The sequence below is a fragment of the Budorcas taxicolor genome, chromosome 21, assembly GCF_023091745.1.
Source record: "Budorcas taxicolor isolate Tak-1 chromosome 21, Takin1.1, whole genome shotgun sequence".
Classification (NCBI taxonomy): domain Eukaryota; kingdom Metazoa; phylum Chordata; class Mammalia; order Artiodactyla; family Bovidae; genus Budorcas; species Budorcas taxicolor.
This window is the reverse complement of record NC_068930.1, coordinates 26,660,676-26,731,524: the sequence shown is the minus strand read 5'-3', so window position 1 is coordinate 26,731,524 and position 70,849 is coordinate 26,660,676. Positions and strand designations below refer to the sequence as shown.

Sequence of the window (70,849 nt, the reverse complement as noted above, 5' to 3'; positions counted from 1 at the left end):
TCAACTGTAAAGTGAACACAAAACCAGTGTCTCCTCCCAGGGCTGTGAAACTCCAAGGAAATGCTTATTTAGGCCGAGGGGTTGGAGTGTCTCCAGGAGCCTCTCCTTGTATGAAACTCCTCTAGAACTGGGCTCTCCTGATCCTGTGGGCGAGGGTCAAGTGTAGAGCCTGGGAGCGGAACGGGACTGGACAAGGACGAGGACAAACAAATACTAGTTCTGTGTCAATGAGGGAAGCCACCTCCTTTCCAGATCTCAGAGTGGGGCCTGCACCGAGGGCCATGCACAATCAGAAGTGATAACTCCGAACCCCCCACAGCAGGGATGGAGCCTTCCTGGCAAGAACCTTCTCTCTGGTCCAGGCTCCAGTGTGATGTAGTGTTGCTCCCTGAGTTCTCCACGTCTCCACCAGGCAAAGAGCTCTTGGGAGCTGGAGGTCTATTAAACCACAGGGGCCTGAGGGTCAGAATGACACAAGGGCGAACAACATTGAAAATTAGCTATGTTTTTAAAAAATGACAGAAGTACAGATGAGGCAGGGGATGAGAAGCAGAAGGACTGACAACCTCTCAATCCTTTAGCAGAAATATCTCCACACCAGCTCAGCAGAGCCTACAGGAGGAAAATATAATAGAAAAGCAGGCTAAGGATATATCTCTACACTGCTGGACCCAGAGATCCAAGTCCCAATCCACCGACATCGTTCTGCATATCCAGACACCAAGAGGACGAAACACAGACCTTGCCTTAGGAGGTCTCAGCCAGACTTAATATTGGGGTTGCTGAGCATGGTCACATGGTCACTATGGACTCAGAACCTCCTCCATGCTCACATCCTCTGTTCTCACAGAAACATAACACGGTTCACTACAGAGAACCCTCTGAGGGTACTTGTGTATACCAGAAAATGGCAATGGTGAAATGCAAAGAAAAGACACAGAAAAGGAAACATGCCTCTGGGGAGCTCGATAAATTAAAAAGATCTGAAGCCCTTGATACTTGGCATTTTAAAAAAAAGCTTTTTAATAGGTAAACCCAGAAAGGACATATCCAGGAGAAAGGACAAAAGAATCATCCCATTGGGGCAATTTGGTATCCATATGGGAAAGTAAGTTGGATCCCTACCTCACAAAACACCACCAAACCAATTAGACACATACTGAGAACCAAATAGATTTAAGGGACTAGATCTGATAGATAGAGTGCCTGATGAACTCTGGACTGAGGTTCGTGACATTGTACAGGAGACAGGGCTCAAGACCATCCCCATGGAAAAGAAGTGCAAAAAAGCAAAATGGCTGTCTGGGGAGGACTTAGAAATAGCTGTGAAAAGAAGAGAAGCGAAAAGCAAAGGAGAAAAGGAAAGATATAAGCATCTGAATGCAGAGTTCCAAAGAATAGCAAAAAGAGATAAGAAAGCCTTCCTCAGTGATCAATGCAAAGAAATAGAGGAAAACAACAGAATGGGAAAGACTAGAGATCTCTTCAAAAAAATTAGAGACACCAAGGGAATATTTCATGCAAAGATGGGCTCGAAAAAGGACAAATTGTATGGACCTAACGGAAGCAGAAGATATTAAGAAGAGGTGGCAGGAATACACACAAGAAGTGTACAAAAAAGAGCTTCACGACCAAGATAATCACGATGGTGTGATCACTCACCTAGAGCCAAACATCCTGGAATGAAGTCAAGTGGGCCTTAGAAAGCATCATTATGAACAAAGCTAGGGGAGGTGATGGAATTCCAGTTGAGCTATCTCAAATCCTGAAAGACAATGCTGTGAAAGTGCTGCACTCAATTTGCCAGCAAATTTGGAAAACTCAGCAGTGGCCACAGGACTGGAAAAGGTTAGTTTTCATTCCAGTCCCAAAGAAAGGCCAGGAAAAGAATGCTCAAACTACCACACAATTGCACTCATTTCACACACTACTTAAGCAATGCTCAAAATTCTCCAAGCCAGGCTTCAGCACTACGTGAACCATGAACTTCCAGATGTTCAAGCTGGTTTTAGAAAAGGCAGAGGAACCAGAGATCAAATTGCCAACATCTGCTGAATCTTCAAAAAAGAAGAGTTCCAAAATAACCCATCTATTTCTGCTTTATTGACTATGCCAAAGCCTTTGACTGTGTGGACCACAATAAACTGTGGAAAATTCTTCAAGAGATGAGAATACCAGACCACCTGACCTGCCTCTTGAGAAACCTATATGCAGGTCAGGAAGCAACAGACTGGACAGGGACAGCACACTGGTTCCAAATAGGAAAAGGAGAACGTCAAGGCTGTATATTGACACCCTGCTTATTTAACTTCTATGCAGAGTACATCATGAGAAACGCTGGGCTGGAAGAAGCACAAGCTGGAATCAAGATTGCTGGGAGAAATATCATAACCTCAGATATGCAGAGGACACCACCCTTATGGCAGAAAGTGAAGAGGAACTAGAAAGCCTCTTGATGAAAGTGAAAGAGGAGAGTGAAAAAGTTGGCTTAAAGCTCAACATTCAGAAAACAAAGATCATGGCATCTTGTCCCATCACTTCATGGGAAATAGATGGGGAAACAGTTTCAGACTTAATTTTTCGGGTTCCAAAATCACTGCAGATGTTGACTGCAGCCATGAAATTAAAAGACGCTTACTCCCTGGAAGAAAATTTATGAGCAACGTAGATATCATATTCAAAAGCAGAGACATTACTTAGCCAACAAAGGTCCGTCTAGTCAAGGCTATTGTTTTTCCAGTAGTCATGTATGGGTGAGAGAGTTGGACTGTAAAGAAAGCTGAGCACTGAAGAATTGATGCTTTTGAACTGTGGTGTTGGAGAAGACTCTTGAGAGTCCCTTGGACTGCAAGGAGATCCAACTAGTCCATTCTAAAGGAGATCAGCCCTGGGTGTTCTTTGGAAGGAATGATGCTAAAGCTGAAGCTCCAGTATTTTGGCCACCTCATGCAAAGAGTTGATTCTTTGGAAAAGACCCTTATACTGGGAGGGACTGGGGGCAGGAGGAGAAGGGGACGACGGAGGATGAGATGGCTGGATGGCATCACCGACTAGATGGATGTGAGTTTGAGTGAACTCCGGGAGATGGTGATGGACAGGGAGGCCTGGCGTGCTGCAGTTCATGGGGTCGCAGAGTTGGACACGACTGAGCGACTGAACTGAAATGAACTGAAATGAACTGAACTGAATTGAACTGAAGAACCAACGACTGAAAGAAAAACTTTACAGAATTTCGAACAATTTTGGATGAAGGAATATCTTTTAAGTTCAGGTATTGTTAATTTACAATAATTAGTTTGTTTAAGGTGTATAGCAAAGTGATTCAGTGATTCAGCCTCTCAGGTGCTTCCTTGGACAAAATTCATTCCCTTTGGGAGGCCCGTGGGCCATGCCCTCAACTCAGAACAGCTAAGAATCCTGAATACGCAAAGCTGCATGTGGTGGTGCTTGTGGGGGTTTTTAGACCGAATAAATTATTCTAACATGATACAAGTACCAAGCCCAGAGGTCAAGAGAGGATCTCATAACCTATCTTCAAACAGAAGGCCCTGCTCCCTTGAATGTGGGTGCGTGAAACAGCGCTTCGGAAGGAAAGAGGTGTGTCATGAATATTTTGCCTGCAGAGGACAAAGTGGTGTGTAGAGAGAATGCGCAGGCACGTCCCAGGACACTGAGCACACGGACACAGTGACTGGACTCTCAGCCCTGCTCTTGGGCATCGCACTGTCTCCACCGCTGACACAGGGGGAGCAACTCACCCGTGTCCTGGAGAGTATGGTCACATGACCTGAACCTGGCCGATTGGTGTGTTCTATCCCTCCTGGCCACCGTGATTGGCTCAGGACTGGTGCGGTGACCAATCGGGGCCCAGGGCCGGGCCTCTCGCTGGAAGCAAGGGAAGAGGAGCTCGCCTTCTGCCAGAAGGGGTGGGGCTGGGTGAGGTCAGGCTCCAGCAGTGGGAGGGGCGTGAGGTCAGCCTGGGGCAGTTGGTGACCTTCCTGAGCCCATGAGGGCAGAGCTGCTGGCCTGAGAATGAGGCCGTTGCTGAGCCCAGGGGTTGAGAGCGCCGGTTCCCGCTGTGGTCCCGGAGCTCCACCTGAAACCGGAGGGAAGAGGTCTGCCTGTGAGTCCTCTCCTGCTTGCCTGTCAGCTTGTTTGAACCATGTTGGGTTTTCTGTCCAGCTGGCTAAGTGGAGACCCTGGAAATGCAGCTGTGTGGGTTTTGGCTGGCTTCAGGGAAGAAATGCCAGATGACACTTGGAGACGCCAGTTTAATCTGGATTCAGGTCGTATCTCTTGAAAATGAAGTGAAAGTCCCTCATTCGTGTATGATTCTTGCGACCCCATAGGCTATACAGTTCATGGAATTCTCCAGGCCAGAATACTGGAGTGGGTAGCCTTTCCCTTCTCCAGGGGATCTTCCCAGTCCAGGGATTGAACCCAGGTCTCCTGCATTGCAGGCAGATTCTTTACCAGCTGAGCCACAAGAGAAGCCCATGACTACTGGAGTGGGTAGCCTGTCCCTTCTGCAGTGGATCAGGATTCCCAACCCAGGAATCAGACCTGGGACTCCTGCATGGCAAGAGGATTCTTTACCAGCTGAGCTATCAGGGAAGCCCAGTATCTCTTAAGGCCAGCTATTCATTGATATCTCTTAAGGCCAGCTATTAATTGTAGGATTCCCCTAATTAGTCTTCACAGGATTAAGGTAGCAACCTGCTAAGGTAGCAATCGATGTCTTTTTTCTAGAGGACAAAACTGGGGCTCAGAGAAGCGGGTAACAGGTAACACAGCTACAGCAAGGAAGTGTGCACCTAGACAAACTCCCCAGATCCTGCTGTTAGAACCCAGGGAAGCCATATGGTGTGGCTTGTCCATGTGACAGGGGCTAAGGCACCCAGCCCACACTGGATACTGTGGGGACCTGACTTGGTAACTGCCGTCTGGAAGCTCTGAGACTCACAAAAGCAATTTGCACTGAAGAGAGGAAGGACACCTCCCTTCATCCGCCCCGCCACACCCTCCGGGTTCTCCCATACCCTGCCCCCTTTCTCTTGCTTTGTGAGGGAATAAGAGTCACACTCATGTGACCACGTTGGCTGTCCACTGTTCACGAGCTACCAAGTGGAGCTGCTACAGGAGAGGCCATGAGCCTTTGCCCCTGAGTACCTCTCTTTCCTTTGCACCGTGGGAGCCCTCCTCCACACCTGCACACCAGAGGCCTTTTCTGAGACACGTAGGGACCCTCCCTCAGTTTGCATCAGGTTGCCTCCATCGCTGTCCTTTCAATGCCTCCCTTGAAACTCAGCTCATGAGCTCCTTTGTCTGCATCGCGGCCCACCTGGCTGCCACGGGAGGGACAGAGCTGACAATGAATCCAAAGCTCGAATCTCACAGCCAGGAATCTGTGTATAAAGGACCTGATTATTCACGCTGTAGAGGCTGTAGTAGGTTGCAGGGATCCGTAACCAGGGCTTAGGCCAAAGTGACTCCACAGCTGTTTTAATGCCTGGGGAGGGTTCTGGCTATAGTGTGGGTGGGGTGAGTCTCCTGAGGTTGTGAAGGCCCCCTGTGTGCAGGTTCATGGTGCAGAGAGAAGAGAAGGTGGAGTCCTTCCCTGGAGGTGGTCACAGCTCATGGACGAGCCAGACAGGCAGGGCTCGATAGCACCTGAGCTGCCTTCATGAGTGAATGGTGTGGGGGCAGAGGAAGAGAATCAGGTCTGCTCCCTTATGTGGTGCCCAGGGCAGGTTGTCACCAGACTAAACACTTACTATGGTGATGACCATCACTGCTGTGTGCAGAGGGTTTACATTGGTGTGTGTCTACATCTGAGCAGTCAGGCCGTTGCTAAACCACACTGGCCATGGGCATTGCCTCTCCTTAGAACTTGATATGTTTCGTCTCTTCCTTACTGAACATTCATTGCCAAGAGGGTTTTGGGACCACAAGGATGTTGGCTTTTTCTCTAGCTTTGTCTCATGAGGGATGAGTTTCTGGTTGTTGGTGTGGTTTGTTTTTCCAGCTCCCTTTCTTGGCTTATTTTGTGACTTTGTTTCTGCCAGAGGAAGGGCTTAGGATCTGGCTTCTGGCTGAGATGTGACACTTACCACAGCAATGCCGACGTGGAGATCATGACCACATTTGCCAAAAGGGCTTTGTTTTGCAGAATACATCTCGAAAGTACCTACACTGTCCTTTCAGATACGCAAAGGCTATTTGAAATGAAATAAAAAACAAGAATTCTCAAGTTGACTCTTACAATATGCGGGGAATCAGAAAAATCCCCTGGAGAAGGGAAACACTACCCACTCCAGTATTCTGGCCTAGACAATTCCTTGGAGTGTATAGTCCATGGGGTCACAAAGAATCAGACAAAATCGGATGACTGAACAACAACAGCAATGATGTCTGACCATTTGTCAAACAGAGAAACCAGCAGTATTTGCACGACTGTGTGCATGTTCAGGTGCTCATTCGTGTCCAACTCTTTGCAGCCCTGTGGCCTGTAGCACCCAAGATCCTCTATCCGTGGAATTTTTCAGGCAAGAATACGGAAATGGATTGCCATTTCCACCTCCAGGGGATCTTCCCCACCCAGAGACTGAACCCAGGTCTCCTGCATTTCACAATCTACACTGGCTGGCGGGTTCTTTTCTGCTGAACCGTCTGGGAAACAACTCATTACATCACTGGGTTATTCTAAAGTACTTCACTTAGAGTCTGGCACTCGGGAAGTTCTCACTGGTGATGTGAATATTCAGTCATGTATCATCATTGCTCATATGATAATGGAATGGCCACGCTCACAAAGGAGAAAGAAGAGCCTTTCCAAGTCCAGTTAAATCCTTCACCACACATATCTTCTTTAAATCTTCTGACTTTGAAATAAACATCAGGCATAAAGACATTGGTTATGGCCACCAGGAAAGATCGAGTTCTACTAGTAAGTGACGAGGCTTTTTCCAGTTCCAACATGCATGTGTTGTTTCCCCGGCATCACCCAGCACTTCTGTGACAGCAGCTGGGGGTCCTGCAACTTAACTCATGTGGACCCTGCCTATCTGGGGGTAGTTCCAGACCCCACAGGTTAAAGGCCCAGCCCTACAAGACTCTCCCCTGACTCCAGCCATCATTTGCAAGCCCAGATTGTCACCTGCGCTCTGACCCGCTGGCTACCCGTTCCGAGGTTCTAATGACTTTGGGTTCTATTAATTTTTGGAGTGGTCGCGGAACTCAGAGAAACATGTTGCCTAGTAGATCACAGCCTTATTGTAAAAGGTAATAAACTCAGAAACAGCAGATGGAGGGGGATACATAGGACAGGGTGTGTGTGGGGGAGGCACGGAACTTCACGCTCTCCGAGCCTCACTTTCCCCAAATCTGCATGAGTTCCTCAACCCAGAAGCTGTCTAGACCCTGTTGGGGGATTTTTATGGAGGAGTCATCACACAAGCACAATTGATTAAATCAGTGGCTGTTGGTGATCGCTTCAACCAGAAGCCCTTTTGGCTTTCCCAGACATGGTCAGGGGAGGAGCGGGGCAGAGGAGGGACCGGAAACTCCAATCCTTAACCATGTGCTTAGTTGCCCTGGCAAGCAGCGCCCCCCTTTGGAAAGGAGGCACTCTCCGAAAAGCCACCTCATTCACCTAACAAGAGACACCTTGACTGCTCTCCCCACTTCGGTAATTGCCAGAGTTTTAGGAGCTCTTTGCCAGGACCGGGGGCAAAGACCAAAAATGTATTTCTTATTATTAAAACAAATCACAAGGTCACGGTGACCCCAAACATCAGTGATAATTTGGTTCTATAGCCTTAAAAGTTTTTCAGCAGTTGAGTGGGCTTTTTTAAACAAAATTTGGGGGCCACACCTCGAGGCATGCGGTGATCTTAGTTCCCCAACCAGGGATTGAACCCACTGTCCCTGCATTGGAAGGCAGAGTGTTAACCGCTGGACCACCAGGGAAGTCTCTGATTGGGCCCTTTTTAGGTGAAACTGTTATTGGCATAAACTAAATGGTTCAAGATTTCAAAAAGCTGGAGCTGAGCATGAGCCATCTTCCTGTGGTGTCTTCAGATCATTACCGACTTTTCCATGGCCCCTGCAACCCTCAGCTTTCCCCTGAGATGAATCAGTCCCCAGGAAGCCTGTTGCCTGCCCCTGCTCGAGACCAGAGTCTATTCAGCGGCCACTGGGCACAGGCAGCGTGCGGGGTGTGTGCGGGTCCACACCAACCTGAGTAGTGGAGAGATGTCAGGGAAGACTCATTCCCGGGTGTGCTCTGATTACAAGAAGTGAGAAGGTTTGGGGAACAAAATAGCCTCGGAGAGAGCCCAGTCATACTACCTTGCCCACTGTGAAACAAAATTGGGGCTTCTGCATGCTTCCCCAGGGAGAAAGAAATCCATGGACTCCATTGGATACTCAAACAATGACCTCCAAAAGATGAAGAGTCTTAAAGTGGGATTTCTCAGCCTTGGTGGTGTTGGCATTTAATATCTTGCAGCATTCATAAATGCAACTGAAAATGTCCCCAGATGTCACCAGTGTCCCCCGGGCCCAAACATGAGGGCCAGCTGGACAGGCTGGACCAGGAGCAAGGATGAAGGAAATGAAAGTCGCTCAGTCATGTCTAACTCTTGGCGACCCCATGGGCTATACAGTCGATGAAATTCTCCAGGCCAGAACACTGGACTGGGTAGCCTTTCCCAGGAGACCGAACCCAGGTCTCCTGCATCGCAGGCAGATTCTTTACCCGCTGAGCTCCAAGGGAGGCCCAAGGGAAGCCCAGAAGCAGGGGTGGGGGGATGCAAAAGGACAGGGAAGTAAGAGCAGTGGGGGCAGATAAGCAAGTCTGCCCTCCTGAAATGTCTGCTGGCCCGGTCGTCTGCAGTTATGACTGGGCGGGGTGTGGAGGGCACAGGGGCTCAGAGGTGTGTGACCCCCTTTGCTCCCCCTGGGCCAGCAGGTGTGTGAGGCTGAGCCGCTCTGAGGCAACATGGGCTTTGAGCCCCACACAGATGGGGCCCCTGTGTGCAGCGTGAGCCTTTCTCCCGAGTCAGGAGGTTTATTGTTGAGAAGACATCCCGTGATGACCGGGGGAAGACTGGCCTGGCTGAGGTAGCGGTCGATTGGTGGATCTTAGGGACACAGAACATTGAGTGTCCCAGGTGGGGCTCCTGATACCGACGACCACAAACTGGGGTGGTGGGGAGGCTTAAAACAATACTAATCGACAGTCTCCCAGTTCTGGGGGCCAGAAGTCTAAAGTCAAGGGTCAGCAGGACCGGGCCCCCCGACCTGGGCTCTGGAGGAGCGTCACTCCCAGCTCTTCCAGTTTCTGGGGCTCCAGGTGTTCCTGGGTTTGTGGCCACATCCCCTCAGCCTCTGCTTCCTCCTCACATGGCCTCCTCCTCTCTGTGTGTCTCTTCTCTTCTTATAAAGACACCCATCATTCTGCATAAGGCCCACCTAATCCACCGTAACCTTATCTAACCTGATTTCCTCTGCAATGACCCGATTTACGAATAAAGGCCCCCTGGCAAATATGGGGAGTTGGGATGTGGGTGTCTCTTTTGGAGGGCACCATTCACCCCGCTACAAAGCTGAGTCTTTACACACAAGCAGTTATCCCAGGAATGGGGGGAGCTCACGCAGGACCCCTCGAGTACAGCCATGGATGGGTGTGGTTGGAGAGCTGAGCAGGGCAGGTGGTCTGGTGGGGACCAAGCCTTGGCCTGGCTGCCTCGGTGCAGGGTCCCGGGGTGTGCACGGAAGCCCCTGAGGTCGTCAAGATGCAGGTTCTGACTTTTAGCAGGTCTAGGAGTGCCCCACAGTGCGCTTCTCAGCTGGTCCCAGGGTGTATAAACTGCTGACCCTGGTCCATGCTTAGAGGTGCGAGGAGCGTGCAGGCCTGTTTCCCAGGAACTGTCAGAAACTTCCCCAAGGACGGCCCCCCCCTCCAGTGTCTATGCAAGTCCCCAATCCCCTGTCCAGTGCCCCAGATGTACCCCAGACAGAGACCCATACACAGCACTGGGTGCCTGGGTCAGGAACCCAGTGGAGGGGGAAGTGGTGGGTCTGGAAGAAACATGCTCATAACTTTGCGTATAGGATGGATGGAGGCTGAGCCTGGCCAACTGGCTGTGACCACAGGTGACCCACTTGCCCCCCGACCCTCCGCCAGGCACCGTGGGCCCAGAGGACCTCAGCTTAAAAATTGCTTCCCCAGCCACCCACGAGAGGGGCCCTCATTGTCAAATCAGGATCTGACCCCTTAATCCAGAGACGACCCCTGAAGTCAGTTTCACACATGAGGGTCCAGGAGGGATGTCATGTCAGAGACCCCTGGGACAGCAGACAGGATGGAAATGGTAGGGAAAGGTCCTGGAGGCAGGTGGCCCAGGCCTGCCTTCTGCAGGAGCGCCTCTTCCGCCCATTCCCCACTGCTCTGTCCCTCCGATGACTGTGGGGTTAGCGGCCAGGGTTCCCAGGAAATGGACAAGAGCAGCTTGTGGGCCAACATGTTTCCTTGTAACTGAAACCCATCAGCATTTTTCAAGGGCAGACTCAAAGCCAGGGCATTATGTATGTCCACTGGCAATTGCTGAAAAGCCACACAGGAAAATCCCGACTATGCACTGGGGGTGACCGAGGCCCACAGCTCCCTGATGTTGAACTTGACTCTGGATTTGGCCAATTGTTAAGGCCGCAGACATGTGAACCCTACGAGGTCAGTTTGCTTTCAAGCTGCCGTTCAGGGCTCGCCACCGCACCCCACGACTGGCAGGCTGCAGTTTCTCCTCATTCCTTCCCGGAGTTGGTGTGGGCCGTGGCGGTATCTGTTTCCCGTCTTTTGGATATTGCTTTTTTGAAAAGCAAGCGAGCAACTGCCTACTGGAGGACGGGAGCCACCTCCACACCAGACTCCAGGATGGCTGGTCAGGCGGTAAGGGTACCTGAGCTCCCAGAGGGGCTCAGACCCCACACAGCCCGTGTGGCCATGTGTGCAGGTCCAGACCCAGCCCGGCCACTTCCTGAAGGCTGAGCAGCCTCAGGCAAGTGGCTTCCCCACTCGGGACCTTGTTTTTTCCACCTTAGAATGGAGGGGCTTTCACCTGCTGGGGGGTGGGCAGGGTTGCCATGGACACGGGACAGGGGAGAGGGGCATGTTTCTTGCAGTTTCCAGCTGAGGATTTGTGGGCATGAGCTGGTGTCTGAGACAGTTCCCAGACTTGGCTAAGTGTGGTGATGAGCATGGAGTTGGGAGTGGGGGTCCGTCCCCATAGCCTGGACATTGGAGTGGGGGTTCTTGACTTAGGGGCACCTCAGGTCTAATTTCAACAACTCCGTATGTAAGGACAATGCAGCAACAGACGTTCTCAGGGACTTGTCAGCCTGGATGCAAAGCCCCATCCCCACCCCACCTTCTGTGGGCATCCTGACCTGGCTTGTGGTAAAAGGGTCAGATCCCTTTACCAAAGGAAGGAACTGAGGCTCTGAGAGGTGGGGCAAGGAGATCAAGGCCACTGGGCCGGACAGGGGCAGTTGAACGTGGGTGCTGGGTTCTCACGTCAGACTCTTGGCCCTGAACCGTGAGAACTGGACTGTCGGGAGGGCTGAGTGCCAAAGAATTGATGCTTTGGAACTGTGGAGTTGGAGAAGACTCTTCAGAGTCCCTTGGACTGCAAGGACATCAAAGCAGTCAATCCTAAAGGAAATCAACCCTGAATATTCATTGGAAGGACTGATGCTGAAGCTGAAGCTCCAATACTTTGGCCAACCCGTGTGAAGAGCTGACTCATTGGAAAAGACCCTGATGCTGGGAAAGATTGAGAGCAGGAGGAAAAGGGGGCATCAGAGGATGAGATGGTTTGATGGCATCACGGAGTCAATAGACATGAGTCTGAGTAAGCTCTGGGAGGTGGTGAAGGACAGGGAAGCCTGGTGTGTTGCAGTCCATGGGATCTCAAAGAGTCGGACATGACTTAGTGACTGAACAACGACAAAATGTGGTCTTCAGCCTCCATCTCACTCCTACCCCCAGGCTTAGTGCCTGTGCCATGAGCCTCTCCTACAGTGAGGTGTCAGGGGCCATTGTCTAGTCCCGAAGCTATTCATATCTCTATTCATCATTCCACCATTACACATTCATTTCTTTGGCTGTAAAGTTTTTATGTCTCTTGAGTCTTAAGTGCTGAGGCTTTTCTACACCCCACCTGGCTCCCTCTGGGCCTCTCCTGGTTTTGTGGAAGCGTACTTGTTCTAAAGTGGAGAAGGAAATGGCAAAGTTATCAAGTGAATTCTGGGCATGTTTTAAGAGTCTTGTCTTTAAAGTTCCCCAAGGACGACTCTTCCCTGGTCCTAGGTAGTCGGGCTGAAATCTGTGCCCCTCTGGTTGCGGTTTTGATGTCCTCCCATGTCTCTAGGCCGGTTGTGTGCCAGAGTCGGCTCTCTCTGGCTCATCGGGAATTCTGCCAGCCGGGTGTTAACCCTTTGGTACATGAAACAGGCCACAGCGGGAGAATTTACACCACGGAAATTGGCAAATGATGCAGCTGCAGATCAGGGTTCCTTCCTGGAGAGCAGGGGGTTGGGCAGGGGGCTGCATACATTATCAGCATGCCCCTGCTGAGTGGCCACGTGTCTCCTTTTCCTGAAGAGGCCAAATGTCTTCAAACGCGTCTATTGTATTTTCACTTCTCGTTATGACACCTTTTTATTTCTGCTCGTTCTGTTTGGTTCTTTTCCAAGTTGGCTGTGTCATTTTCTTTAATGGTTTCCTGTCCTTGGCAGGACCTTTCTATCTTGAGGTTCATTTCTCTAAATGAGATGAGCTTAGCTGATTTATTAGATGTATTATCCATCAAATCCTCTCAGAATCCCGAAGCTGAGTGGGTCACTTCTGCTGGTTCTCCTCCAGCTGTCTTTCATCCTGGTGTGCCTGGCGCTCTTCCATAACGGCCACCACTCTTCCATAACCTGTGGGGCAGTTCCCAAGCCTGGGAAGAAGGTGTCCTTATCCAGAAAGACTTGGCACTTGCATTCTCCACTCATCTGAGGGTGTTATGGATAGGGTCGCCTTGAACCAAGGTCACGGGCTGACATGCCTGGACCCACTGGGGTCCTCACCTGCTCCTTCTCCTGCTCGGCACCAGAACCACCTTCCTTGTCATTCCCGAGGCTGGAGGAGGGAGGTCCTTTCTGGGTCACCTGAAAGTGTCGTCTCCTGGGAGTCCACTCCATGAGGAGAGAGGGGTCTTCTGTTGGACTCCTCCTCTTGGGCAGTTGCTCCTCTGGGTCTTCTCAGGTCTTCAGCAACTTTAAGGCGTGACACGTTTTAATTGTTTTTGTTTTCCATGAGAGGGTGGATCTGAGTAACCTACCCACCAATCATCAAAGCAGAACTGTGAATGAATACATGTCTTTTATTCCTTCAAGAAGCCAGGCCTCAGGAACCAGACCCTATGCCGAAGCTGAGGGGTAAATCTGCCCCAGCCGGTCCTGCAGCCCCAGCTCCCTGAGAGACTGCATTCTGGGTCCTGGCTCACTGGAGACAGTCAAGGGTACCATGTCCAGGATGTGAAGAAAGCATGCTTATGCCAGCACCCCATGTGACCACTCCTCCTGGGCGGTGCAGACATGGTCAGCAGGAACCACAGAGCAGAAATGCCTCCCTGCAGACCCTTTCCCAGGGACTGAGCACTTTGCTGTCCGCTTCGGGAGCCGTCCAGGTAGAGGGCAGGCGTGAGCAAGTCAGGGTCAGCCCCCAGGGGAGTCCCAGCCTGCCTCCTCGTCCACGAGTATTAAAATGAACCCAAGGATGCTGCCAGAGGTTGGGGAAGGACCTCAGGAGCATTCTCGGCCTGCACACAGTAGGAACTTGGCAGGACTGTGCCCCCGGCCCCATGGATCACTCAGCAAATATCCTCAGCCAAGGCTCCTGTGAGATGACACGTTCAGGTGACCCAGAAAGGGCCCCTGTCTTCCAACTCCGGGAACTGGAAGGAGGGTGGTCCTGGCGCTGATCAGAAGGAGGGGATGAGGCCCACCCCACGCCAGACGCTCTCCCTCCCGGGGGGCACGTCTGTCAGCTAAGCAGAGAGACTCAGCCTGGAACCAGCCTTTCAGCTCACACCCACGTGGGACCCCGGTGCCAACAGGAAGAGCAGGCAGGACCCAGGGCTGCCAAGAATGCACCCGGTCATTAGGGACAGACCAGCCATCACGTGCCTTGAACACATTCGAGGAGAACACGGCCTCTCCCACAGAGCGGCCCTGGCATCAGAGGCCCTCCGAGTGGTGGTATTATCCTTAGAGCTGAGGAAGCCGAGGGCACAGCGGGGAGGTTGACCAGTCCCCTGTGGTGGTCAGAAGTCCAACCCAGGCTTCCCACCGGGGCTCTGCGGCTTCCTGGCCCGGCGGTGCTCGGAAGCCGTCCTGTGTGTCCCTGCCATGTACACACGCTCCCCACAGCTCCTGCTGGACCGTGAGCCAGTTGGGGTTCACACACAAGATGGCGTGGAAGCGTGCCCACCACCCTCAGGCCTGAGACGTGGCACCCCTAATTCCCTGAAGGCAGTGACGGGGCCCTCTGGGGTGGGTGGCAGCTGTGGGGTCAGGGTGGGTTGGGGAGATGTGCTGCCCGGGAGCCCTCTGGGGGGAGCTAAGGACCCCAGGCTTGGCCTCATTGAGGCCAACCTTCCAACAAGCTAGGAGGCTGCCCTTCAGCAAAGATGGGTGGCTGTGACATATAACACGGCGGCTCAGGCAGCCGTGGGGACGAATAGGGGCCCTTGGCATCCTCGACCACAAGGAATCCCCATGGGGACGTGTTTGCTTGTTCTGTGATTCCCTTCTTCCTTCTAAAAGGAAAGTGCCGGGAACAACTATGGTGAGGTCGCTGTTCCTGTGACTTGAGCCAGGAGTGGAGGTTTAAACCAGTCCAGTCTGTGCTGGGCGAGCCTCCCCTTCCCCTCCCACACCTCGGACGGCACAGACCTGGTCACTCTTCTGGGCCTTCTTGGCTCTTTAGGAACTTTAAAGTATGACATTTGTTATTTCTTGTCTTTGTCCAGCATTTGGCGGCGGTCCACTGCAAGGGCCCTGACCCTGTCCTCTCCCCGAGCCCCTTGGCCCTTCCCATGCCCACGCCAAGGCTCAAGGCTCCTGCAGTTCTGTGGCCTCCAGACTCCCCACCCGAGGGGCCAGTCCGGCCAGAAGCCACCACTCTGGGGCGTCCTGCTGGCGGAGGGGACCAGCATCGTATGGTTTCTTCCTGCCGGGAGCAGACTGCTGTCAGGCCAGGCACCAGGGTTTAAAACATCCTATATGTGTAAGAACGAGGACATCCCATACGTCCACCGAGTCCCACGACCCTTTCCCAGTCCTGCCAGATGTTTTACTTGGAGGGACCCTGTCGCTTACATAAACAGCTGAGCGTGTTTTCCCAGGGATGTGGCCCGGGCACTGCTTCTTGACCAGCATCGAGAGAAATCTCCATGGACTTGGAGGAATATATTTTGGGTCTTTGCATGTGGCTGAACAGAACGCATAGAAATAAACGGGAGCTGTAACAGGAAAGACGGGGTTGGCCGTATGGGGCCATCCGTGGTCATTCCCACTGCCCCATGTGGTCAGCCCCGCGCCCGGGAGCCCCCAGGCTAGAGGCGTTGCTGCCTCTTGGGTCTCGGTGCCTCACGGCTTCGTATGGTAGGGGAAGCGGCTTCCAGCTTCTTTGCAAAGAGAGTCTGTGCAGGGGTGGACTTAGCGGCTTCAAGGTCGTGGAGATATGGCATAGCCCCAGCCACGGGGTTGGGCGGGGATGCTGAGAGCACCAAGATCTCCCCTCAACTGTGAAGCAAGTCACATATGGCAAAGATTTGCAGAGGAGCAATAGATGGTCTCAGAGAGGCTGAGTCACTCGCCAGAGACAACCCAGCAGCAGACCGGGACTGCGACCCCTGTCGTTTAAAGCACGGCTCCCTCCAGTGCCCATCTGACCTGCCCCTTGAGGGCAGCAGGAAGATCTGGGCTTCCCCGGCCTGAGCGCCCATGCCTGCCTCTCCTCGTCTGTGCTGGGATGTGTCCATTCCCAAACCCATGCGCTATGTCCCCTGGCCCTGGGCTGTCATGTCAGGCTCCAGGTTCCCTGCAGGAGAGCCCCACGCCCACCAGCACACCTTGGGGCCCTGCTCACCTGTTCCCTGTGCCCAAATGTCCTGATCCTAACTGTCTTCTTGAGGCAGCCTTAGGACTGAAGTCCTGGAGCCCTGCTTCTTCGAAGCTCCCTGCACCAAGCCCAGGGAGGCTCTGCCCGGCGGCCTCATGACCAGTATGGTGGTTTGAGTGGTGGCCCCGAAAGCCATCCATCCTTCCACAGCCTGCAAATGTGACCTTATTCCTATGAATGGTCTCGGCAGATGGAAATAATTTACTGACCTCTGCACCAAATCACCCGGGATGCATGTGGACCCTAAATCCAATGGCAGGTGTGCTTGGAAGAGAAGAGGGGGTGATCTGAAGCGCAGAGCCACCCAGGGGAGAAGGTTTGGCACATGGACGCAGAGATCGGGGTGATGTGGCCACAAGCCCAGGGAGGCCTGGGGTCCCCCAAGAGCTGGACCAGGCCAGAGGGACCCTCCCCTGGAGCCTCTGGAGGGAGCTGAGCCCTGCCCGCACCTTGATCACAGGTTTCTGACTCCAGAACTGGGGGCGAATGAGTTTGTGTTAAAGCTGTCCAGTCTGTGGCCAGTGGCTGCAGCCACCCCTGGACACTGAGAGTGAACTTGCCGGCTCCAAGGTGAGAACAGTGGCAGGACCGGCCCGTGCCCCCCACACACAGACACACAACCTTGTCGTGAGGTTAAATGAGTTAATACGCACAGATGCCTGAATCAGGGACTGACACTTGGACCTCCGCCCCCTTCACCTCTTCCTCCTCGTCGTCATCACTGTCATTGTTAGGGGCCCTCATCCACTCATTCAGTGGACCCACAGTGCTCCTGCACAGCCCTGATGTGAGCAGCAAGGCCAACGAGCTGGGAGGCTCCGCACAGGACTCACCCTGCCTGCTGGGGCCACACAGACAAGGCCTGTGCCGTGACACGGAGGCCCCGGGAGAGGCTGGATCCTCTGGTCGTGGGAGTCACGGGGGCCTCAGCATCAGAAGTGGAGGGGTGAGCCGGGTTAATCCAGGGGGGTGCAGCCCTTCATTCAAAGTGGGGGAAGAACGCCATGTGTCACCCTGTGTCCGGGAGGCTGCCCTTGCCCTGGTGGGCTGCGGGCACAGCCTAGGATGACCAGGAGTCTGCATCTCAGTAGGGGCCGAGGCTGGCGCTGAGTGAATCTCCAGTGAGGTTTTTTCCTTAAAAACCATGCCAAGTGACTTTGGCTCCATTGCTTTTTGCCAGATACCCAGAATGACCCCAAGAACTTTGTACATTCCAAGGGTGGTGACTGGGTGTGGAGCCCAGCACAGACCCGAGTCAGTCCTGCCCTGCGTCCCACACCATCCCCCTTCCATGGCCTGGCTTTCTTCTGCCAGGACCTTCAGAATGGTGGAAAGGCAAGTGTGGCCTCAAGCTGGGGGCCCCAGCGTGGGCTCCTAGCCCCTGGGGGTCCCCTTGGGACACCTGGGGGACCATAGTCCCCACTGCCGTCGGGCAGCTCTGTCTCGGGAATGTCGAGTTTCTTTGCTTTTCTGTGTGATGCAGCACCCAGGGGTGATTGGGAAGTCTGCTGGTGTTACATGCTCCTGCCTTAAATGGGGAAACATTCTTGCTGCATTGACGCTGCTCACTCAATGCTGGGAATCTGTTAAACACAAATGGCAAGGGGAACAGAGGAAAACAGAAAAAGAAAAATGGAGAGTGGCTTGGTTGCTTCAGGTCTCACATGTGATTAAGAGAGTGTACAGCCTGCCCATGAACCCGAGTTCCCACACCTGCCAGCTATAAGGTGCCAGGCCCTGATTTTAGAACCCTAGCTTCACTAAGCAGTCAGTGACAGACAGTTTTTGTGTATTTCAGGTCTACACTGTGATGACTTGATGCCCATAGACATCATGGAATGATTGCTCAACATACGCATCACCTCACACAGTGAACTCTGTGTGTGTGTGTGTGTGTGTGTGTGTGTGTGTGTGTGTATCTTTAATGTTCCTATAATCCATGGAGAAGGCAATGGCAACCCACTCCAGTACTCTTGCCGGGAAACTCCCATGGACGGAGGAGCCTGGTGGGCTGCACTCCATGGGATGGCTAAGAGTGTGACAGGACTGATCGACTTCCCTTTCACTTTTCACTTTCATGCATTGGAGATGGAAATGGCATCCCACTCCAGTGTTCTTGCCTGCAGAATCCCAGGGACAGGGGAGCCTGGTGGGCTGCCGTCTGTGGGGTCACACAGAGTCGGACACGACTGAAGTGACTTAGCAGCAGTAGCAGTATGCTAGTCTTCAAAAACAAGGTGGAGAGTGTTCCTTGTTTACCCTGAGAGTTCCTGTGAGATTGCTGTTTTCTTCCCTAGATTTTTGGAAGCATTGATTGACAGAACCAGTTGGTTTCATTGTGGGGAGGCTTTTAATTTCAGATTTAGTTTTTTTCATGCAAATAACATTTTCTGATTTTGTATGTCTTCCTGGGTATGTTTAGGTAAGGCATTTCCCCTTTGCTAGGCCCATAGACTCTCCTATGAGTAAGGGAACTGTGGTTCACACTATCTTTCTTTTCTGTAAGATGTGTTGTGCCCCGTTTTAAAGATCCTTGATACTGGTGATTTGTGCTGTGTCTCTTTCTCTAACCAGTCTCCCTAGGGGTTTATCAGGTTTATCGGTCCTTTCAAAGAGCCGACGTCCGGCTTGTTTAAACAATTCCCTGTTTGCCCTGTGTTCCCTCATTTCCTGCTCCTTTTCTCCCATCCACCTTGTGCTCCACTCGCTGTGCTTTCTGTCTGGATTTTTGGGAGGAGGCTCAGCTGATTTCGACCTTCCTTCTTTTCCAGTATATCTGTTTAAGGCTTTAGGTTACCATCTAAACACAGTTGGCTGGGTCCCACAAGTTTGAATAAGCCAAATTTTCATTATCTTGTATATAAAAGTATTTTCTAATTTACACTGTGCTTTTTAAAATTCTTATTCATGAAAGTCTACAAGAAGTCTGTGATTTATCTTCCCAATGTTTGGGGAGGTTTTTCTGGTGACCCTTTTTTGATCTCTGTTAATTCCATGAAGAGCCCCGTCTCGGTCTTTAGGGGCTACTGTTATGAATACCGTAGACCAGCTGATAAACAACAGAAAGTTGCTTCTTATAGTACCGGAGCCTGGGAAGTCCCAAGATCACCAGCAGGTGCCGCGTCTGGTGAGGCCTGTTTCCTGCTTCCTAGACTGCCTGCTTCTTCTTCCTGTTCTGGCAGCACGGCAGCCCATTCCCTCCTGACCTGAGCTCTCCCAGAGTCCCTGCCTCCTGGTATCATCACCACGTGCAGGGTGAAGTTTGAGGGCACATAAGCCATCAGCCCATTGCAATCCGTAAGTATACCCTGCATTATTTCAGTCCTCTGAAATAATGTGAGCTTTCCTAAGGGCTCAATATATATTCATTTTGTTATATGTTCCTTGGGCTCTTGAAAATAATATCTATCAGTGGGAATGCAGTGTTACGTGCGTATCAGTTAGATCAGATTTGTCAATCATAATTCAGATTTCGGTAGCCATGTTGAGTAAAGCAGAAGTAGGTGAAGTTACCTGTAATATATTTTATTTTAACATTCCCAAAATATTGTCATTTCAGTGTGTAATCAACCTGATAAAACATAATGAAATATTTTACCTTCGTTTTCTCATGCTAAGTCTTTAAAATCCAGTGTGTGTTTCAGGCTTGCAGCACATCTCATTGTAGAGCCAGCCGCATTTCAGGTACTTCGTGGCTGCAGGTGACGACGTCCCAGGGAGCCCAGTTCCCCGAGAGATGTGTCTTTAACGTCTCCCACTGCCATTGTGAACTTGGCTGTGACTGCTCTTCTATTTCTGTCCGTTTGTATGTATTGATGTTTTGAGGTTATGTTATTAGGGACATTCAGATTTAGAATCCTCATCGTCTTGGAAGACTGGACTTGCGTGAGCAGGAGATGCTCCTCTTTATCGCTAGTGATGCTTCTTACCTTAGGTTCTCTCTGACAGTGATGTTGCCGCGTCAGGTTTCTGCCCTTGTTCGCCTGGGCATCTTTTACTCTCACCTGTCTGTGGTCTTCCATCTTAACATGTGCCTCTGGGAACAGTGTGTGGCTCTAATCTTAATCAGGGTGACGCTTTATCTTTTAATGAGGACATTTGCTCTGTTTATAACTTTGATGTTTCCGTCTGTAGATACCGTGTTGCTGTGTGTTTTCTGTTTGTCCCACCTGTTCCGTGTTCTTTTCTCTTGCTTTCTTTTAGAAGGATGAGGTGTTTCTCTAGTTCTGTGCTCCTCTGCCAGGTTGGTGGGTGCACATTCGCAGACACAGCCTGTGTTTTACATTGAAGTCTAACTTAGTACTTTTACTGCCTCCCTGACACGACTGTTTCCTCCTTGTCACTGTTATCCTTTAAAATTTTAGATATATTGTCGGCATTATCATCACTGTAGCATTAATATTTACCCTGACAGTTCCCTCATTGTTGGTCTTTACTTGTTTTTTATATTTCAGTCAGAGACGACTTTTCTTTCTCCCAAAGCACTGCCTTAATATTTTTTTAGTCATGTCTGTGGTTGATGAATTGTCTCATTTCCATTTGCCCTACAAGTCTTTATTTTGCTTGCACTTTTGAAGAGTGTTTTTGTTGGGTATCGAATTCCAGGTTGGTGGTTATTTGTTTTTCAGCATTTTACAGATGCCAGTCCATTATCTTCTGACTTCCTTTTTCTTGAAAAGTCAGCTCTCAGTGTTGCTGTGCCATTAAAAGCCACAGCTTTTTTCCTCTGAGAGCTTGAACATTTTCTTCTTGCCTTAGGCACCTGCAGAGCTGCTGAAACCAATGTGTGGTTTTCCTTTTTGAGCCAATGCTCTGATTCTTGAACCAACTCTTGCCACTGTCCCTGTCAGTCAGTTCAGTTGCTGAATGTCTGACCCACTGTGACCCCATGGACTGCAGCCCGCCAGGCTTCTCTGTCCATGACCGATTCCCGGAGCTTGCTCAAACTCATGTCCATCGAGTCGGTGATGCCATCCAAGCATCTCATCCTCTGTCTTCCCCTTCTCCTCCTGCCTTCAGTCTTCCCCAGCATCAGGTTCTTTTCCAAAGAGGCAGTTCTTCGCATCAGGCGGCCAAAGTATTGGAGCTTCAGCATCAGTCTTTCCAATGAATATTCAGGACTGATTTGCTTTAGGATTGACTGGTTGGATCTCCTTGCAGTCCACGGGGCTCTTAAGAGTCTTTTCCAACACCACAGTTCAGAAGCATCGATTCTTTGGCGTTCAGCCTTCTTCGTGCGCCAGCTCTCACATCCATACATGACTACTGGAAAAACCATAGCTTTGACTGAATGAACCTTTGTCAGCAAAGGAATGTCTCTGCTTTTTAATGTGCTGTCTAGGTTTGTCATAGCTTTCCTTCCAAGGAGCAAGCGTCTTTTCATTTCACCGTCTGCAGTAATTTTGGAGCCCAAGAAAATAAAGACTGTCACTGTTTCCGTTGTTTCCCCATTTATTTGCCATGAAGTGATGGGGCCGGCTGCCATGATCTTCATTGTTTAATGTTGAGTTTTATGCCAGCCTTTTCACTCTCCTCTTTCACTTTCATTAAGAGGCTCTTTAGTTTCAGCCCCTGGAGGCATTTCTTATTCCCCTGACTGTCTTTTCTCCACCATGAGGGGCCCCATTTATAGTTTTTCACAATGTAGTTGAACAACAGGTTCCTTCGCTATATTCTATACTTTTTTCCCTCATATATATATATTTTTTAACTGATCTATTCCTCAGTTCACTGATCCTCTCTTCAGCTACATCCAACTTGATGTGAAGCCCAGAGCCTGAGTTCTTCAATTCAGTCACTGTTATTTGAAAGTTCTAGAATCGGTTTTGAGTCTCAGAAAGTTTTCCTTGTGTCAAGTATATTTTTGAACTGGTGAAGTTTGCATCTGATTCCTCTAGCATACCTCTGATATGCTGATACACATCAGATACCTCTGGACCTGTTTCCGTTCTTTTTCTCTTGGTCTTATTTGTTGTTACACCCTTATTTGCATTTTTGGTTGCATGGTGGACATTATCTATGGAAACCCCTAGAGTTTCTGGTGATGCTGTCTCCTCCAGAGGTTCCTCTGATGTAGACCTCTAGTGAAGACAGAGCTGTCTGTTCACTCAGGGTCTGAGTGACTTGAGGCTGGGGTGTCTTTGTAAGCTGAGTCTCAGCAGCCTTCACCCACCTTCCCCCGCTGTCCCCAGGGAGGAGCCCTCCAGCATCTCCATCTGGAAGCCTGGGGTGCCTCCCATGGCCCCCTCCCTTCTCGGCCGGTCCTGAAGCCCACCGTCTGTCTCCCGAGCACCACAAGGTGATTGATACTCAGCGCTCAGCCGGTTTGGGCAGAGTGCTGGGTATGTTTTCTGTGCCTCCCTTTTCTTGGGGAGCTTAGTCTCTACCATCCGGACTAACTTGTCAGGCCTGTGGTTGGATTTTTGTCTTCCCAGCCCAAGGAAGTGTCCAGAGCTGTTAGCCAGTCCCCTCTGCTTGACTTTTTCCCTGCCTTTTCTTTCCAGAGTCAGCTTTGTTCTGATGCCCCGAGGGAAGGAGCGGCCCTCTCAGTCTCCAGCTCCCTCACTGGGCTTTTGTTTGAAATCTTGGATTGTGGCTGCCTAAGGACCTCTTTTGAAATGTATTTAGCTTCTCTAGCTCTTGGTAGGCTGACCCACAAGCTGCTTGCATCTATAACTGGTAGTGGGGAAGCCCCGGGTGTCCTCTCTCATCTGAAGCCACATGTAAAATTCACAGTAATTATATTGATCATCTTTGGTACTGGGGTAAACAAGAACCAGGGGCCCTTGCTCATTACCCACGGTTGTGTTTCTGATCAGAATCCCCTGCTTGCCTGGGCTGTTTCAGTGCCCCTTGAACTTGGGAAGAAGGTGGGGCAAGCGGCCCATGCGGCCTGGGGACAGAGGAGCCAGTCTGCCCTCTTCCCTTGCCCCTGCCGGCCCAGGGCAGGCCTTGTGATGACAGGCGGCTGGTAGTGGAGGAGAAGGCTGAGGAGGAAGGGGCTGCGTGAACTGTATTCTGTGATGTGGTCAGGTGCGGGTTTTCTTTTTCTGTGTGAAAAAATGACTGCTTTGACTCTTCTCTCCAGTTTCACTTGAAGGTTGAAAATGAAGATTTTATCCTTAAAGTTGAGCACAGTGATTTTACAGTCTTTTTGAAAGCAACAGTTGAGGTTTTCGAAAGACATCTCAGAGAACTCTTGCAGATAAAGCGAAAAAAAGAGAATGTGTTCAGGGTGAACTGCGGGCAGGACCCCAAACCGTACTCTGTATCTTGCAGAGTCTGTAACTGCTGCGATGGGTGGATATGGGGCCTCAAGCCCCCGGGGGACGGAGGTCCTCAAGTGACAGCAGAGGCCCCGGCTGAGCCAGGAGCCGTATGGCCTGTGCCCTGGCGAGTGGAGAGCCGCGAGCCTGGGAGTGGGGCCAGGAGGGGGGGTGGGAGACTCGGGCGTGGAGGGAGGGGCAGCACCTGGCGGGGTCTGGGAGGCGCTGGCTGTCACGGCTCAAGGCAGGGACACCCCTGAACCTCCACCGTGCAGCCCCCACGGGGCAGAGTTGTCTGGCAGCCCAGGGTCAAAGTGAAGAGGGCGAGTTCGCAGCAGATTGACCGAAGCCCTGTACCCACTGTGAATTCATTTTAAGTGCCTGGAGCGAGGTTGGTCAAGCCCTTGCTGAGCTCGAGTGAGGGAGTCAGTCAGGGAGGACGGAGCTCAGGGTGAGCGAGGGGCAGCTAGTGCAGTGAGTCCTTGTCACCCGGGTGGGTTCTGGGGACACCCTTGAGTTCAGTGGTGCCCTTTCAGTAGCCTCCCTGGAGGCTTGTTTGGGGGCTAGAGGAAGCAGAAGCCCACTTAGAAGACGTGCTCATTCCTAGTGGTGGTGGTTTCTGAAGCAGTTGCTACTATTTGGTTCGACTGTGAACCAGTATCCTTGCAGGGTCATGTTTGGTGGTGGGCCTGAGCTGTGGGCACAGCCTTCCTTCTCCTGCACCCCACACTCATCTGTCATCTTTTGGGCAGCCCCTCCCCCCTCTCTGCACCCTTGATGGTGGGCCTGAGCCCAGCCCCCCTGTTACCATGGAGCCCCTTATGACCCAGTGGGTTCCAGGTGCCAGGCTCCTGGGAGACGTGCTGGAGGCAGAGCCTTCGTGCCATTTCTTCTAGAGACAGCAGCGCTGATGGTCGTAGTGTGAGAGCGGTGGTCCTAGTGTGAGAGCAGTGTGTCTGAGAGTGGTGTGTGAGAGTGTCGTGTGTGAGAGTAGTGTGTGAGAGTGGTGTGTGAGAGCGGTGGTCGTAGTGTGAATAGTGGTGGTCGTAGTGTGAGATCGGTGGTGATAGCTCGGGTGCTGAGGTATCTAGCCGTGAAACAGCAGTTGCCCCTGAGTGGGGGGCTGCCCCCATCCGCGAGGATGGGTCGCAGGAGGGCCCGCCTGTGGGCGCTTTTCCAGTGCTGCATCCCCAAGGCAAAGGCCAAGACAAGGAAGAACTTGGCCTCGGCCCAAGTCCTGGAAGCAGAGCGGCCTGAGGTGAGAGCAGCCGGGGGCTGGGCCCGTCGGATTGGCCTTCACGCGGCGAAGCGTTGGAGCTGTGTTTCATTTTGTTAGCATGGCTGTGGGCCCTGCCGGCCAGGGCGTTTTGGCCTTCTGGGCAAGATCGACCCCAGCAGGTTGACCTTGTAAGTGGTTGTGCAGGGGCTGCGTGGAGGACGGGCGGGGGCCCCACAAGAAGGGAAACACTGTCTGGAGGAGTCACTGGGGCACGTGGATTGAGCTATAGAGTCAGTCCTTGAAGCAGAAAGGCTAAGCCCCTTAACCTCTCCCATCTTACAAAGCACAGAACAGTGTGTCCAGTATCTTAATGACGGGTACCTGCTGCTTATGTGTATAACATACACCCTCATAGCTTCACATGTCTACTACATGCCTCTTAACGAGTGTTGAGCAGTGTTCTAGGCGCTGAATACTCAGTATGTAGTAGGGGAATATGTAGCCCAGGATTTTTTTATTTGTGTAAAGAAAACTAGAAGAATGAAAGACTCCGTGTGGTTCAGTTTGAGCAAGTTCACCATGTGGACGGCACCGCGTGCATGAAAATTGTGATAAAATACATAAAACATGACTTTAACATTTTCTCCAGTTTATTGAATGACTGGGTGACTTCAATGGAGTCAGGCTAACAGATGGCCTTGGGGTGCCATCAGCCTTTTTCCCAGAGGAACACTCCAAAGCCTGATGGCCTTGTAGATCTTACCTTTCTTCCTCACTCTTCCCAGTGGTTCTAGGTCACTTGTCTGTGTGTCGTTTAAGAATCTCTTTATCCACTTTGTTGTTAGGTTTATGTTTAGGGAAGTTTCTCAGACGTCCCTGGGTCTTGAGAAGACAGGCTTGGATTCCGGGTTCTCCCCTGCCGCATGCCTGCCAGGTCGAGGTGGGGGCTGAAGGCCGGTCTGAGTTGTGGTGGTCTGTGTGGTCTTGGGGTCAGTGGACCCCCTCTTCTCTGGAGGGGCAGGGAGACCCTTTGCGTGGAGCCTGGAAAGACTTGACAGGGTCAGTCTTCAGAGTCTCGCTCTCTTTTTAATTTGTGTTTGTGTTTAGTTACTTACTCATTTCACTGTTTTCTAGGAGTTGGCAACATCTACGGAAGAAGTCAATATATGCCGGGAACAGCTTCTTGCAAGAGAAGAAGAAATAGCTCTGCTGAAAGCAGAGAGGAATAACATCATGGTCAGTAGGGGAATTCTCACATGTTGACATTTGCCCCTCGGGGGCCACCGCTGGGCTCCGTGTTGCTGTCTTTAAACTCTGTCTGGTTTTCAAGTCATTTTTCACATCTTCCCACTGAGCAGACCAGGGTGGATCAGTTTGGGGTTCTCATACTTTGCTTCAAATTTATGATGAGAGCTACTATAATTTTCGTACATTTGAGGGGGGAGTTCTCTTAACCTACAATTTTGTCCATGCTACAGTTTGTGTGGGGTCTTAGTTCCCTGACCAGGGAGTAAAACCCATGACCCCTGCAGAAGTGTGGAGTCTTAACTACTGGGCCACTGGGGAAGTCCACTCTAACTTTAGACTGAAGTGGCGGGATTCCGACTTGCCTTAGCATGTTTCCGGCTGTACCATGAGGCTGAGAGGGGTTGTCGGGCCCTGAATTCAAGCATGAGGTTGACGGTGCTCCTTTGGCCCTGCCCTGCAGCTGCTGCTGGAGCACCTGGAGTTCCTGGTTTCCCGGTATACACCGTCCCTCCAGACGACGGCGGGCAAGTGGCAGGCGCAGTCCCCAGCCGGCATGACCAGCGAGCTGGAGGTGATCAAGTCACTGAAATCACTCTTTGAGCACCACAAGGCCCTGGACAAGAAGGTACCAGCCACCCGGCCATCCTGGATTTGTACACTTGCAGCCTTGTTAGGTGGATGATGCATGTATTTATGTAACTAGTTGACTTTTGAGCTTCTTGAATTCTTGTAAATACTTTTTTTCTGTAAGAAGTCAGAGTTTTATGTGGTTAAAAAGTGTTGCCTACATGCATGCTCAGTCATGTCCGAGTCTTTCCGACCCTGTGGACTGTAGCCCACCATGCTCCTCTTTTCCTGGGACTTCCCGTGCAAGAATACTGGAGTGGGTGGCCATCTTCTACTCCAGAGGATCTTCCCGACCAAAGGGTTGAACCTGCCCTCTTGTACTGCCAGGTGGATTCTTTATCATAGGTCCACCTGGGAAGCCACCAGTTAAAAAGTATTAGTTGGTATAAATGTCTCAAGACTTTTTATATTCTGTATATCAATTTGCAATTAAAAACTAAATAATATAATTATTTTAGGGTAATATTTCTTTCCCTCTCAAACTTAGAATTTAAAGCTGTTAATAAGCAGATTTTTTGATGTTAAGATCAATGAGATACATTAAATGTATTCTGTTATAGTAGCCGCGTATTAGGGTGAGTATACAATGGCAACCCACTCCAGTACTCCTGCCTGGAAAATCCCATGGGTGGAGGAGCCTGGTAGGCTTCCGTCCGTGGGGTCGCGAAGAGTCAGACACTGCTGAGCGACTTCACTTTCACTTTTCCTTTTCATGCACTGGAGAAGGAAATGGCAACCCACTCCAGTGTTCTTGCTGGAGAATCCCAGGGACAGGGAAGCCTGGTGGGCTGCCATCTATGGGGTCGCACAGAGTCGGACACGATTGGAGTGACTTAGCAGCAGCAGCAGCAGCATACACTAAGAAGTGCACTCACGTATATACACACATCAACACACGAGGAGCACTTGAAAGGTGTAGTTTGTTAGAAGAATTAGGTGCCACACATAACAAGGTAAGTTGGATCATTCATCGTGCAATTTCAGTTAGTTCAGTTCAGCTCAGTCACTCAGTCGTGTCCGACTCTATGCGACCCCATGAATCGCAGCACGCCAGGCCTCCCTGTGCATCACCATCTCCCGGCGTTCACTCAAACTCACGTCCATCGAGTCGGTGATGCCATCCAGCCATCTCATCCTCGGTCGTCCCCTTCTCCTCCTGCCCCCAATCCCTCCCAGCATCAGTCTTTTCCAATGAGTCAAGTCTTCCCATGAGGTGGCCAAAGTACTGGAGTTTCAGCTTTCGCATCATTCCTTCCAAAGAAATCCCAGGCCTCATCTCCTTCAGAATGGACTGGTTGGATCTCCTTGCAGTCCAAGGGTTTGTCATTTGTATCCTTTCATTTTAAGGAAGTATGAAGGGTGTAGTGGTGGACATCAGATGTTCTTTATCTTTCTGATTGAGGACCAGCCCACCTGGGTTATTTTAATGACTAGTAAACTAGACTTGTGGCTCAGAGCTGCAGGATCTCTTAAGCACCCCTTTTGTCCAGGAGGAGACAAATTCTGACTCGAATCACCTGGTTCTATTCGAGATGGATAGCATCACCATGTATTTTCTTTTTATGCTGTATTTTCAGTTTTGAGTTGAGTTTTTCCAAATGGAGTTTTGCTGTCTTTACTTATTTCTTTATTCTGATTCAATGTTTTGGTTTTCACTGATGATTCTTAAAGAGAAGAATAACCTGAAAAAGATACTAATGGATGGGGTGCTTGATGTAAATCACAAGCAAGAAAACATGCCAAGCGCCATGGAAAGGCATGTCCTCGGTCTCACTCTCTGTCTGGTTCTCGTCTTACTATCCAGTCTGTGCGGGGCTGTGGAGACCTTTCACCAATGCATCATGTAGGTCTGAGTGGCCGTAAGGGACGTGTGAGCTCCAGAGCGCAGAAGGCAGTTTTGACTTCACCGATTTCCCGGAAGTGCTGCGTTCCCTCCCTCCCAAAACAAGGCTGTCTAAGGTTTCCTTTCCCCCTTAGAGAACCCGCGACGAACACCTGGCTCCGGTGATCGAGCTCAAGGAAATCATCAAGAAGAAGTCACGGGAGCAGAGAGAAATGAAGGACCGCCTGGCAGCCCTCTCTGCCCACGTAACAGAGCTGGAGAAGGACCTGGACACGGCCAGGAGGGACCTCCTCAAGTCCAAGGAAGTAAACGTGAAACTACAGCAGGACGTCCGTGAAGTGAGTGACAGTGGACGTGTCTGTTGTCCTGAGGTGGAATGTGGGTCCCTTGTTCTCCCCGTGATCTCAGCCTTGGCATGGCTGCGTGAGCAAGAGCAGAGCACTGGCGAGACCGCCACTGGCTGCCTTCCCGCCTCTGCGTCGAGGTCTCTGGGGTAGAAGAGGCCTGGTCCAGGCGGCCCGTTGGCAGTGGACCAACATGGCTGTGCTGCACCCTGGGTGTGGACTCCTCATTTCCACAAGTTCTAGGGGGCCTAGTGTGTTCCTTTTTAAAAAATTCATTCATCCACTCATTCATTTATTGGAGTATAGTTGCTTTACACTGCTGTGTCAATTTCTGCTGTACAGCAATGTGAACCAATCATATATATATATATATATACACACACACACACAAATCTCCCTGCTTTTTAGGTTTCCTACCCATTAACTTCACCACAGAGCACTGATAGAGTGCCCTGTGCTGTTCAGTAGGTCCTCACTCGTTGCTGACTTGATGCATAGTATCAGTAGTGTGCATATATGTCAACCCCAGTCTCCCCGTTCATCCCCCTACCTGCCTGCTGAATATATTCCCGATGATGCTGAAATTTCCTTCTGATTCACTCAGGTGAGTCTGAACATCTGTGGAGCCCATTCTCCCGGAGAGATGGGAACATGCTGTGTGGGCTCTGCTGAGGCAGCTTGCCTGGCCATCTTCTCTAGTTTTCTGCGATTCCGCTCCTTGAAAGGATGTGTGACAGTGATACCAGCGGTCAGACAAGTCGAGTGGCGTTTGCTCACCCTCAGATCCTCAGGCCCATGCTGTGTAACCATGCAGAATCAGGATGTTTCTGGCGGTCGTGTCTGCTGGTGTCGTGATTTATGAGAAGCTCCCTAATGGTCACTGTGAAAACAGAAGAGAGCTGGGGGCTCAGGCCTCCTCCTGTGAGCCTCGCCTCTCCTCTCTGTGCAGACAGACAGTGCCCACCCTGCCCCACCCCTCCCCCATGAGACTGTCTCAGAGTGCACCCCTCCAACATGTGGTACAGCAGGTGTACTGGTTTAGTAGCTCGGTGTGAGTCATTCTGTGTGAGAACTCAAAACAGAAATATTTGCACATGTTTGTATAACGTGTTCATACTACTCTTTGGCAACAGGAGGAGATTAGGTGGCAGAGATTAATACACAGAGAATTCTGGAAAAAGCTTTTTTAAGACCTTGCGCTTTTAATGTTAGGACAACCTCGGTTACTTAGTGAGCACGGAGGGACCTGAAATGGATTTTGAGCCGGCGGACAGGAGTCGCATCGGCAGCAAGCTCTGCTCCTGGTTTGAGCGTTTCCTACATGTGGTGTAACTGCTTGAGAAGAACTAGGCTTGAGAAGGCTGCTCCCAGTTGTGTAACACTGTGACTTCTGTTTCTACTCATTAATATTCTTATTGAATTTTGAGGAAATTGCATGAGATTTTACCAACTTTCACCTGAGGAAATGAGCCTCGGAGCTCCCTGTAGGATCTGTTGAAGGTCCCTCCCTGTTCTGGGTCAAGCCCGCCTGTATAGTGTGGAGACAGAGATCCTCATTTCATGCCAGATACCTTCCCTCCTGGAATTCTTGCAATGACAGAGTAGTTTAGTGTACTTTTTGTTTGCTGGTTGGGTTTATGATGTAGAAAAGAAGCTTGGTAAATCGAGTGGCCAGACAGACATTAAGACAGATGGGTGCCATCGTGGCAAATGTGACATTTGAGGTAGGCGCGTTTTTGCTCACATCTCAGAAAACTGCCATGTCTAGGACTTTAATTTTGAGGACGCTAATTTTATGTTTGATTTGAAACTTAGGATTTAGTCCAGCTTTTTTACTCTTAATTGTATCTGAGTATTCTATGATAATGACTTACCTTTTCTCCTCTGCAATGCCTGGTGTAGGCTATGGCCCAAAAGGAGGACATGGAGAAGAGAATCACTACACTTGAGAAACGCTACCTCGCTGCACAGCGCAAAGCCATCTCTGTGCACAACCTCGATGATAAACTTGAAAATGAAACCGCAAATAAGGATTCTATGCATCGACAGGTAATGGCTTTTCCTGAACTGTGTCTGACTTCTGTAGTAGTGAATACTGAGGAAGGAAGGTAAAGACCTTTTCATGTGACTCCCATGTTGGAAATCAAGTCCCAGTGTAAAGTTCTTATGACCCTAAAATACTGCGTTCAAAAGTGTGGATGTACATCATGATAAATCAGCTGTACTGAAAGGAAATACATTTTTTAAAAATTGAGGGTGACTGCAACTTAGAGGTTTGAATTATTTGGGATTTGGGTTGACCATTTTGTGGAATTCCACTCCTGACTCTTGTTTTACTTGACTTGAATCTGTTGGCATGTTAGCATTTTTCCTGAAAGAGCAGAGAGCAGCAGGGAACTTCACAGCAGCTGGCTGCCTGTTGGGAAGTGGGGTCACTGTGACAAAAGGCAGGGTTAGAGCTCCAGTCTGATTAGGTTTTGTACTTCCTGTGGTTTGGTGAGCTTTACTTGCTCCTGTTCCTGTGTGGTCTCACATAATCAGGACTTAATCAGGAAAACCAAATCTGGCTTCTCCAAAACAAAGTGAGTCAGTCTGGTGTGTGACAAAGTGTATCATTGGCCCCACTACAAAAATAAAATACTAGAAAGCCATTGAAATGTATGATGTGGAATGCTAATTAAGAGCATTCTGATATACAAAATAATGGCTGTAAAAGGCAGATCAGAAAATACTACGTTGTTGTTTTCTGAGGGTTTTAAAGCACATCTTATTGTTTATGTGTGTATATAGAGTAATACACACACAGAAAAAATAAGAAAGCTGCTTAGAAATAAACGCAAACCTCTCAGGAACCCGAGCGTATAGATCATTTCATTTTTTTTCTTTTTCCAAAAAGAATCTGTCTAAATGTTCTACACTGAAAGTTTTCAGAGGAAGAAGATCTGTTAAAAGAATAATCATGCATTTACAAATATTAGTTGACTGGCATTTCCCCAGGCACACTCTGATCAGGTCTGTATTTCAGAGGAGATGAAAGCCATATTTTGGCTTACAAGCCCATGGCCGTCTGGGTTGGTAGGGTTCCCTTCAAATGATGATTCTGGTGATGTTTTAAGAAGGGTCAGTACTGACCCTTAACTTGTCAATAGGAATGAATAAGCTTCTACAGAAACCTGATCTTCTTTAATATATAAGAATTGTCTTTTTTAAAGACTTCTTTGGAGACGTTTAGGAAGAGCAAATACTCTGGCAGGAGGTGTTCTGCCCACTGCGACCAAGCCCAGGAACACTGAGAGAAAAATTACCGTGACGCGGCTTCCGAAGCAGAACTAATCCTGTGGACACATGCATTTAGGTTTTGTCTCAGCTTACTAACAATGGCAGAGGCTACACCGCTCGGCCCGTTTTGATGTTCTGCTCTCCCTTTGTAGAAGGAGGATAAAGACCGACAGCTGCAGCTGTGCCTGGAGCTGGCAGAGCAGAAGCTGCAGCAGATGCTGACAGAAGTGGTGGCTGAGCTGGCTCAGCGGGGAGCTGCACTCTCCAAGGTGCTGCTCTTGGTCCCCGGGGGACGGGCGCGGGGAGGGCCTGTTCCCTTGTTGTCCCACTGTGCCCCTCCCCGTGCTGCTCAGTCCACAAAGGAGCGCAGACGTGGGGGTCGTGCTGCCCGTCTGCGATGGGAGTGCTCCCTGAGTGTCGGACAGTCCCCGCTCCCGTGTCATCCCTAGGTTAATTTCCCTCCAGTTTTGTCCTGTGCTCTGTGTGTCCGCAGGATGCTTCAGCTCCGAGTCACTGCTGCTCAGAGTTCAGTCAGCAACTCAAAGCCTAGCAGGATACAGAACGAGAAAAATCCCATTCTCGTTAAGAGATGGCCAAAATAGCTCTGTCATGAACACAGTTTTAAGTCTTTATTCATACATTGTTGAATAAGTCACAGCGGGGCATGGTGCAGACCCAGGGCCCCACTCCCAGCTTGCAGTCCCCGGGAGCCCACGGGTGAGAGGCCGCGTCCAGGAGACGTGGAGCTGCTGGGGATATGGTGCCCACAGCCAGCCAGCCACCCCGTCCTTCTGGTGGGAAAGGTGTTGCCTTGCACTGCTGGTGGGCACTGGCTGGGCATGGAGAGGCGGGTCGGGCCTGTGCTGGCCTGGCTGTTGGAGCATTGCCTGGAGCTCAGGGAGCGCCTGAGGGGCCGGCCGGTTTCCTGAGGCGGGTGGTGTCCTGTGCTCGCAAACCCTCCCCGAGCAGGGTCACGAACAGCCGCCAGGGGGCGGCCTTCTGCCTGTGATCTTCCCCTCAAGGGCTGGTTTCTTCTCTCCCCTGGCATCTTTGCTGTCTGTCCCCGGTCGGCCTTGTAGTCTGAACTTTTGTCTTCCGGAAGCTCTGCCACTAAGGAGGCGAAACTGTTCGAACTTACCTCCCAGCTTAGGAAGGAAGAACGTGTGCCCTCGTGTGTCCCGTGCTTGCCACTGCCTGCTGCCCGCGCTGGCTCGCCCCAGGCAGTCTGAGGAAGGGGCCTGGGGCCAGGGGGAGCACCTCTCCTCTCACGAGCCGGTCACCAGCACCCTCCGTCACCCACGTGTCACACACGAAGCCGCGCTGGCTGCGTGAGCAGGCGTGCGGGTGTGCCCCCCGCGAACCCGGGGCCAGTGGTCCGCACAGAGCATGGCCCGCTTGCCGTCCCTGCGGTCACAGCCCGCGTGCCGTCAGGACAGGGTCGTTGCGAGCGGAGCTGACGCTGTTCTTGGCCGACAGGCGGGAGAGAGACACAGCAGCATGGAGGAGAGGGGCGTGTGGGCCGGAGGCGCGGCTGGGCGGGGCCGGCGCTGCCTTTCTCCGCCGCTCCTGTCTCTGCCGTCCAGTGTGCGTGTGTGGCCCTGTCTGCTGATCCAGGCACCCAACCTCGGGAGCAGGGCCAGATGTGGTCGCCCCTAGGTGGTGGGCAGGGGCCAGGGGATCCCCACGCTCAAGGAGGACGCTTGTTGCTCTGACCATCCAGGCCGGGGAGCTGCTCAGCATACAGTTGGACCTTACGAGTGGCCCTCAAACCTGAGGGAGCCAGCCCGAGGCCCGTGAAACGGAAGGCATGGTGCCCAGGTGTGGAGGTGCTTGCCTCGGACGTGGCGCTGGAGTCCCACATGCCAAACTGCTGGTCCAGACGTGGGGTGTGTGTGTAGGATGGCTGCTCCTAGGCAGGAGGAGAACCGAAGTTGCGCTGCGACAGAAGGCGCACCAGGAAAGGGCGATGGTGGAGGCTCGCATCAGAGAGCCCTGAGAGAGGTTTCCCGGAAGGGTTGGCCACACAGCGGTACCGACCATCCAGGAAATGGAGTGGGGATCCCAGGTCCAGCCTCAGGGGTCAGTACTGTCCCCACCATAGCTGTGTTCTTGGGCCTGGAGTGCAGAGCCTCACATGTGGGCTCCCAGGGGGCTGTGGTTCTGACTCCCATCATGAGACCTCGGTGAGGCTCCCTCTCTGCTTAAGCAGAGGGCTCAATGTCTCCCGATCAGGGGTGCACTTCCTTACTTTCAGAACTGCTGCTCAGAGGCTGTTGAGATTGGGATGCTGTTTATGACTAAGCCAATTCAAAGTAAACTTTTGTTTTGCTTTAAAAATATTTGAATGCTGATGCCTTATGCCTTCATGCTAGTCAATAAGCGTGACAGCATCCACAGGCAGTGTGTAAAGGAACAGACATAGATGTGTGCCCGCAACCCTTCCAGAAAGCATCAGTGAGGCGGAATCACCAGTGGCCCCGATGTTACCAGCCGCTGTGCTAGAACATTCTTCTAGGTCCACGCTCACCCCTTCGTTTCTTTCTTAGCAGTTTATTTCTGGGGCTTTGCTGTCAGTCCAGTGGCTGGGAGCCTGCCTTGCAAGGTCAGGGACGCAGGTTCGATCCCTGGTTGGTGAGCTAAGATTCCACGTGCCACGTGGCAATCACATCAAAGGAATCGCACGTGATGCAGCTAAGGCCCGATGCAGCCAAATCAATAAGTTTAGTTCAGGATCTTTTATATAATGTGATAGAAAAGATTGAAGTAAGTAAAAGCAAGCATTCTCATATTCCAACTCCAGCCATCTCTCTTTTTATTTGCTTTGGAAAATGTCTGAGAACCTCTATCAGAGCAGCTCAGTGGGCAACAGTCTGGTGGAGGTTCGGTGAACACCTGTCCCAGCTGCACCAGTGCCCTAAAGACGAGGCCCAGAACCTTCGCCGAGGTCGGCGCTTGGGTGACGCTTGTCTGAGAGAGACCCATGGTCACTACAAGTTCTGCGGCACATTTTTCCCCCACAAAACCCAAGATGATACCCACACCTCACTAGAGAGCTCTCTTCACCCTGACCTGTGGGCTGGCCCTGAGGTGGGGATAGTTTTGTCTCAGGTTTGAATTTTACATGTGAAACCTGCTCCAGTTTCCTGAGTGACCACTGAACTGCAAAAGCTGAAAGCAAGTATAAAGCAGTTTCACTTACTCCAGGGACCTGGCCTCCTTGGATCTAGAAGATCAGTCGGGGAAGGAGGAGTTTTTCTGTGTACAAGTTAGTGTTAACAGTTGTCATCCGGCTTCGTGCCGACACTTCGCTCTGGGCGCGAGGTCCGCCCCTCATCCCGAGGTGCTTTATGCTTTCAGACAGGAGAGTAGCCATTCCGCAGTCCACGCAACGTCTGTTAAGAATTGACTCTAAAGCACTGTATGTATCTTTTTCAGAATTCTCTCCTATGGGAAGTTGAAAATGCAAAAAAGCATTTAGAAGAAATGCAAAACGACAAGGTCCTTAAATCTCTAAATCCTTTAGAAATGTGTTAAGAGCTGAACTGAGCTGGGTTCACTGTTACAGTTACTGCAGATGCTTCGCGGAAGTGGAGTTACATTTTCCTTATGGCTAGTCCACTGCTGTAACGTGTATAGCATTTCTGGTTTTGAACATTGAATGTGATTTGCATTATAGGTGGATTTAGAGCGTGTGGCCGTTGTGTGTGGTTCCGAATTCTAAGTAGTCCTTTCTGGGTTCACCCGAAAGCTGAGACAAAGCATGAGCCTGTCACGTGGACAGTGCTGTCCGTCAGAAAGACAATACGAGCCACATACACAGTCTAAAATTCCCTAAAAATGAGCGGGCTGCTTCTCGTGCTTTTTTCACTGCGAGTCTTGAAATCTGTGTGATTTCCACATCGAGCTTTGCACCGGCCTGCGTCACATCCTCAGTGTGCTGCACAAGGCGAGTGACTGCCGTGGCCGACAGCACAGAGCTGCCAGGTTGAGTCGAGTGACTCGGAAACTTGGCCCGTTTGACTTGTTTTACCCCGTGAGGAAGTGAAGTGGGGTGTAGAGGAATGAATGTGAGCAATGCCCAGGAATGAATGTGAGGTCCATGGAGACAGTCTAAAGCAATGAGAGGAGCGAGGGCAATAGAGTGAGTCCTGTCCCCCACCACCCGAACCCCGACCCCAAGTCCAGCTTCTCTCTATAGACTTCGTTGTCGTCAATGGCTGGCCATGTTTCCTCCAGAAGCTTTTCTACGCCTGAGATGTGACTTCTTATTCATTATGGTTTATAAGGGTTAGTATTGTTCTGAGTGTTTCTATTTGCTGTGGAACACTTAGAGTACAATTTCTGAGAATGAAAATGTTCAAAAATGTGCGATTTTAAGGCGAGAGAATGGAGAGGATGTGCTGATCGGGCTGATGGGGGTGAACCCATAGGCAGCTAGTTCGCCAGAGCGGAGCAGGAATGATGGCAGGTGGTCCTGGAGCCAGGAAAAGGGGTGGCCCAGCCCTGGGGAGGGGTCGTGACAAAGACAGAAAGCGAAGGTACTGGCCACGGGGGACAGGGAGCCGGCAAGCCAGCAGCTCGAGGCTGCCCCTCTGTTGCTTTGAGGTCATGTCTGGGAAAACAAGGCAGGACCTGGGTGAGAGTGGGGCAGGGGGGAGATTTGCGGAGAGCAGGGTGTGAGGTGTGAGAGCGGGAGGGCGGCACGGGGCCCAGCAGGCACTCTTGCATGCGTCTCAGATGACAGAGGCGCCCTTGCGGTGTGCGGGGCCATCCCCAGAACAGCCCGAGGGCCTGTGCCCTGAGAGGAGAGCCACGGGAGGCTGGCCCTCCCGGCCCCTGGCTGCCCCTGCTCACTCCTGTCTGTGCGTGTTCAGACCAGCCTGGAAAACGGAGGGCTGGGAACCCGCGAGGACGGTACTCTTCGGCGGACTAGTACCAGTGATGACCGGTGGGGTGGACCCAGCGGCTGCGGAGCTGAAGGGTTTTTTTTTTTTCTAATTTTCCTTCAGCCTGGCTGATGGAAGCAAGGATATATTTTTGTAATTTTCGGTTTTTGTCTCTGACTCCATCAGCCCACCCTTGTGAATAACCTCACAGGATTGCCTTCCGTCCACGCTGAGACCTGAATGTCACCAGGCCATCTAGGAACTGGATTCTCCTCCTGCCGTTTCTTCAGTACTGCTCGCTTAAGAGATGGCAGTGTCTCATAAGCAGGGCCCATTTGTCCAAAGTCAGGGCTTCCATGTAAAATTGTGTTCAGTTCCTGATAGACTTGAGGTGCCAAGAATGTTGCTGACGAGAAATGGTCCTCTCGTGCCCAGGTGCAGCTCCTGAAAGATCAAGACCAGGAGCGCGGGCAGCCAGCCAGCGTGCTGGCCAACGTGGGCCAGGTGTTCAAGAGTGACGAGGGCGTGTCAGACGGCGAGGGCGATGGGGTCACCCTCTTCAGCTCGCCTGCTCTGCTGTCGCCCAGCGGCCAGGCCGATGCCGAGACTCTGGCCATGAGGATTCAGGAGCAGCTGGACAAGATCAACGAAGAAATCTGGTGGGTGCGCCTGAGCCCAGCTCTCCGTAGACTCAGCTTCTCTGAGGAGCTGTTTTCTGCTTAGAGAAGTCTGAGTGTTCCGTAGTAAGAAAACTGACATTCAGTTCTGAGATTGCCCTTGATTATAGAGCTCAGTCAGCCAGGGCATTCTGTCCACAGTGTGGTGTCAGCACTCTGTGGGGGGGCGTTGTGGGGTGTCCCCCGCTCAGCTCTGGGCCCCAAGGTGGGTGAGGTGCCAAGGCGGTGTCCCCTGTGGCCCGTGTACCCTCCAGCACTGAGGGTTCGCCCTCGTGTGTCCCTCGGAGCCTTCTACGTTCTGGTGAAAAGCCACCTGGAACAGAAAAGCTGGGGTTCTGGGCTTGGCAAATTCCCACTCAGATCTGCATTTTCCTTTTGAACTTAATACATTGTGAAGATTGGCTTGTTGTAAGACAGTGATCCAAGGACATGTGTTTGAGTTTTTCTCATCTCATCAGTATATTTAAAATGTTTTCTTTAGACCCAGTCTTGGCAGTTAGAACAGTTTACAAAACAGGATAGAACCCAAAGGCCCGCCTCGTGGTGAGCAGGGGGCCCTGGGTCTGGGTGCAGCCGGGTGGCTGGGGCCCCGAGGCCTGCCTGGTGCCACACACGCACAGCTGTGCCTCCTGTCCCGAGTCCACGTTCAGAGTGGCCGCAGGCCGGTGACCCTGCACAGGACGGGGCAGAGCTGCTGCTCAGATTGTTCTCATCCCGTCACCCCTGGCGAGGTGCCCGTTCCTGCCGGTCGAGTGCAGGGGGCTCGGGGAAAAGGCACGGGTGAATGGCACAACCAGCAAACGCAGATGGTGCCGCCTGTACTTTTGACGCTGAGACAGACTGCTTTGTGGGCCGTGTTTGAGCACAGACAAGCTCAGAAAGATTGTCTTTCCTCATCCCCATAGGAAATTGGGAACACTTCTGTATTAATATTTTTATTTTTAGAGCAAGTTGTCAGGTAAAAATGATTTTTCCTTATGCAATAAGTTGACTTGATGTAAATGGTAAATTCTGTCCATCAACTTGTCAACAGTGAAAAACTTTCAAGATGTATAAGTAGAAGTGAAACTGGAGAGTTTACTACCTGTAAGAATCTTGTATTTTAATTGGAAAATCATTTTATTTGCATAATCATGCATTTAATCTGTATATAAAATCATCCATGACATATTAGGGGAGAAGAGCAGTAACTGTGAATTCTAGGTTAAGGCAGCACATTGACCTGAATCCAGAAACTCACACAAAGCTGGTGGAGAACTTCATCAAGTGATGCATTTGCACATACACAAGCTTAAAACAAAATGAAAAGTGCAACTCAGCACTTCAGCTGGTCTGGAGACGTGTTTAGAAACTCCAGCTTGCTCGTGAATCGCTGTTTTGGTTATACGGAGTTCCGGATTCCCAGTGGAAAAGATCTGAGGCACTGACGTGCATCTCTGCCCTGAGAGCAGGGAAGGTGAAGGTGGTCAGCTTCAGGTATCTCCTCACAGGGAGAGTCAGCACCCAGGCCCCATCAGAATGTTAGAGTAAATAAGTCAAATCAAACGTGAATGATGAGGGGCCACTTTGTAAGACTCAATGATAAGTTATTGTAAGTTTGAGACTATTCCAAAGAGGGAAAGCTGAACCTTTTTGCTGAGATGTTAATTGAGCAAGTCTTCCTGGAATTTGCTGATCGTGACACAGAATGCAAGCCCAAATTCGCTGTCCAGACATGTTCCTCTGCTGACAAAGGCAGGTGATGATTTTATTCTGTTTTAGGTTGAAACAAAAAGACAAGGAGAACACGGATCAGCGGGCGGAGGGGATTGAGAGCAGGGTGGGCAGTGAGAGCTTCAGCAACCTTCGGCGCTTTCAATCCTCGGACTCCCTCAACCTGGATCCCGCCTCCTCGCATGCCGGCTCCTTCCCGCCCAGCAGAGGGCGCTCCATGCCCGAAAGGAGGCAGCCCAGCCCTGAGCGAGAAGAAGACAAGCTGGGCTTCATGACTCTGGTATGTGTCTGCCTCCTCCCTGCCGCGTCCCTCCCCGAGCACACTGGTTTTCTTTTGTTTGTTTGTTTTTTCTCTTTTTACCCAGAAGAAAATCAGGTACGTTTGCTACGCTCAGAGGTCTAAGATTTTTAAAACGGCCTAGTCTTGAATCGGGCTTCCCTAGTGCCTCAGACGGTAAAGCGTCTGTGTGCAATGCAGGAGAGCCGGGTTCGATCCCTGGGTTGGGAAGATCCTCTGGAGAAGGAAATGGCAGCCCACTCCAGTATTCTTGCCTGGAAAATCCCATGGACCGCGAAGCCTGGTCGGCCACTGTCCATGGGGCCACAAAGAGTCGGACGCGACTGAGCGAAATCATTCCATAATCACACAGCGACAAATGAGTCTTGATATTTGGACCCCTGGCTTAGGAATCTCAACTGGTCTGCTGGCTGATGCGCCTGGCCACACGCTCAGGCCAGCTCTGCGTGTGAAACCAGGTTCAAAGCCCGGTGCCCCAGGGCTCTAGTGAAGAAGTCTGGCTTCCTCACTCTTCCGAGTCTGAAAACGGGATGACGACCTAGGGCTTTCGGTGACAGAGTGTGCGGCTCTAAAGCACATGTTCCAGCTTTCTTCCATGTTTAGCTTAGGTTTTGCGAGTGCATTGCTGTTTACCCCATGAACTCATGTTTACAACACTCTGCTTTGTAACTGCACTTGTATTTTCACTTTTTTTTGGTTACCACCCGTTTCGTGTTAGCTGCATTGTTAGTCGGCATATAATTAAATTAACTGTGAATCATTTAGCGGCATGTGAAGTGGTAACTAGTCCATTTTGTGGTCTTTGGAGACACTGTTTTTATAATTTGCTTCGTTGGCTTAATTAGTTGATATTTAAAATTCTTTGACGATTTCTCTGTAGTTTCACGATTGATTTCTTTCCGAGTGTTTGTAAAAGAACAGTTCTGTATATTTTGTCCTGCTGTTGGAGTTCTCTGACGGTGTGTCTGCTTTCATCATTGGTTTTGATTTCCTGGCTCATCCTGTTGTCTGCTCAGCGGTTGTCAATCCAGACCCCAGCTTCCCACCACTGCCCCGCCTCGCCCCCGAGGCTGCCGTTGACCCATCCATCTCCCCTTCCCCGTCCTCCCACCTGCTCTGGTCATAGCAGTGCTGTGGTCCACAGCAGGCGTCCCCTTAGTCGGGTTTGTGCTTTGTCTTCATGTCTCATCAAATGGTGTTTTTCCCCATAGCAGTAAGTTTGAATTAGCGTATCACTATGCAGTTACAAGCATAATGTAGATGGATCCTAAACCGCATATCATGTGTCATTCATAAATGAGATTATCCTTACCTAAAGAAATGATCTTCTTAAGTGTAGAGTTAATGGACTTTTGACACAATATCCTTTCTGTGTTGGTGCTTGTTTTTAAGACTATAAATCTCATCAGCTTTTGCACAGTGAATGTCTCTATTAGACTCTTTAAAAAAGCATCTTGTATGGTTAACAAAATATAAAGACTGCACCTGCTATTATGCTAGCTTTCTTTCTTACATATTTTCACCGGGAACCTGCTTTAATACATTTATTTTGAGAACTTTTAAATCAAATTCTAGGTAAGCATTTTATGTTCATGTCCAATAGATGGTTCGATTTGTTCAGTGTTCAAATAGGTATTATGGTAACTTCCTCATCAGTTAAATTACTATTTTAAAGTATAACATGTTTTTTATGAAGAGAAACTAACTTATAGAGAAGTTTGGCTGAGCATAGACAACTGTTAGGGGCCTTTATTGTACAGAATGCTGTGCTTTAATAGATCATGATGTTGTAATAGAACTGTATCTTCCTGAGTAATAATTTATAGTGTTTCTCTAGTAAATCTTGAATAGCTTATTTAATTTCTGTGGTCAAAAGAAATGTTCTGTTTCCAGTTACATGTTCTCTAAATGTTCATCTCACTTATATGTTTGCCATCATTTTTGCTATACTGTGTTTGTCTGTACTGATTCTTGAATTTTTAGCTTCAAAGTCGCAAGATATCTGGTTTCTCTTCATTTCTTTGCATGCATCTATCAGCCTAGTGATTTAAGGAAGCATTGTCGAAAGGTAAACTATTTAGTAATTTAGCATGCCTCTGTTTCTCTGTGAAGTATTAGAGAGTCCTTATCATTTTACATGAATGAACACTGTGTGGTTATGTACTGGTGAATAATTGACATTTTCATGGAAGTAATGAAACTCACCCACCACTGGGTGCTGATGGTTCTGTTGGAAATAGGTCATTTGTTGGGACAATTGTAACAGTGTGCCTATCTCCCACTTGTTTGCCTTCTAATCATCTCATGCTTATTTATAATAGAGATAGTATTATTTATTATTTTAAAATTTTTCTTTACTTATTTTTTGGCCATGCTGCACAGCTTATGGGATCTTAATTCCCCAACCAGGGATCAGACCAGTGTCCGGGCAGTGAAAGTGCCAAGTCCTAACATCTGGACCACCGTGGAATTTCCGCTTAGAGTTTTTTTTTAAACAAATGACTGAATCAGAGCCATAGAAGTTAGATTTGGGGGAAGCCAATTTAATGACAGTGGGTAGCAGTGTGCAGGAGACTCTGTGCGCCAGGCACCGTGTCGAGTGCTTTCCGAGTCTGTCATCTAATCCCGCAGATGCCAGGTGAGGTCCAGGCTGCTGTTATCCCCATTCAGCAGACAGGGACACTGAGGCTTAGAGAGGCCGAGCACCGTGCCCAGGCCCCCACACCCAGCAGTGTGGTTCGGACTGGTCTGATCAGAGCCTGGACACTTCCTGTGGTGCCGTCCAGCCCGCTTTGCTCCAGAGGCTCTCGTGTCCATCACGGCATCCCTGATGGAGGGAGCATCAGGAGGGAGCTCGCTGCCTCTCCCGTTTGGTCACTTGGTTGAGCCCCTGTTGTTGGAGTCCAGTGCCCCGAGGGCTGGCCTTCCTTGTCCCTCTCCCACTCCCAGCCCGCCGATGGAGCACTCCTGGGGCCTTCCTGCAGGACTCGGGCAGCCGTGCTCCAGTTCAGGCAGCTCAGTGCCCGGGAGCCCTTCTGCTGGGCACAGCAGAGCAGCGCCATCACCCTGGGGTTGGTGCCCTGGGAGTGCCGCTCGTCCGCTCTGTGGCCTGCTTTGCCCTCCTGGTAAGTGAGGACACGGCACTGCCCATCCTAGTCATGTGGGCACCAGTGGGGCGGCTCCCATCCTGGGGGAGGGCGGCCAGGCTGCGGACCCAGAGCCTTCCTTAGGAGGAGGCCCGGGGGAAGGGGCTGGCCGTGGTCCCTGACTCTAAGGCAGGTGTTTGTCTCCACTGAGTCCATAGTCAACCCAGGTGTGTCACTTCCCTGCTCTGTTCTTTGTTGTTTTCTGATTTTTATAAGTGCTTATTTTAACTTGAATTTGAGATTGATCCCTGTTCAGTTCCATGTGGATAATTTCTAGCCTTTGTAGCCTTCTGTTGTCTGAGGTTTCTTGGTAGAGGTCAGGGGAGGGTGCCCAGTTTATCCAGCTGCTGTTAAATGAGTTCAGCTGTATTTTGCACTAAGTCACTTTGTTGTCACCAAGCTCCTGTGGGGCTGCACGGGACCAGTATTCTTTACAGAATCCCATTAAAAAAGGACTGGTTAGTTGGTTAAAACAACACACTCATTGTTTATAAAAATACTTGCCATGCATGTTTCCTCAAACCTCCCCTGCTTAACCACACACCCAAATGTATAAGTGAGACCTGTCTGGACCCCGAGTGGTTCATCTGTTCCCCACACTGTTGCCACCAGTGTCTTTCCTATCTTCAGACCCAGGACTAGCGGAAGAGCTGGGAGTCCAGGCGAGATCATCTTTTTCCTTTTTTAAATTAGTTTATTTTTTAATGGAAGGATAATTGCTTTACAGAATTTTGTTCTTTTCTGTCAAACCTCAACATGAACCATCCATAGGTACACATGCATCCCTTCCCTTTCGAACCTCCCTCCCATCTCCCTCCCCATCCCACCCCTCTAGGTTGATACAAGATTATTTCTTAGTGAAGACCTAGGAGAGCTTCATGTAAACCCCAGGGAGCAAATGACACTCAAACTGGGTGTAAGCACTTCAGTGTGTAGCCCCCGGTCTGTATGTTACTGAGAAATACAAGCCAGACACATGGTGGTCGCATGGAGGGCTTAGGTACCTTTTCTGTGTTTCACTTGTTGTCCTGGGCTCAGTAACCTGCATCATCACTACAGATGATCTTGGGTGGTGGTACAAGCTGTTTCCTTTCCTCCTTCAAATCGAAAGGTCTGGACGGCTTTGCTGAGAGGTTTCTTACTCTTGCTAGTGGTGCTTCTGAGCAGCATCTGGCGATGAGCACAGTCCTTTCATCAGGGCAGTTCATGCCATGCAGGGTTCTCGGTGCTGGCGTGGCTCTGCTGTCCTGCCTGGCAGGGCCATCTGTTCACTGGATTTCAGGGAGTGCAGAGCCCGGCTGCAGGGAGGCTCCTGTCCATGGTCTCGGCAGTCAGTGGGGTGCTCTCGCTGCTCCACGGCCCCGCTTCTCTTGAACAAACAGTCCTTTAAGATGGCATTAAGCTAGAACAAGGCATTTTTTGTACTTGGCGGATAGCATTGCTAATATATTTTCAAGTAAGTTTCTGGTTATAATGTAAAGCCTGTGTGATTGCCTTTTTCGACACAGTCTATTGTTAGCCAATTTTACACTTACCTCACTCCCTCAGCTGCCAGCCATACAGGAAGAGGTAGAAGATGACACCATCAAATGTGAAACCTCGACCTCCGCCTCGCTGCGGTCCTTTCGGCTGGACCGGATCACGGGCTCACTGCGCACAGCCAGCGATGAGGATATCAGGGACGCCCGCAAGTAAGGGGCCTGCTCGCCTCATTGTCAGTTTCAGGAGCCCTGTGGCTCTTGTCTTGAAAGAGTTGCAAGGATGGTTGTAAAGGAATCCCACTGGATTCGGTGCCTGTGTTTAGTGGTGAACTTCAGGTGCTGGGGTAGAAGAGCTCAGTGACCTCAGTGATTTTAGAGAACATCTGTCTCTACGTGTTGACTCCTGTGGGAGGTCTCTTCCTGCTCTAGCTAGAGGTCTGCCAGGCCTGGGGCGCGTTCCTGATGGTCACGGCTCCGTGCCTCTCGGCTTTGCTCTTGAGGGTCCCTCCCTTTTCCTCAGGGGTCTCCTCTCAGGAGACTGTCTGTCCCCTCCTGTGACTGACACTGTCCTCATTCAGACCCCCACCTGCTGAGCTCCCGTCGTGAGCCAGGCAGCACTCGATGGAGGGCACATGCGGTCACCTGCCCAGCAGCCCTGCACAGTGACCGTCGCTCTCCTGCCACGGCTGAGGACGGTCACCCTGCAGGAGGCGGGGGGAACTGCCCAGAACTGGGGAGCTCGCCTTCTCTGGGAGCGTCGTCACCTGCCGAGCAGAGACCCTGAGGGAGGGTCGGGGTGCCTTCTGCACCAGCTCGTCTGGAGTGAAGACCTCCCTCCTTGGGGGAGGGCTCCAGTCAGAGAATCTCAGCTTCCTGGGGCCATTGGTTGTGGCTTCCTGCATCGCTCGTGTGGAGTGTGGTTGGTGAAGGAGACTCCACTATCTGCTGCGAGGTTGAGGCGTGGGTGTTGCTAGGTGTCCGGTTCTATCAGTAGGTCTTATGGAGGGGTGTGTGTTTGTACAAGGGTGCCAGTTAAAGGTCATTTTCTCTCCCCGAAGCGCGACAGGCTCTCAGGACGGTCTCGGGAGCAACCCCAGCAACAGCAACAGCAGCCAGGACTCGCTGCAGAAAGCCCCAAAGAAGAAGGGCATCAAGTCCTCCATCGGTCGTTGGTTTGGCAAGAAGGGAAAGGGCCGGCCTGGACACACCAGCAAGGAGGCGTTAGGACCAGGTGGGTGCTTCACCGTTCAGAGGGAGGAGGGTCTGCGTGTATGTCCCTTCTGTGTCTCCCCCACTGTCCCCACGAGGCTGCTGTCACTCACGCTGGGTGTCCTCCTGGGAGGAGCGGAGGAGGCGTCTGTCTTCTCTAGGGTCCGAGATGATCAGATCAGTTGATGAGTAGATGGGTGGACGGGTGGATGAACAGATGGCTGGCTGGATGGGTGGATGAATGGAGCATGGAATGAGTAAAGCAGATGCTTACTCCAATGAGAAACGTATTCTACGAAATGGGTTGAGTAGGAGCCGGGCAATGACTGTTTCCTCCAGAACAGTGACAAGTGTTTGGAAACGGCCTAAGTGCTCATCAGAGAGGAGTGAGGTACAATCTGTGGGCACCCCACAAGGAACAGCATCCCCTCCTTCCTGCCACTTTCCCCATCCCCAGGGGCTCATGAGGGGTTCTGCCCATGCCCCCCACCCCAGCCCACAGCCACGCAGGTCCTCCTGGGCTCTCCTCATCACACAGTGTTATCATCAGGCCCCCGTCTCGCTCGGCTTCATCTCCTTAAGGACAGGGTATGTTCCTGCCTCTTCAGCCAGATATTTGTTGAGTGTCTTCTTTTTGCTGGGTGTGGGATTTACAGGGTGAGTAAAACAGATGTGGTCTGGAGCACAGTGAAGGGAGAAGAGAGAAAAAGGAGCAGATTGTTCAGTGCTATCCCTCTTGTTAGTGAATACAACACTGAGCTGGATAGTGCATTGATTATATACCAGATGCTGTGTGTGCCCCTTACCAAGCAGGTGCTGCCACCTGCTGATTTACAGGGGAGCAGACGGTGATGGTCACGCGGTGAGGCAGTGGTGAGGGCAGGTTCACATCCACGCAGTGGGACCATGCACTTTGCCGAGCCCCAGCCACCTCTCTGGTGGATGCAGCAGGAATGAGATGGTTCTATGGCATCACAGATTCGATGGACATGAGTTTGAGCACACTCCAGGAGACAGTGAATTACAACAAAGCCAGGAGTGCTGCAGTCCACGGAGCGGCAAAGAGTTGGACACAACTGAGTGACTGAACTAAAAGCTGAGTGTGTGCTCAACTGCTTCAGTCGTGTCTGACTCTTTGTGACCCCAGGGACTGTAGCCCAGTAGCTCCTCTGTCCGTGGGATTCTCCAGGCAAGAATACTGGAGTGGGTTGCCATGCCCTTCTCCAGGGCATCTTCTCAACCCAGGGATCGACCCCACATGTCTCATTGTCTCTTGCAGTGGCAGGCAGGATGTTTACCGCTAGCGCCACCTGGAAAGCCCCAGGGAACGCTGACAACTAGGAAATGCAGAAAATCAGGGGGCTGCTCCTAAGTTAAACTGGAAGAGCAGCAAGCACAGGATGAAAAGAGGAAAACACACGAAGAGCGACAACAGTGCCGACAGAGACAAGCCGGGATGTGTTCACCCACGAAGAAAATATCTGTGCCATTTGGAGGAGGAGCCCGCCAGCCCTTGGATGGACAGTCGGAACTGGAATGAAAACCGAGGCCATGGTCAGCAGTGCCCACCCACACGGCCAGGGTGGCGTGGTGTCACTCACCGGCTTCCTGTGTCCCCAGAGCTGCTGGGGTGACATCTGAGTGCTGAGGCCAGGCAACGTCCCCAAGTGAGCTAAGGCATCCCTGCTCTCCTTCCAGTGCTGCTGTGGGGCTCTCTGTGGGCGGCCACCCTCATCGCCTGCTCTGCCACCTGCTGGGGCCCGGCTGTGCCCCTGGGATCCTTTCAGCCCTTGAGCCTGGGTGTTCCCAGCCCTCTGCCACGCCGGACTGGGACGCAACTCAGGACTTGGGCTTGAGATATCAAGGAGACCGTGAATCTGGAAGGACACAGCCCTGGGGCCCTGGAGTGAGCATGTGAGAAGAGCAGGAGAGCAAAGCCCCCTCGGGGAGGCAGCAGAGCTGGGGAACGTGCCCACACCCACCGCTGCCTCCGGCAGAAGTGCCTCTTCTTTGCCTCTCCTTGGCCTGAAACAGACCCCAGCTGCTGCTGCTCCGCAGGTGATTCCTAAAGATGCACATCCTGCAAGAGCTATTGTCCTGCTGCTCTGGGGCTGCCTAAGTGTGCTCAGGAGCGTCAGACAAGTGGGGCTGCCACGCCTGATGCTGGGGGAGGGCCTGATGCTGGACTAGGGTCTGATGCTGGGGGAAGGTCTGATGCTGGACTAAGGCCTGATGATGAAGGAGGGCCTGACGCTGGGGTAGGGCCTGATGCTGGGGGAGGGTCTGATGCTGGATGAGGGCCTGATGCTGGGGGACGGCCTGATGCTGTGGGAGGGCCTTATGCTGGTGGAGGGCTTGATGCTGGGGGAAGGCTTGATGCTGGGGGAGGGCTTGTTGCTGGGGGAGGGCTTGATGCTGGGGGAGGGCCTGTTGCTGAGGGAGGGCCTGATGCTGGAGGAGGGCCTTATGCTGTGGGAGGCCCTGCTGCTGGGGGTGAAACATCTGATGCTGGGGGAGGTCCTGATGCTGGACTAAGGCCTGATGCTGGAGGAGGGCCTTATGCTGGGGGAGGGCCCTGATGCTGGGGCGGGAACATCTGATGCTGGACTAGGGTCTGAGCTGGGGGAGGTGCTGATGCTCGACTAAGGCCTGATGCTGGGGGTTAAACGTCTGATGCTGGTGGGAAGGTCTGATGGTGGTGGGCAGCCTGCTCCCAGATGTACACAGAGTTGTGATTATAAATCTCTATGAGAAATCTTTTTTCCATACTTTCCTGACCACCTTGCTATGTTCTTTTTTTCTGAAGCATAACTGCTGTGCAGTATCGGTTTGATTTCTGCCGTACAGCAACATGCATTTGCCATAGGTGTGCGTGTGTCCCCTCCCTCTTGAATCTCCCTCCCACCTCCCCCTGCTACATTCTTGTTTCTGTGGATATATGAATAACAAAGACTGTTGACCAAAATAACATGAAAAGCTCCCACACACAAGCGTGCACACGTACACTCCCTAGTGCATCATTCGCGTCCACGTCAGGGTTGCCCTCGGCCACCCCACCCTGGGATCCACGGTGAGCCTCGACACCTGCACTTTGTTCCCACCCTCGGCCCGCTGCCCACGCCTCAGCAGCAGAGGGGCCCCGTCCCCGCAGGTGCTGAAGTGATGGAGTCCCTTGCCTCCAGATCCAAGGACATGAATTCCAGGTTGGTTGTCCTTTGGGGACACCTATACTTCCGCCTTCTAGCCTTTCCATTGTATCCATCCGTTTCTCTTAACAGAATGTCCGTGTGATGACACGGGCTCCCATTACCAGCTGTGGTCTGTTCTCATTGAGAATACAGCTTACCCTCGGCACTCTTTATTGGCAGTGGGAAATTTTGCTTCAGTACTTTATTGAAAGAAAGCAATAAATAATACTGTGATAAAAAATAGTTCAAAAGTAGACTGTACATACTTTGTCACATATTCAGGAAGTTCACAAAAGATAGAAAATTAGAATGTTAACAATGAATTGTACAAGGAAAGGCAGAACACACATGTAAAGAGACATGCCGTCTGTGTCTGCTGAGATATCAGCTGCATAATAAGGCACCATGACCTGAATGCATCTCTTGCTGGCTGCTTTAATGTGCTGCTGAAGAAGTAAAAGTTACATTTGCTACTTATACTATCCAAAATGGTTATGTCATCAAAATCTAGAAATGTATGCCTAGGTCCATTCTTTAAACATGTTTACAAACAGATGTAAAAAGATGATTTCCATCAGAAAAATAAGGTCTTTGTCAGAGCTGCACTATGCTGTCTGTCTGTCAGGGATGTGGCGTCCTCACTGTCCAGCTCGATGGCTCCACAGCGGGTGCAGGGCATCGCGATTGGTCCTCGAAGAGTCTCACCGGAGAGGAGGGATTTGGGTCCACAGAGACTGGGTTACAGGAGAGATTTTCATAGTCGTCTCCTAGTTATCCTTTCAGCCCAAATTTCATTAGAAGCTCACAGTTAACACCCAGTACTTTTAAATGGCTTCACGCTGCAGACAAAAAGCAGTTCTTCCCAGAAACAAAGTACAGTTTAGGTCAGTTGTTAAAATACAACAATTGGTTGAAATTCAGTTTGCTCATTTCAGAGTGATTGTTGGAGAGCTTGGTTACATTCTGGAAGGATAATGCACACCGTGTCATGATGATTTTACAATCGCAGTAAAACCCCTTCTCTCATGGCTTAACATTTAAAAATTAAACAAGAATAATGACAATAAATGCATCATTTGCAAAAGCCCTATATTTGTTCATAGGATTTATACAGACAAGTATTACAGTACAATCATTTGAAAGACTAAAATCAGGTATCAGAACATGAACTGATCTGAAAGGATATTCATAGCCTGGATAGACAAGAAAAAGGAAGTATATAAATGAAGTCATAAGTTTACATAAATATAAGAAACATTAAATTTTAAAATATTTTCTCTATGGTATTCATGAATTTTTCCCTAATGAAAAACTCTAATAAAATATCTTATGGTCCATATAACAAGTATTGACAGATTAAAGATTGCATCACGTTCAAAATGTAGCCTTTGTCGTCTTCTGGACGCTGTATAATCACCTACAGAAGTAGTGCGGGTAAACTGGAAACAAACACATAGACGAGTCAGTCCTGGGACGGCAGCTGGTGCCCGAGCCCCTCCTCTCCAGACACCCCGCCCCACCCCATTCTGGGCTTCAGCTGCTTTGAGAATTCAGAGAAATGTGAAGGACCAAGCAGATCAAGGAGAGAACTCTGTGGCTGACTTTATTCTGACATATAGCTAAAAGCTGCTGGTAAAAAAACTTAAAACCCAATCCAGCTTTCTAGCTGAGACGTGAACAGGACAGAGCAGACAGCCTCCTGCTCTCAGAGTGGCTCGAGCAGGGCTGGGCTCCCGGGCTGGACCCACCAGAGGACCGCCCAGAGCCTGCAAGGGAGGGTGGCCCCTCAGCGGTGGCTGACCCCCAGATGCCAGGGCACTTCTGTGTTAAACACTGGCCTCTGGATGAAGAGGCCCAGGGCAGGGCAGCCCTGTGAACCCTGATGCTCTGGGCCCTGTTCCCTCCGAGAACGTGCACGCAGGGCATGGCCAGCAGCACTGCTGCTGTGGGAGGGACACCCGTGTGCACGGACGCCAGGGAGACTCGGGCCATGTTTTACAGGATAGGTAAGAGCACGTATTAGTGGAAATTACCCTAAAACTTGGTGTTTTAAAACTACAGCCTTATTCTTGTTGTCCAGTCACTCAGTCGTGTCTGACTCTTGGTGACCCCGTGGACGGCAGCATGCCAGACCTCCCTGTCCTTCCCCCTCTCTCAGAGTCTGCTCTAACTCACGTCCACTGAGTCGGTGATGCCATCCAACCATCTCATCCTGTCGACCCCTTCTTTTCATGCCTTCAATCTTTCAAGCATCAGAGTCTTTTCAAGTGAGTCGGCTCTTCCCATCAGGTGGCCAAAGTATTGGAGCTTCAGCTTCAGCATCAGTCCTTCCAATGAATACTCAGGGTTGATTTGCTTCAAGATTGACTGGTTTGCTCTCCTTGCTATCCAAGGGACTCTCACGAGTCTTCTCCAGCACCACAGTTAAACAAAGCATCAGTTCCTCGGTGCTCAGCCTTCTTGATGGTCCTACTTTCACATCCGTACTTGACTACTGGAAATACTATAGCGTTGACCAGACGGATCTTTGTCAGCAAAGTGATGTCTCTGTTTCTAATACGGCATCTAGGTGTGTCACAGCCTTTATTACATCACCATTTCTCATGGTTCAGTGTAGATTGATTCTCTGATACTGAGTCTCACCAGATTGGGGCTGTGGTCCCTTCAAGGTCTGAATGGAAAGGACGTGCTTCCAAGCGTACACATGAGGTGGGGGCTGGATTCAGTTCTTGGGGGCAGTTGGCAGGAGGCTGTCCTTTGTCCTTGTGACGTGGGCCTCTCCGTTTATTGTTTATTGTGATGTGGGCCTCTCCATTTATTGTTTGTTAGTCACTCAGTCACGTCAGACTCTTTGCAACCCCATGGACTGTAGCCTACCAGGCCCCTATGTCCGTGGAGTTCTCCAGGCAAGAATACTGGAGTGGGTTGCTATTTCCTTCTCCAGGAGATCTTCCCAACCCAGGGATCAAAGCCAAGTCTCCTGCATTAGCGGGCGGAGTCTTCACGGCTGAGCCACCAGGGAAGCCCAGTCCTCTCCATATGTGTGTATGTACATGCTAAGTCGCCTCAGCTGTGTCCGACCCTTGGCAACCCTGTGCAAGGCTCCCTCTGTCCATGGGATTCTCCAGGCAAGAATACTGGAGTGGATTGCCATGCCCTCCTCCAGGGGATCTTTCCAATTCGGGGACTGAACTGGCCTCTCTTGGGTCTCTAGCAATGGCAAGCAGGTTCTTTACCCCCAGTGCCACCAGGGAAGCCCGGGCCTCTCCATAGGGCTGCACAAAACATGGCAGCTTGTTTCATCAGAGCAAGTGAGCGACTGGAGGTGGGGGAAGTCACCATCCTTTTACCCTGATCTTGAGACATCCCACTGCTTCTGTTGATCCATTTCTCGGTATTTTGTCTGAAATTCTGACAGGTCTGAGATCCTACTTCTGAGTTAACGAGTTACCTTACCACAGTTATTTATATGAGTCTTTATGAGTGTGCACGTATACCTGGGTGGCATGTATTTATACCAGTATGCAAGTGTATATGTATGCATACAAACATACATGCTAGCCAACTGTATACACACCAGCCCGACATGAGATCTCTGGATCAAGCATCAGACTGTTTCATTGCCGAATAAACTTAGCCCTGGTTCCCCCCAGGGGGAGAGGGTAGAGGCATGTGTACCTGTGTGTGCAATGGGGTTTATGCATAAATTCCAGGTTATGAAACTCAGAGCTTAAATAGATGGCTGACACATCTGCTCCTGCTCTCCTCCTCAGTAGGAAAGATCCTGTATTTTCTTCTGGAATAGAAACAAAGCCTCTTTCGGAGGAAAGAAGCCTAGAATGTGAGTACATGGCCCTGATCGGCAGGGGACAACCTCTAGCCCCTACAAGGCAGTAGCCAACCTCTCCCTTCTAAGGCGTGTCAACCATTTGTGCTTGTTGCATGCTAAGTCGCTTCAGTCATGTCTAACTCTTTGCAACCTATGGACCTTAGCCCACCAGGCTTCTTTGTTCATGGGATTCGCCAGGCAAGAATACTGGAGTGGGTTGCCATGCTCTCTTACAGAGGCTCTTCTTGGCCCGGAGATGCAACCAGCATCTCTTAGGTCCCCTACATTGACAGGGAGGGTTCTTTACCACTAGCACCACCTGAAAAGTCCTGTTAACCCTTCAAACAGCCTTTAAGCAAAGTTGGCCACAATCTTTGCTCAAAGAACTTAAACTTTAAGCAAATCTGAAAAATGTCATGTCCATTTTATAAATTGAAAAGAATAGGATTAAAGGCCAGAAATTTGTCCCCAGTAGTAAAGATAAGCAGGGTGCACACAGTCTCTCTGCCTGGATATTAAACATTCACTCTATAGAATTTCATTAAATACATATAAACTTTTAAAGATTCTTTGACATCCCCCAATAGTTTGAGTTGGACAAATAGAAAATACAAAACTCAGTGTTTGGAATAGATGCCACAAAATCGTGAAGTGACTTTTCACCCATCCCTTTCCTGGGTCCTGAGTCATCTTGGCCTTTTTTTTTCTTGACTCCTCAGACTCGGGTTCTACCGTGTCTCAGCACTTGAGTGTCTTCCTCTGGATTCTTTTGTCTGTTCTGTCCTCTTGGGCACACCTCATGCTCTCCCTGCTGAATCACAGCGAAAGGTCTCTGGCTTTGACAGCTGTTTCTGTCCTCCATTATGCTACCATCCCACAGGAGTCTGGAATCTTCCTGATGCAAACCACTTCCCAGGATTTCCACCTCTCCCTCCCTGGAGAGTGTCCAGACAGTGTCTTATGAAGCACTTGGCTTTTGCTCCATTCTCTGAGTTGCTGAAACCATTTCCACACAAACGATCATTTTAGTCTACCTCTTAGCCTTGTTCAATAATCATGGATTTGAGAGACATTTGGGCTTCCTCGGTGGCTCAGATGATGAGGAATCTGCCTGCAATGCAGGAGACCTGGGTTCAACCCCTGGGTTGGGAAGATCCCGTGGAGAAGGGAATGGCAACCCATTCCATTGTTCTTGTCTGGAGAATCCTCTGGACAGAGGAGCCTGGCAGGCTACAGCTCGTGGGTGGCAAAGAGTTGGACACAACTGAGTGACTAACACGCATATAGACATTTATGTGACAAAACGTTTTTGTAGTATTATTCAAATGTCAAAAACTTCAAAATAATCAAAATGTTCCCAGTGGGATTCTGGTTAAGTTACTGGTGTTAGACCCATACAGTATGTTAGGGAGTTATCAAAAGTAACATTGTAGCAAAATAATTAGTGAAATGAAAAAATGTTTAAAAAAAGGTGTTTAAGAATGTTTAGAGGGAAAAGCAGGATTATTAATAGTAGTTACCTGTGGTGGTTTCAAGGCAGGTGCGCAAATTCTTTGATCTTTTTCTTTCAAGATACATAGCTGAACATGGGGTGCAATTAGTGACCCATCTGTAATCATGAGGACATGGCAGAGGTGGCTATCCATGAGCAGCTGCTAAAACTAGGATCTTTCTTCCAGATCGAAGGGCCAGCAACAAGCGATCACAGCAAACAGTTCCTCAGGACAGTGCGGTAACCGTCTTTTAGGGCACGCAGCCATGTCAAAGGGGTCCCTGTCCACGTAGGGCATTAGGCCCAGAGTCAAAAGCTAGCTCCCACAGCCTCCCTCTGAAGGCGCACAGGTCACTGGCACTGGAGAACTCGTTATTAACCAGACTTTCAAGGGCCATCCACCAAACCCGCCTGTTCTCATTGTCCCCCAGGCAATGACAGAGTCCATGGGGAACACGTCTCTGCAGACAGCATTGTCTGCAATCTTCACTTGAAGTGTGTCCTCAGCGACACGGTTCCTAACAGCCACATCTTGGTGGATGACTTCCCTGCTGGACAGATGGCTCATTCCTCAGGCAATCTGAACAGTCATGTGAACCAAGCCTTGTTGAGACACCGCCCGTGGATTATGGGCCTCTACTAATTGGCGCTGCCATGAAAACAATCTAAGATTCCCCCAGTTCATGTAAGCCAATATCCCCAAGGGCTTTTCTCCTTCTATACACACCCTGGTGACAGGAAGAAGATTTCTGTGATGAAGACCGCACAGCTTACAGCTCTCAGTGAGCATCACTGTCACCCGAATTTCAGAAGCTTGATCTTTATCCGTCTTTACAAATACTTTCTTTTCTTTATCTGGATCTTTTCCTTTTTTTCCTTTAGCCACAGACTTTATTGCTTGAATATTTGCAACTATTATTCTATACACTTTTAATTTCTTCCAAAACTCTATGCTCCATATTTGCTAGGTCACTTCACTCTCCGTTTTATTCTACATTTCCATCAAGCAGTGTTTCCCCGAATCACAATCTGCCTGGTTGTGTATTGTTGCTGTTCAGTTGCTAAGCTGTGTCTGTGTCTTTGTGATGGCATGGACTGTAGGCCACCAGGCTCCTCTGTCCCAGGCAAGAATTTCCCAGGCAAGAACACTGGAGTGGGTGCCATCCCTTCTCCATATTTGGATCTTTTTCATCTACTAAGATCCCATGGAAAATATGCTCAAAATACCTTATTGAAGTCCATCTTTTAGAATTATCCTCTCCCTGAATATTGCAATATCCTTCACCTGAGCGCTGGCCTCCGAAAGAGTGACACTTCTCAGGTCGTTCTTCTGTCTTCTACCCAGCTTGAGTGAAAATAAACACAAAACACCAAACTCTGTCGCTATGTCAGATACGATATCGTCAACACGGTTCAGAAGTGACAATGCAAAACAATTTTTTAAACAAAAGCATGTTCATTATGCAATCTGAGACAAAGTGCAATCAGGAGGGAGCCCGATTATACTTTAAAAGAAAATGCAGTCAGGAGTGAGTCTGGAATCAGAAGCAGCTTTGGTATTTGTTGGACTGTGATCCTCAGCCACTTTTGCCTAAACAGACAGAATGGATGGGTCTGGTGCCCTGTGTGCTGGGCTGCAGGCCCAATTTCTTCACACAGGTCAGATGAACTGGGCCCACCACCCCTGTGCTCAGTGGGCAAAGCTGAGTCGCTCTCTTGTCCTCATGGGGCTAGCGGGAGGGACTGACTGAAGACAAAGTGCCATGGGTTACACTGCGGAGGGGTGTGATGCAGGAGAAGGGTGCCGATTTTATTGATGGCAGCCCCATCCACTTCTTCTTCCATCTTCCTGGCTTCCTCCAATTCTCCTGGATTTAACACCAATTAACCTCAACTTCAACCCCTTACCTAGATTTCTCAAGAATTTCATCTGTGTATAAATAGGAGGAGGAAAAAAAAATAAAACAATGAACCTTTTTTGCTGTGCTCAAAGACTCAGCATAAAAATCCTGTTTTTAAAACAGAGTATAGCACCAGAACACTACACCTTATTCCCTTTCATTTCCTTTTATAATAGTTGAAAATAACACGAGGTGCTTTGACCGAAAGTCAAGCTTGTTCTAGACCTGTTCAGTTCAGTTTAGTCGCTCAGTCGTGTCCGACTCTTTGCGACCCCATGAATCGCAGCACGCCAGGCCTCCCTGTCCATCACCATCTCCCGGAGTTCACTCAAACTCACATCCATCGAGTCCGTGATGCCATCCAGCCATCTCATCCTCTGTCGTCCCCTTCTCCTCCTGCCCCCAATCCCTCCCAGCATCAGGGTCTTTTCCAATGAGTCAACTCTTCTCATGAGGTGGTCAAAATACTGGAGCTTCAGCTTTAGCATCATTCCTTCCAAAGAACACCCAGGGCTGATCTCCTTTAGAATGGACTAGTTGGATCTCCTTGCAGTCCAAGGGACTCTCAAGAGTCTTCTCCAACACCACAGTTCAAAAGCATCAGTTCTTCAAGGCTCAGCTTTCCTCAAGGTCCAATTCTCACATCCATACATGACTACTGGAAAAACCATAGCCTTGACTAGATGGACCTTTGTTGGCTAAGTAATGTCTCTGCTTTTGAATATGATGTCTACGTTGCTCATAAATTTTCTTCCAAGGAGTTAGCATCTTTTAATTTCATGTCTGCAGTCACCACTTGCAGTGATTTTGGAACCCCCCAAAATAAAGTCTGACACTGTTTCCACTGTTTCTCCATCTATGTGCCATGAAGTGATGGGACCAGATGCCACGATCTTAGCTTTCTGAATGTTGACCTTTAAGCCAACTTTTTCACTCTCCTCTTTCACTTTCATCAAGAGGCTTTCTAGTTCCTCTTCACTTTCTGCCATAAGGGTGGTGTCATCTGCATATCTGAGTTATTGATATTTCTCCCGGAAATCTTGATTCCAGCTTGTGCCTCTTCCAGCCCAGCGTTTCTCACGATGTACTCTGCATAGAAGGTAAATAAGCAGGGTGACGATACACAGCCTTGACGTACTCCTTTTCCTATTTGGAACCAGTCTGTTGTTCCATGTCCTGTTACTTCCTGACCTGCATATAGGTTTCTCAAGAGGCAGGTCAGGTGGTCTGGGATTCCCATCTCTTTCAGAATTTTCCACAGTTTATTGTGGTCCACACAGTCAAAGGCTTTGGCATAGTCAATGAAGCCGAAATAGATGGGTTTTTTTGGAACTCTCTTGCTTTTTCCATGATCCAGAGGATGTTGGCAATTTGATCTCTGGTTCCTCTGCCTTTTCTAAAGCCAGCTTGAACATCTGGAACTTCATGGTTCACATAGTGCTGAAGCCTGGCTTGGAGAATTTAAGCATTACTTTACTAGCGTGTGAGATGAGTGCAATTGTGCGGTAGTTTGAGTATTCTTTTCCTTGTCTTTCTTTGGGATTGGAATCAAACTAACCTATTCCAGTCCTGTGGCCACTGCTGAGTTTTCCAAATTTGCTGGCAAATTGAGTGCAGCACTTTCACAGCATTGTCTTTCAGGATTTGAGATAGCTCAACTGGAATTCCATCACCTCCGCTAGCTTTGTTCGTAGTGATGCTTTCTAAGGCCCACTTGACTTCACATTCCAGGATGTCTGGCTCTAGGTGAGTGATCACACCATCGTTTTTATCTTGGTCGTGAAGCTCTTTTTTGTACAGTTCTTCTGTGTATTGTTGCCACCTCTTCTTAATATCTTCTGCTTCTGTTAGGTCCATACCATTTCTGTCCTTTATTGAGCCCATCTTTGCATGAAATATTCCCTTGGTATCTTTAATTTTCTTGAAGAGACCTCTAGTGTTTCCCATTTTATTGCTTTCCTTTATTTATTTGCATGAATCACTGAGGAAGGCTTTCTTATCTCTCTTTGCTCTTCTTTGGAACTCTGCATTCAGATGCTTATATCTTTCCTTGCAGATGGTGATTGCAGACATGAAATGAAAAGATGCTTACTCCTTGGAAGGAAAGTTATGACCAACCTAGACAGCATATTCAAAAGCAGAGACATTGCTTTGTCAACAAAGTCTGTCTAGTCAAGGCTAAGATTTTTCTAGTAGTCATGTATGGATGTAAGAGTCAGACTATAAAAACAGCTGAGCAGAGAATTGATGCTTTTGAACTGTGGTGTTGGAAAAGACTCTTGAGAGTCCCCTGGACTGCAAGAGATTCAACCAGTCCATCCTAAAGGAAATCAGTCCTGGGTGTCCATTGGAAGGACTGATGTTGAAGCTGAAACTCCAATATTTTGGCCACATGATGATGAAGAGCTGACTGATTTGAACAGACCCTGATGTTGGGAAAGATTGAAGGCAGGAGGAGAAGAGGATGACAGAGGATGAGAAGGGGATGACAGAGGATGAGATGGTTAGGTGGCATCACCGACTCAATGCACATGAGTTTGGGTAAACCCCGGGAGTTAGTGATGGACAGGGAGGCCTGGTGTGCTAGGGTTCATGGGTTTGTAAAGAGTCAGACACGACTGAGCCACTGAACTGAACTGAATAGATGCACAGATGTAGAGGAAGGACTTGTGAACTCAGCTGGAGAAGAGGGGGGGACAAATTGAGAGAGTAGCATTGAAACATAGCCACTACCATATGCAAACTAGCTAGCTAGTGGGAAGTTGCTATATAACATAGGGAGCCCAGCAGGGAGCTCTGTGACGACCTAGAGGGTGGGATGGTGGGATGTTGGGAAGTGGGAGGCAGGCTCACCGAAGAGTGGATAATATACTTAGGGCTTACTTGTGTTGTTGTATGAGGAAAACCAACCAAGCATTGTAAAGCAGTTATTCTTCAATTAAAAATAAATAAATACAGTCTGAAAACTATCATTCAACACATATGCAATGTCATTAAACCTATATGGGATCATCTTCTCTTCCTAGTTGTTTTTCCACTATAAGTACTTATAAATGTCATTAAAGGTTTTGAAAATATGATTTTAATATCCACACAGTATTGCTTAATACATATACATAAATAATGAAATTTCAGTCTCGACATAGAAACATAATACCAAAAAAGTTTCCATTCTAAACTAAAGCTTGCATTTTAATTCAGCTTAATGAGAATTCCTCTGAAGATCTAAAATTCTTATGAAAAGTAAATTATGTGGAGTCCTTTTTGCTTTCATCTGTTATACCTTATTGTCATTTATTTCTAAGGACTCTTTGACTTTTGACATTTTGTATTTGACTGTAATTTTTGACTGAGAGAAAATCTTAAATTTAGATATTAAGAATGTCAAGAAGTAGTCTTGTAAGTGTGAATCATTCAGTCATGTCCAGTTATTTGTGACCCATGGACTGTAGCCCACCAGGTCCTCTGTCCAGAGAATTTTCCAGGCAAGAATATTGGAGTGGGTAGCCATTCCTTTCTCGAGGGGATCTTCCTGACCTAGGGGTCAAACCTAGGTCTCCTGGGTTGCAGGCAGATTCTTTACCATATGAACCACCAGAGAACCCTGACTCTGCTGTACATGGATGTAAAAATCCTTAAAAGTATATTAGCAAACCAAATTGATGAATACATTAAAAGAATCATACACTGTGATCAAATGTAAGTTATTCTGTGCCTGCAAGCATGATTTATGATCTGCACATCAATCACTGTGATACACAATATAAGCAAAATTAAGAATAAAATCACATGATCTTCTCAATAATTGCAGAAAAAGCTTTCGACAAAGGCTAACATCAATTTTCATACAATCTCTCAGTACAGTGGCTATACATGGAACATACTAAAGGGTATATAAGACAAGCCCACTGCTAACATCCAACTCAGTGGTAAAGAGGTAAAAAGTGACAGTGAAGTCTGTCGGTTGTGCCCGACTCTTGCCGACCCCGTGGACTGTAGCCTACCAGGCTCCTCCGTCTATGGGATTTTCCAGGCAAGCGTACTGGAGTGGGTTCCCATTTCCTTCTCCAGGGGATCTTCCCAGCCCAGGGATCCAACCTGGGTCTCCCACACTGTAGGCAGATGCTTTACCATCTGAGCCACCAGAGGTTTTCCTGAAAGATCAGGAAAGAACAAGGATGTCCAATCTCACCTACCTTGCTCATCATAGCAGTGGAAGTGTCCTTCCCAGAGTAACTAGGCAAGAAAAGGAAATTAAAGGCATCCCCATCAGAACAGATGAAGTTGCACTGTCACTATTCGATTACAACAGGATTTATATGTAACCTTAAAAACTCCACCAAGTAACAACTATTAAAACTAATAAACTCGGCAACATAGCAAGATATGAACCATCAGAAAGAGAACAGAACAGTCCCATATACAAATGCATCCAAAAAAAACAAAAAAAAAAACCGAAAAACAAACCCTGAAATAAATTTAACTGAGGGGCAGAAATACCTGTACAGTCACGGGCTCCAAGACCTAGAGTCTGGGTTCAAATCCCAGCTCACCCACTGACCTGCAGAGTGACCCAGGGCAAATCACACAATGATCTGAGGCTCAACATATTCAACTGTAAAGTGAACACAAAACCAGTGTCTCCTCCCAGGGCTGTGAAACTCCAAGGAAATGCTTATTTAGGCCGAGGGGTTGGAGTGTCTCCAGGAGCCTCTCCTTGTATGAAACTCCTCTAGAACTGGGCTCTCCTGATCCTGTGGGCGAGGGTCAAGGGTAGAGCCTGGGAGCGGAACGGGACTGGACAAGGACGAGGACAAACAAATACTAGTTCTGTGTTAATGAGGGAAGCCACCTCCTTTCCAGATCTCAGAGTGGGGCCTGCACCGAGGGCCATGCACAATCAGAAGTGATAACTCCGAACCCCCCACAGCAGGGATGGAGCCTTCCTGGCAAGAACCTTCTCTCTGGTCCAGGCTCCAGTGTGATGTAGTGTTGCTCCCTGAGTTCTCCATGTCTCCACCAGGCAAAGAGCTCTTGGGAGCTGGAGGTCTATTAAACCACAGGGGCCTGAGGGTCAGAATGACACAAGGACGGATAACATTGAAAACTAGCTAAATTTTTAAAAAATGACAGAAGTACAGGCGAGGCAGGGGATGAGAAGCAGAAAGACTGACGACCTCTCAAGCTTTTAGCAGAAATATCTCCACACCAGCTCAGCAGAGCCTACAGGAGGAAAATATAATGGAAAAGCAGGCTATGGATATATCTCTACACTGCTGGACCCAGAGATCCAAGTCCCAATCCACCGACATCGTTCTGCATATCCAGACACCGAGAGGACGAAACACAGACCTTGCCTTAGGAGGTCTCAGCCAGACTTAATATTGGGGTTGCTGAGCATGGTCACATGGTCACTATGGACTCAGACCCTCCTCCATGCTCACATCCTCTGTTCTCACAGAAACATACATGGTTCACTACAGAGAACCCTCTGAGGGTACTTGTGTATACCAGAAAATGGCAATGATGAAATGCAAAGAAAAGACACAGAAAAGGAAACATGCCTCTGGGGAGCTCTACAAATTAGAAAAGATCTGAAGCGCTTGATACTTGGCATTTTTAAAAAAGCTTTTTAGTATGCAAACCCAGAAAGGACATTTCCAGGAGAAAGGAGAAAAGAATCATCCCATTGGGGCAATTTGGTATCCATATGGGAAAGTAAGTTGGATCCCTACCTCACAAAACACCACCAAACCAATTAGAAACATACTAACAACCAAATAGATTTAAGGGACTAGATCTGATAGATAGAGTGCCTGATGAACTCTGGACTGAGGTTCGTGACATTGTACAGGAGACAGGGCTCAAGACCATCCCCGTGGAAAAGAAGTGCAAAAAAGCAAAATGGCTGTCTGGGGAGGACTTAGAAATAGCTGTGAAAAGAAGAGAAGTGAAAAGCAAAGGAGAAAAGGAAAGATATAAGCATCTGAATGCAGAGTTCCAAAGAATAGCAAAAAGAGATAAGAAAGTCTTCCTCAGTGATCAATGCAAAGAAATAGAGGAAAACAACAGAATGGGAAAGACTAGAGATCTCTTCAAAAAAATTAGAGACACCAAGGGAATATTTCATGCAAAGATGGGCTCGAAAAACGACAGAAATTGTATGGACCTAACAGAAGCAGAAGATATTAAGAAGAGGTGGCAGGAATACACAGAAGAAGTGTACAAAAAAGAGCTTCACGACCAAGATAATCACGATGGTGTGATCACTCACCTAGAGCCAAACATCCTGGAATGAAGTCAAGTGGGCCTTAGAAAGCATCATTATGAACAAAGCTAGTGGAGGCGATGGAATTCCAGTTGAGCTATCTCAAATCCTGAAAGACAATGCTGTGAAAGTGCTGCACTCAATCTGCCAGCAAATTTGGAAAACTCAGCAGTGGCCACAGGACTGGAAAAGGTTAGTTTTCATTCCAGTCCCAAAGAAAGGCAAGGAAAAGAATGCTCAAAGTACCACACAATTGCACTCATCTCACACACAACTTAAGCAATGCTCAAAATTCTCCAAACCAGGCTTCAGCACTACGTGAACCGTGAACTTTCAGATGTTCAAGTTGGTTTTAGAAAAGGCAGAGGAACCAGAGATCAAATTGCCAACATCTGCTGAATCTTCAAAAAAGAAGAGTTCCAAAATAACCCATCTATTTCTGCTTTATTGACTATGCCAAAGCCTTTGACTGTGTGGACCAGAATAAACCATGGAAAATTCTTCAAGAGATGAGAATCCCAGACCACCTGACCTGCCTCTTGAGAAACTTATATGCAGGTCAGGAAGCAACAGACTGGACAGGGACAACACACTGGTTCCAAATAGGAAAAGGAGAACGTCAAGGCTGTATATTGACACCCTGCTTATTTGACTTCTATGCAGAGTACATCATGAGAAACGCTGGGCTGGAAGAAGCACAAGCTGGAATCAAGATTGCTGGGAGAAATATCATAACCTCAGATATGCAGATGACACCACCCTTATGGCAGAAAGTGAAGAGGAACTAGAAAGCCTCTTGATGAAAGTGAAAGAGGAGAGTGAAAAAGTTGGCTTAAAGCTCAACATTCAGAAAACAAAGATCATGGCATCTTGTCCCATCACTTCATGGGAAATAGATGGGGAAACACTTTCAGACTTAATTTTTCGGGTTCCAAAATCACTGCAGATGTTGACTGCAGCCATGAAATTAAAAGACGCTTACTCCCTGGAAGAAAATTTATGAGCAACGTAGATATCATATTCAAAAGCAGAGACATTACTTAGCCAACAAAGGTCGGTCTAGTCAAGGCTATGGCTTTTCCAGTAGTCATGTATGGGTGAGAGAGTTGGACTGTAAAGAAAGCTGAGCACTGAAGAATTGATGCTTTTGAACTGTGGTGTTGGAGAAGACTCTTGAGAGTCCCTTGGACTGCAAGGAGATCCAACTAGTCCATTCCAAAGGAGATCAGCCCTGGGTGTTCTTTGGAAGGAATGATGCTAAAGCTGAAGCTCCAGTATTTTGGCCACCTCATGCAAAGAGTTGATTCTTTGGAAAAGACCCTTATACTGGGAGGGATTGGGGGCAGGAGGAGAAGGGGACGACGGAGGATGAGATGGCTGGATGGCATCACTGACTAGATGGATGTGAGTTTGAGTGAACTCCGGGAGATGGTGATGGACAGGGAGGCCTGGCGTGCTGCAGTTCATGGGGTCGCAGAGTTGGACACGACTGAGCGACTGAACTGAAATGAACTGAAATGAACTGAACTGAATTGAACTGAAGAACCAACGACTGAAAGAAAAACTTTACAGAATTTCGAACAATTTTGGATGAAGGAATATCTTTTAAGTTCAGGTATTGTTAATTTACAATAATTAGTTTGTTTAAGGTGTATAGCAAAGTGATTCAGTGATTCAGCCTCTCAGGTGCTTCCTTGGACAAAATTCATTCCCTTTGGGAGGCCCGTGGGCCATGCCCTCAACTCAGAACAGCTAAGAATCCTGAATACGCAAAGCTGCATGTGGTGGTGCTTGTGGGGGTTTTTAGACCGAATAAATTATTCTAACATGATACAAGTACCAAGCCCAGAGGTCAAGAGAGGATCTCATAACCTATCTTCAAACAGAAGGCCCTGCTCCCTTGAATGTGGGTGCGTGAAACAGCGCTTCGGAAGGAAAGAGGTGTGTCATGAATATTTTGCCTGCAGAGGACAAAGTGGTGTGTAGAGAGAATGCGCAGGCACGTCCCAGGACACTGAGCACACGGACACAGTGACTGGACTCTCAGCCCTGCTCTTGGGCATCGCACTGTCTCCACCGCTGACACAGGGGGAGCAACTCACCCGTGTCCTGGAGAGTATGGTCACATGACCTGAACCTGGCCAGTCGGTGTGTTCTATCCCTCCTGGCCACCGTGATTGGCTCAGGACTGGTGCGGTGACCAATCGGGGCCCAGGGCCGGGCCTCTCGCTGGAAGCAAGGGAAGAGGAGCTCGCCTTCTGCCAGAAGGGGTGGGGCTGGGTGAGGTCAGGCTCCAGCAGTGGGAGGGGCGTGAGGTCAGCCTGGGGCAGTTGGTGACCTTCCTGAGCCCATGAGGGCAGAGCTGCTGGCCTGAGAATGAGGCCGTTGCTGAGCCCAGGGGTTGAGAGCGCCGGTTCCTGCTGTGGTCCCGGAGCTCCACCTGAAACCGGAGGGAAGCGGTCTGCCTGTGAGTCCTCTCCTGCTTGCCTGTCAGCTTGTTTGAACCATGTTGGGTTTTCTGTCCAGCTGGCTAAGTGGAGATCCTGGAAATGCAGCTGTGTGGGTTTTGGCTGGCTTCAGGGAAGAAATGCCAGATGACACTTGGAGACGCCAGTTTAATCTGGATTCAGGTCGTATCTCTTGAAAATGAAGTGAAAGTCCCTCATTCGTGTATGATTCTTGCGACCCCATAGGCTATACAGTTCATGGAATTCTCCAGGCCAGAATACTGGAGTGGGTAGCCTTTCCCTTCTCCAGGGGATCTTCCCAGTCCAGGGATTGAACCCAGGTCTCCTGCATTGCAGGCAGATTCTTTACCAGCTGAGCCGCAAGAGAAGCCCATGACTACTGGAGTGGGTAGCCTGTCCCTTCTGCAGTGGATCAGGATTCCCAACCCAGGAATCAGACCTGGGACTCCTGCATGGCAAGAGGATTCTTTACCAGCTGAGCTATCAGGGAAGCCCAGTATCTCTCTCTTTTTTTCTTTTTTTTTTTTCCCACCATGTTGAGTTTATTATTCCAATGGCACTAATACAGCTGGAGGTGCTCAGTGACACTGTGCAGGCGGGGTTTCCTGCCTTCTAGCTTCTGTCCAAAGAGAACATCTACCCGCTTGTTTCTTGCCCCTTCTGGAGGAAAATCCACTAGGGGCCATTTACCCAAATAAACCTCTTAATGCGTTTATTTTTAACTTCTTGACATTAAGTTTCCCTCTCAACAAAAAAGTATTGGTTGTCCCATCCCCTCCCCCATTCCCACCGGCCAGATAAGTCCCTGCTCCGAGGGCACTTGTTGCCCCTAAAATCTGGAAAGAAATATCGAAAGAAACAGCATCAAGTGTTCATGTTGAGTGATGGCACGAAGTGGGCCCCAGAAACCTGTCAGGCAGAGCATTACTGGGTCTGGACAGCCTCGAGGTGTTGTGGAGAATGTGGGGGCTTGTTGCTGTGGTCACTTGTCCCTGGGCGCAGGGGCCGCGCCAAGTCCCACCCAGTGGCAGGCTAAGCAGAGGCCGCCTACAACTTGTCCAGGAAGTTGTCCAAGGCTGGGATCCCTTCCTTCAGGCCTTTGTGCTTGCGTGTCTTCGCCACCACCTGACTGGGGCGGCTGGTGTTGTCAAAGGGGTCACCGGGCAGGATCTGCCAGTGGTCGAACACACACTGGGGGAAGGCCTGGCCACCCGTGTTGGACCTCAGGTCAGCGGTGAAGCCAAAGGACTCATTGACAGGGAGGTAGGCCTTCACAACAAACATGGGAGTGCCGGCCACCTGGGTCTCCTCAAAGACGTGGTCCCGCTTTCTGTTCAGGACACCGTAGATACCACCAACCACTTGTTCCGGACACTGGATCTCCACAAGATAGATGGGCTCCATGAGCCGGGGCTGGGCAGTCAGCACACTGGCATACAGGCAGCGCCAAGCTGTGGGGATGATCTGGCCACCCCCACGGTGGATGGCATCAGCGTGCAAGCGTCACATCATGGACGTCAAAGCGCATGCCCCGCATATTCTCCTCGCACAGCGCCCCCTCCTTGGTGGCCCACTGGAAGCCAGCCACCACACTGTCCTTGATTTCGCTGAGGTACTGTACACCCTTGGTGATGTCCGTGAGGATGTTGGGGCCCGTGCCATCAGGGCCGAAGCACCAGATCTTACGGGCCTCAGCCACGTCCCACTCGTACTTCTCAGCCAGGTAGCGGGCCCGCTGCTTGAGCTCCTGGCGTGCGGACACCTCGCCCTTGTCGATGTCCTCAGCCCGGCCATCAGGGAAGGGCCGCGCCTTCATGTAAAGCCTATTGTGCTTGTTGGGGGACTTGGACAGGCAGAGCACGTTCGACTCCTCACTGACAGTCTCCCGGTACGAGACAACTGGGTCAGATTTCTTGATGGGGATGCAAGCAGGATCCTCCTCCAGGTCCTTGAGGCAGATCTCCAAGTGCAGCTCCCCAGCCCCCGCGATAATGTGCTCCCCGGACTCCTCGATGATGCACTGCACCATGGGGTCCGACTTGGCCAGCCGCTTCAGACCTTCCACCAGCTTGGGCAGGTCGGCCGGGTTCTTGGCCTCCACAGCGACCCTGACAACAGGGCTCACGCTGAACTTCATCACCCGTATGTTGTGGGCATGCTCGAAGGTGGTGATGGTGCCAGTCTTCACCAGGAACTGGTCCACGCCCACCAGACCCACAGTGTTGCCACAAGGCACATCCTCGATGGGCTCCACGTAACGGCCCATCATCAGGATTGTCCTCTGGATCGGCTTCAGGTACAGGTCCTCCTTCTTCCCAGGAGTATAGTTGGGTCCCATGATGCGGACCTTCAGGCCAGTAGACACCAGCCCTGAGAAGACCCGGCCGAAGGCATAGAACCGACCTTTGTCAGAGGTCGGCACCATTTTGGAAATGTCCATCATGAGAGGGCCTTTGGGATCACAGCTTTTAATGCCCATGGCTGCCTCATCGTCTGGGGGACCCTCATACAGGAGCTCACAGCGGTACTTCTGGGCTGTCACAGGGGAAGGCAGGTGGATGGTGATCATCTGCAGCAGGGCGTCCCCAGCAGGCAGCCAGCGGCGCATCACAGCCTTCAGAAGTGGTTTGCCCTCCTTGTCCTTATCTTCACTGTCCAACTTGATGTCCAGTTTTTCAATTAGTTTTGCCGTCTCCTCTTTCTTGAAGTTCATGATTGCATCAAACACCTTGAAGACTGGGTCCAGGATGAGCTGGCAGAACGTCCGTGGCAGCTTCTTGCCATCAGGGCTATTGGCTGACTTGCTGAACTTGCCAGTGGCTGGATCAAAGCACCGGTCTCCCCACAGCTTTTTCATCATGTCCTCCACCTTCTTGGCCCGCTCAGCAGGCCCTAGCTGTCCCTCGCCCTTGGCGGCAAACTTGGCCACATACATCTCTGCAAACTGCTTCAGGGTAAAGGCCCAACCATGGAGACCAGATCCAAAGCCAACAGTACCAAGGACGGGGTCAATCATGATGTTGCCCATGGGGCCGCTCTCGCCCTCGCCGTAGGTAGAGATAATGACGTTGACATTCTCCACGATACGCTGGAAGGTTTGGTAGAGCTCCTCAGGCTCCAGCTGCAGCTCAAGCAGGGCCCGGTCCATCTTGTTCATCATCAGCACTGGCTTGATGTGCTCAGCGATGGCCTGGCGCAGCACCGTCTCTGTCTGCACACACACACCAGACACACAGTCCACCACCACCAAGGCACCGTCAGTGACACGGAGTGCGGCTGTCACCTCTGAGGAAAAGTCGACGTGCCCAGGGGAATCAATGAGGTTGATGAGGAAGCCAGAGCCATCCTTGCTCTGCTTGATGAAATTCAAGTCGTTCTCTGAAAGCTCGTAGAAAAGGGAGATGGCCGTTGACTTGATGGTGATGCAACGCTCCTGCTCGTCCTTCCGGGTGTCAGTGAAGCGGGTCTCCCCAGCCCGGGCAGAGGCGATGATACCCGCCTTACACACCAGGGAGTCTGTCAGAGTGGACTTGCCATGGTCCACGTGGGCGATGACAGACATGTTCCGGACGTTGGCCTTCTTGTCCATGATGGCCCGGATCTGGTCTACTGTGAAGTTCACCATGGTGGCGGATGGCGGTGGATTCTCTCAAGCAGATCCGAGCGAGCTGGGTCGCGCCGAGCAGCCCAGTATCTCTTAAGGCCAGCTATTCATTGATATCTCTTAAGGCCAGCTATTAATTGTAGGATTCCCCTAATTAGTCTTCACAGGATTAAGGTGGCAACCTGCTAAGGTAGCAATCGATGTCTTTTTTCTAGAGGACAAAACTGGGGCTCAGAGAAGCGGGTAACAGGTAACACAGCTACAGCAAGGAAGTGTGCACCTAGACAAACTCCCCAGATCCTGCTGTTAGAACCCAGGGAAGCCATATGGTGTGGCTTGTCCATGTGACAGGGGCTAAGGCACCCAGCCCACACTGGATACTGTGGGGACCTGACTTGGTAACTGCCGTCTGGAAGCTCTGAGACTCACAAAAGCAATTTGCACTGAAGAGAGGAAGGACACCTCCCTTCATCCGCCCCACCACACCCTCCGGGTTCTCCCATACCCTGCCCCCTTTCTCTTGCTTTGTGAGGGAATAAGAGTCACACTCATGTGACCACATTGGCTGTCCACTGTTCACGAGCTACCAAGTGGAGCTGCTACAGGAGAGGCCATGAGCCTTTGCCCCTGAGTACCTCTCTTTCCTTTGCACCGTGGGAGCCCTCCTCCACACCTGCACACCAGAGGCCTTTTCTGAGACACGTAGGGACCCTCCCTCAGTTTGCAACAGGTTGCCTCCATCGCTGTCCTTTCAATGCCTCCCTTGAAACTCAGCGCATGAGCTCCTTTGTCTGCATCGCGGCCCACCTGGCTGCCACGGGAGGGACAGAGCTGACAATGAATCCAAAGCTCGAATCTCACAGCCAGGAATCTGTGTATAAAGGACCTGATCATTCACGCTGTAGAGGCTGTAGTAGGTTGCAGGGATCCGTAACCAGGGCTTAGGCTAACGTGACTCCACAGCTGTTTTAATGCCTGGGGAGGGTTCTGGCTATAGTGTGGGTGGGGTGAGTCTCCTGAGGTTCTGAAGGCCCCCTAGTGCAGGTTCATGGTGCAGAGAGAAGAGAAGGTGGAGTCCTTCCCTGGAGGTGGTCACAGCTCATGGACGAGCCAGACAGGCAGGCAGGGCTCGATAGCACCTGAGCTGCCTTCATGAGTGAATGGTGTGGGGGCAGAGGAAGAGAATCAGGTCTGCTCCCTTATGTGGTGCCCAGGGCAGGTTGTCACCAGACTAAACACTTACTATGGTGATGACCATCACTGCCGTCTGCAGAGGGTTTACATTGGTGTGTGTCTACATCTGAGCAGTCAGGCCGTTGCTAAACCACACTGGCCATGGGCATTGCCTCTCCTTAGAACTTGATATGTTTCGTCTCTTCCTTACTGGACATTCGTTGCCAAGAGGGTTTTGGGGCCACACGGATGTTGGCTTTTTCTCTAGCTTTGTCTCATGAGGGATGAGTTTCTGGTTGTTGGTGTGGTTTGTTTTTCCAGCTCCCTTGCTTGGCTTATTTTGTGACTTTGTTTCTGCCAGAGGAAGGGCTTAGGATCTGGCTTCTGGCTGAGATGTGACACTTACCACAGCAATGCCGACGTGGAGATCATGACCACATTTGCCAAAAGGGCTTTGTTTTGCAGAATACATCTCGAAAGTACCTACACTGTCCTTTCAGATACGCAAAGGCTATTTGAAATGAAATAAAAAACAAGAATTCTCAAGTTGACTCTTAGAATATGTGGGGAATCAGAAAAATCCCCTGGAGAAGGGAAACACTACCCACTCCAGTATTCTGGCCTAGACAATTCCTTGGAGTGTATAGTCCATGGGGTCACAAAGAATCAGACAAAATCGGATGACTGAACAACAACAGCGATGATGTCTCACCATTTGTCAAACAGAGAAACCAGCAGTATTTGCACGACTGTGTGCATGTTCAGGTGCTCATTCGTGTCCAACTCTTTGCAGCCCTGTGGCCTGTAGCACCCAAGATCCTCTATCCGTGGAATTTTTCAGGCAAGAATACGGAAATGGATTACCATTTCCACCTCCAGGGGATCTTCCCCACCCAGGGACTGAACCCAGGTCTCCTGCATTTCACAATCTACACTGGCTGGCGGGTTCTTTTCTGCTGAACCGTCTGGGAAACAACTCATTACATCACTGGGTTATTCTAAAGTACTTCACTTAGAGTCTGGCACTCGGGAAGTTCTCACTGGTGATGTGAATATTCAGTCATGTATCATCATTGCTCATATGATAATGGAATGGCCACGCTCACAAAGGAGAAAGAAGAGCCTTTCCAAGTCCAGTTAAATCCTTCACCACACATATCTTCTTTAAATCTTCTGACTTTGAAATAAACATCAGGCATAAAGACATTGGTTATGGCCACCAGGAAAGATCGAGTTCTACTAGTAAGTGACGAGGCTTCTTCCAGTTCCAACATGCATGTGTTGTTTCCCCGGCATCACCCAGCACTTCTGTGACAACAGCTGGGGGTCCTGCAACCTAACTCAGTGTGGACCCTGCCTATCTGGGGGTAGTTCCAGACCCCACAGGTTAAAGGCCCAGCCCTACAAGACTCTCCCCCGACTCCAGCCATCATTTGCAAGCCCAGATTGTCACCTGC

The 70,849-nt window shown here is 50.0% G+C and overlaps 1 protein-coding gene and 1 pseudogene across 1 annotated transcript; one reads left to right on the top strand and one right to left on the bottom strand.

The window, feature by feature from the left end:
* Positions 1-24,640: 24,640 nt before the first annotated feature.
* LOC128067005 (liprin-alpha-1-like) lies at positions 24,641-45,655 on the top strand. The gene is made up of 16 exons (XM_052660133.1): positions 24,641-24,809; positions 24,884-25,008; positions 25,853-25,954; positions 26,427-26,597; positions 27,157-27,172; positions 27,497-27,545; positions 28,248-28,353; positions 28,475-28,491; positions 28,573-28,774; positions 30,683-30,829; positions 32,212-32,328; positions 33,536-33,643; positions 37,381-37,604; positions 39,384-39,615; positions 44,328-44,470; positions 45,319-45,655. The coding sequence occupies exons 1-16, from the start codon at positions 24,641-24,643 to the stop codon at positions 45,653-45,655; spliced, it is 2,265 nt and encodes a 754-aa protein (XP_052516093.1).
* A 19,723-nt stretch (positions 45,656-65,378) lies between these two features.
* LOC128066386 (elongation factor 2-like) lies at positions 65,379-68,292 on the bottom strand (annotated as a pseudogene).
* Positions 68,293-70,849: the final 2,557 nt, after the last annotated feature.

Coding starts and splice junctions, on each gene's coding strand:
- LOC128067005 (XM_052660133.1), top strand. CDS start 24,641: ATGGGTCGCAGGAGGGCCCGCCTGTGGGCGCTTTTCCAGTGCTGCATC. Junction 33,644..37,380: donor TCCTGTCTCTGCCGTCCAGT/GTGCGTGTGTGG, acceptor TCTCGTGCCCAG/GTGCAGCTCCTGAAAGATCA. Junction 44,471..45,318: donor GATATCAGGGACGCCCGCAA/GTAAGGGGCCTG, acceptor CTCTCCCCGAAG/CGCGACAGGCTCTCAGGACG.